This window comes from Phalacrocorax aristotelis, unplaced genomic scaffold (genome assembly GCF_949628215.1).
Source record: "Phalacrocorax aristotelis unplaced genomic scaffold, bGulAri2.1 scaffold_34, whole genome shotgun sequence".
In the NCBI taxonomy this organism is placed as follows: Eukaryota; Metazoa; Chordata; class Aves; order Suliformes; family Phalacrocoracidae; genus Phalacrocorax; species Phalacrocorax aristotelis.
The window spans coordinates 209,092-279,107 of NW_027441361.1; the positions used below are offsets into that span (position 1 = coordinate 209,092).

At 49.3% G+C, this 70,016-nt stretch overlaps 1 protein-coding gene across 1 annotated transcript; it reads left to right on the forward strand.

The window, feature by feature from the left end:
• Positions 1-7,864: 7,864 nt before the first annotated feature.
• Positions 7,865-33,676, forward strand: LOC142051421 (protein ELYS-like). The gene is made up of 25 exons (XM_075080555.1): positions 7,865-8,923; positions 10,132-10,385; positions 13,157-13,337; positions 14,125-14,332; positions 15,605-15,721; positions 16,683-16,767; positions 18,758-18,908; positions 21,349-21,481; positions 21,569-21,750; positions 22,225-22,376; positions 23,126-23,230; positions 24,948-25,038; positions 25,126-25,215; positions 25,378-25,522; positions 26,023-26,027; positions 26,294-26,389; positions 27,158-27,251; positions 28,726-28,849; positions 28,979-29,035; positions 30,249-30,395; positions 31,584-31,771; positions 31,943-32,087; positions 32,182-32,295; positions 33,307-33,454; positions 33,540-33,676. Exons 1-25 carry the CDS (start codon positions 8,803-8,805, stop codon positions 33,674-33,676), a joined length of 3,270 nt encoding a protein of 1,089 aa, XP_074936656.1. The 5' UTR covers positions 7,865-8,802.
• Positions 33,677-70,016: the final 36,340 nt, after the last annotated feature.

Sequence of the window (70,016 nt, forward strand, 5' to 3'; positions counted from 1 at the left end):
GTGGTTTTAGCTTCAGCTGCGGTGGTTGTAGGCACTGAAGCTTAAACCCAAAAGGAAAGAGAAAAAGAACAGCCCTCCAGGCACACGCTGTTCGGAAGTTAAAGCAGAAGAAAGGCCAGCGTGGCACACGCTCAAGGACAGGGCTGCCTATAGCCCTTTGGCAGGGAAGCTTCTCCCCAGCCAAGCGCATTTCTCCTCCTCTCCTACAGTTCTCCTCCCTCTCTGTCCCCGTACCTTCAGCTGCAAGGCCTGACTGCGATTCAGCACTGCCCGGAAAGTGAACTGTCCCAGGAGCCTTCCCTGCTCCTCAGGTTCCTACTTCAGGCCCAAGAGAAACACGGGGGTGGAGAAACCAGAGCGCCTCACACACTGTGGGAAGACTTAACTTCAGTCGGTGAAGCACGGGTTTATTTCAGCTACGCAGTCAAAGCAAGACGAGCACAAGGAGCAGACAAGAAGCTGCACCTAGGTAGCACGCCACGCTTGCCTACTCAGCGAGTCTAGGCTGCCACTCAGAGAAGGAGCAGATGTTCCCAGGGGGAGGGGGGTAACCTGAGGGTCACAAATGCCCACGGGGATTGAAAGCCAGAAGGGCTAGGACAGTGCGCTGTGCCACCTCCTCTTCCCTGTGGCTCCCCGAGTTCCATCATGCCCCAGAACCTTCCTTTCGAACAGTATATTGGACAGAAGCGCAATACAGCTCCAAGGAGCTTGCTGCTTCTGCGAGCCAGGAGGAGGCCAGAGGCCGCTGGACTCTTTGACCCATACTCACCCCCGGCTTAGAAACGCTGTGCAGCACCCAGCCCCCCACTCTGGAGAAACCACTCACGTAGACAGCCATGTCCTTTGGAGCTCTCCTAAGCTATCTGAAAGCACTCTGAACATGAGGGACACAGTTTCACCTCAAACACAGCAAGTGAAATCCACCTGAGGGTGGCACCCCAGCGCCTCTCAAGGGAGGCCAGCCGTGCAGCCGACCTGCTGAAACAACCAGCCAGAGAGCGCAGCGTGACCACAGCAGTGCCCAGCGCCTTACGAGACGCACTGCTGGCGCTGCTGCAGGGACAGGGTTTGTGTCCACTGGAACAGAGGCTGCCGTCAACCCAGCGGCAGCCGCCAAACCCAAAATAACCCTTAGACCTGGTAGCATTGCCCCAGTCCAGGAACAAACCCTAAATCCAGAGGCACTCCACACCTGGCTGCACCCACCAGACCTAGCAGCATGCACCTGACACAGCAACACCCCCAAATCCTCAAGTTTCCCCCAAAATTGGCAGCAACCAGCAGACCCAGGCACACCCCCCAAAACCTGTCAGCCACCTGTCAGCACAATCAATAATTATACAGCTAAATAACAAAAGGATTAGACAATACTTTGTCTTCACTGCCCCCAAATCCATTTTCTTTCCCTTATTTCTTTTTTTTTTTGCATTTTTACTTTCACCTTGTTTTGCTTGTGATTTTTATATAAGACCTGCTTTTGTAGAAGCGTGAAAGGTCTCTGTGGTCCCTCTGCTCATGAATCCATTTGCTAAAATAATGTTTTTGAAATCCTCTTTTTTGAAAACCTCTGTTTTAGGTATCTTACTGACCAGTTCATTCATGTCTAATATTGAAAGCTTTTGAAAAGCAGGAACCGGTTCGGTTCTATACAGGACAGCGTTGCTCAGAAATGGACCCCAGTCCCTGCTGGCCTCAGCGACCCAGTGGCACACACTCCTGTTACTGGCTCATCTGGTGGCTGGCTGTAAAGAAATGTCATCTTTTTTGCCGTGGCTGGGGGTGGTGATGGTGGTGTTGCTGGTGTTCTGTCTCAGCTCTATAATCCATAAAGGAACAGAGACTTTAAGGTGTATCATGTTACTGGTTTGACAGGACTTGCATGCTAGAGAAGAGTTGCTCAAGTGACTTGCTACTTTTACAACCTCTTGCTAGAAGGAGCAAGAGGGAACAGGGAAGGGTGTAGAGGAGGACTGGAGCAGCCCCGTAGCCGGTGTGTGCCGCCAGCATCGCCCTCGTACAGCCGTCTCGCCAGCAAAACGCAGGAGGAACAGAGCAGCTTATGGCCACTGCACAAAGCAGCTGCAGCGCAGGAAGGGGAATTTAACTGCGAGGCTGTGGGGCACAGCACGCGTGGTAGCCGAAGCCTCGCGGGAATCACGCGGAGATGTCAAGCTCTCTAAAGGACCCTGAGATATGAACAGGAAGAACTTAGCAATTGTTGACTTGGTATTTCTTGCAAACGGAAGCAGCTGATGGCTTCCTCTTTATTTGCTTCTAGTCCAGTCCTTGGGCCGATAGGCCAGACCTTGCAGCAGGGCATACCTGCTGGAGAAAAACTGCTAAAACCGCCTCTTTGTTGCTGCTCCTGTAACCAGAGCGATCGAATTAACCAACCATAGACGTTGCTATACTTCTTGTACAGCCTTATCCAACTGGACGTTAAGTCTGGGGACATGGAGTATACCAATCAGTGCATTCTTTGATCTGCGTTTTAGTCCCTCGGCAATCATTAATGTGAACGAAACAATAGACAATGTGCTTCTGTCAGAAAAGGATGACAAAATGTGGTTTCGTGTAGCGGACTGAGAAAACTGGCCAGGACTGCCAAGATTAAGAGCCAAGTAGGTAAAAGGTAATTCCGACAGGGGGAGATCGCGACCACCGACTCACGGACCACCACCGACCCAAGTAATACCACCTACTCAAAAGAGAACAACAAAGAGGATAACTGAGTCTGCGCAGTAATTTACATACGGAACGAGCAAGTTTGTACCAATCGGTAGAAAGGACAATAATGAATATCTATGAATATGTAAATTTTTGATCTATAAATTGTACGGGAAAGGTGCGTAAGGTACGCACGTTAGGAGCAGCGATCCCGCGTGCATCCGGCGCTGTGAATAAAGAATGCCTGCTCTTTAATACTAAATTGCTGTTAAAGAGTTTTTTCTGATTTTACCGCGTTTTTCCGTAACACTCCTACCAGTCTGTCACGATCCACTGTCGGGCTGAACAATTTGGCAGAGGTTAAACCCCCTTGCTTTCCAACCGACCTCAGGGAATTCTGGGAGGTTGGGGGCGGCTGGGCTTAACTTCTGACTGACTCCAACGTGTTGCCGTGGCCACGTTCCTTCTACATTCTCGGGAACAGAACTAAGACTCAAAACGGAATCAAAGTGCCAAGTCCCTTCATTTGGCCAGCGATGGAGACGCGAGAGAAAAGCAGAGAAAGAGAGAAAAAAGGGAGAAAGGGGGGAGAGACAAAACGAGAGCGACACCAGAGTGTTGTAATACCTACCGCCGCGGGTCTGGGGCGGTCCGTCCCTCCGCGCGGTCCGTCCTTCCGTGCGGTCCGTCCTTCCACACGGTCCGTCCTTCCACACGGTCCCTCCCTCCGCGCGGTCCCTCCTTCCACGGGGTCCGTCCCTCCGCGCGGTCCCTCCTTCCACGGGGTCCGTCCCTCCGCGCGGTCCGTCCCTCCGTGCCGACTGTGAGATTTGATTCTGCGCTTTTGAACAACTGAGGAGACGATAAGCAGTGAGTCACGTGTCTCTCTGATAATGTTTTCCTAGCGTAAGCTTACCTGGGGCTGGGGGCATGATATAATTCAATAGGCTGGAAAAGGAGAAAGAGGACAGTTACCCTTTTTCCTTGTGGTAAAGCTGCACTTGAGCCTGAGCTCTCAAGAAACACTGCTGAGTTTATTTCAGTAAAACTGAAATCGAGAGGTTCTAAGGCAGTGTTGCAAAGCCCTTCAGGATTCAAGGGACACCTGGAGTTATAAACATGAAACGCTCTTTTTTCCAGGTCATAGATGTTAAATAAGTCCATCAATCGCTCTCTGAGAGCTTGCTTGCATATTTTTATGTATTTGAATATTGCTGGAAATTTTTTCAGTTTTCAAGTCCTTTAATGACGGTTCACGGTTTTTAGTATTTCGTATAAAACCAAGCTGTTGCTGCTGACCCCACCTATTGAATAGTTGCGTGTTTTAATTGCCCAAGCCTCTGGCTGAGTATTCATGCCATTGAACGTTACTCACTGAAGGTGTGTGCGTGAGGCATGAATCCAACCTTCGTACCCAGGTGGCGAATAGGAGTTTCCCCAGGGACGGATCCAGAGCAGGGAATTAAGCTCTCACTGCACTGCGCTTTGGAGGAGGAGCGGGTTTGTGCCCCTTCTCTGAGTGGATGGTGAGCTGAGGGGTGTTTCGCCCTTAGGGAACCTGAAGCTAAGCCAAAGAATGTCGAGTGAGTTCAAAACCCTGCCCAAGCCTTTGGAACATCCCGGCTCTATTCACTGAGGCAAAGGAGTATTTTAGTTGAGCAACACTTATGCTGGGTAAAATGAGAGGATGAGAGGCTTTTGCTGCTTCAAATACTCATGGAAATGTCATTTTAAACGTGGTTCTTCAGACGAGATAAGTCTGCACCTCTTTTCTTAGCAGGACAAAACTTCTGAGCCTGTTCCCAGAGATCGAAAGAGCACAGGAATTCCGTGGAGTTCCATGGTGGAGGTGAAAGATCCCAACCCAAAGGGTGCCGTGCTGACAAGCAGTGGGAAATATGCGATGCCAGCTCTTCCTGCGTAAGTATGGAATGAATTGGACTGACCGAGCAGTGAACAAGAGAAACCACGCGCACAAGTGTGAGTGGCAATGCAACCGAACTGGCCAGCGCCTGCAGTTACGGGGGAGGAAGCACTGTCACTGCGTCTTAATCTTAAAATCTGTGACACTGTCTAACGTCGCAGTAGGGTGGTCCCCGTGTTCATGCCCCTGGAAGCTGGTTAAACCTGTGCTGTGCTAAGAACGTGTATTTCTGCAAAGCATTTTGGTGGTGTTTGTAGCGGAGTTGTTCTCTTTGAGAGGTCGTTTTGGTTCTGTTTGATGTTGCAAAGGCTCCTTGCAAAACGTAAGAAATTGCCGCTGGACTGAGATGTCCTCCCCCTCTGACTTCTATGAACTCCCGTGTGTGGAAGAGACGGAACTTTTCCTGTTGCTGTAAATTAAGAAAACACTCCTGTGTGCTGAGAGGAGCGGCTGTTTTAAACTGCACTTGGTAGCACTTCTGTTTTGCTGCCATGGATCTCCTTCTGGAGAAGCTGTAACACAGGCTCCTTCCCTTTCTAAAATGTAATCACTCAGAGACTAACTTGATCGGAGACTAACTTGGTGCTGCGCCTGCAATGTACGTTTGCCGTCTGGCAAAGGAGAGGTGGGATTCATTTCACCTGATTTCTCGCTGTCAAAAAGTTATTTTTCTGGTCTGAGCTAATTTCTTGCTTGATCAAAGGAAAGGGAGAGTTCTGCAGCAGGAAAATTGTTCCCCCCTCCCTCTTCTGGTGTTGTGGCTCTAGAAGAGTAGTTTAATCTGAAGGCCTATGTTTTAGAAGGCAAATGTGGACTGAGAAGAATTCCACCTGTTCTCTTCCTTTGATAAAATCCAAAGCTTGGAAGAGTTTTCTTTGACCCATCTTTAAACTTTTCTCTCCCACCAGGCCCTCTCCCCCTCCAGGGAAGCTTCTGTGCGAGGAAAGAAGGAAAAGCCTCCCTTTTTGCCAGAGGAGCCATCGCCCTCTTCTTCCTCCTCATCCTGCTCTGGTGATCCTAGTCCAGATGAGTTGTTGTGTCTCATTTGTGAAGATACAATGTCCGATGCCGCTGTTAGTGCCTGCTGTGGAAGCAGTTCCTGTGACGGATGTAAGTGCAGCTCCCATGGTTGTTACTTCAAAACATCACATCTGATCTTCTGAAAGCAGAAAGAGGAGATCAGGGAATTACTTTGTCACCAGTTCTATTTAAGACTTAAGCAGAGCCTGAATAGGAAAGGACTTGTCTCACTTAAAGGGAAAAAAGGCAGGAAGCTTTTTTCCCTTTTTACGTATGTAGTTAAATCCTCTTGACAGGTGGAAGGAGGAGTTTGAGAAGAGAGCCTAACTGCGCAGGTGATTACAGTATTAGATATCAAACGCGTTTGGTTTGTCCGCAGCCCTTTCCCTCACACAAAATTATAGAGCCATCTCTGGTGCCTTCCTGTGGTCTGCAGCCAACGGGGAGCTGGGCATTTCATCCACACTCTTCTCCACGGGAGAGGTGGTTAAAAACTTCAGAGCTGTGCTGGTTGTAGCTGGGATAGAGTTAATGTCCTTCAGCGACGCTGGCATAGTGCTGAGGGCACACTGATGTTTCAGCTGCTGTTAAGTAGCGGCTCCGTGTCGCTAAGTAGCGCCTCTACTAGTCAGGGGCCTCTCCAGCTTCCCGAGCTCTGCCCGACAGGTATGAGTGGCAGCGCCAGGGACCCCTCTGCCCGCCCAGCTCCATCAGGGGTGATGCCCAGGTGCGAGGGCAGAAGGAGGACCCGAGCCGTGCGTCAGTTGGCCAGAGTGAGTCGGCCAGCATCAGTCGGCCAGCATCACCTGCCCGGACTCAGCTGGCTGGCGTCAGTCAGCGTCAGCGTCTGTTGTCGGGAGTCAGTCAGGACTTAATCCTGTCGGCACCGCTGACCCCCCGTCTGGGGTGTGGGGCTGAGCGCGGTGGTTCAAGTGCCGCCTTAGGCCCGTCAGTCAGGGTGGCTGTGTCAGCCTTGGCTGGCAGCTGTCACCTGCGTTTGGGCACACGGTGCCGTGTCCTGCTCTGCTGAGGGCGGCTCCTCATTCCCTGCCTGCTTCAGCTCGTTTTCCTGCATCCACATGCCTGGGGTTTGCTGGTTTAAGGCAGTGAAACGAACTTAATCAGGCTTCCCTTAACTTTGTGTCTTCTGCCTAGTGAGCCGTCGGACGGAGCTTTGGAGGAAGAATGGTGACAAGCCCCTGCTGGTGTGGTGGTGTTTTACTGGTGTGGAGGAGAGGATACTTCAGTTGGTCGGAGCGAGTCCCCAAACCCCTGGGCCTGTCGCGTGGGCTGCCAACGTTTCCGCAGTTCCCCTCGTCGGGCGGCTGTTTGCAAGGGGTGTGTTTGAGCACTGGGGGTTCAGCAGCCGCCGGGCCCTGGCCCTGGGCAGCCTGCTCTGGGTGACCCTGCCTGCGCAGGGGCTGGACCAGCTGCCCCCAGGGATTCCGGAAGGCCTTTCTCTCCCTTGTGACTCCGTGACTCTGGAACCGGTGCTGCGAGGGGCCAGCGCTGTGGGAGCACTGGGAACGTTGTCTTCGCTGGGCTCTGCCTCTGTCAGGACGGCTGCGTGTGTGCTCTGCCCTGAGACACTCGGCGCCTGCGCCCGTCTGTCCAGGTACGCCAAGCAGTGTGCAACAGAGCACACTTTCAGGAGTGACCTGAGGAGCTTTTGCTAGCTTTGCCGCGTTGGAGAGGGACTGCAGCTCCTGCATGCAGGAATAGTCGTGTTGGAGAATAACCATAGGAGGCAGCTGGGTAAAGTGGCTCTAGTGTCAAACGCTGATGTGTCTTGGGTTTGGGTTTTTTCATGTAAAGGGAAATGAAATCTGTGGTCTGCATCAGATATGGGATCGGGGCTGTTGGGGGCTGTATTTCTGGGGAAAATGTCACTGAACCAGTCATTAATAGTGATTCAGAAAGCTCTATAATTGTGATCTTTCCCTGCTGTTCAACAAAGCGGATGCTGTTTTTTCTCAACAGAGCATAGTTTTTCTTCCATTTCTTCTTCTTTGGCTTCTTCCCACTCTTTGTCCTCTTTCCTTAGACAATGTGACCCGAGCAGTGTCAGGCAATGGTGTCCCTTCTCTGACCACCAAGTAACTAACGCTTCCCTGAGATCACTTTAGCTTCCACATCTGGCTGAGTGAAAGAATGACGCCCGTCAGCCTCAGCCTCCCTCCGTGCGAGAGTGAGCCTCTACGTGCACGAGGGAGTCCAGAGTTGACTGAGAGTGCCTTGGGTGCTGCCCTTTCTAAAAGCAAAGGGGTTTCTTGCAGCTCTCCTTGCAAAGTGAGTGTGTGGTTTCACACGTGCATGAGCTAGCAGGACGGCTTACGGCCACAGAATGGAGATGGGCAAATCCCCTCTCCTTCTCCCCGGTGCAGTGTCCTGCCTCCTTCCTTGTGCCAGCTTTTATGCTTGCTGGCTCTCTCTGCAACCCCGTTTCACTCTCTAAGCTGGTGGGAAACTCTCTGCTCTTGTGGGTGCGTTCCCTGTCTGCTTGGGGAGTTAATGTGGCTCCTAAGGAGCTCTAAAACGTGTGCAGGTCAGGGCAAGGGAAGGCACAGGGATACAGGAGCAGAAGGAAGGAGCAGATGGAGAGAGGGGGGCAGCAGCAAGGCCTCTCTTTTGGTGGCACTGAAGTGAACCTGGTTTGTGACATCACGTCTTCAGCTGCGACTGACCGTATCTTTAGCTTTTCCTTCAGTAAGCCCGTAACATTGTTGGCCTTTGAATCTGACTTTCATGTACTACATGTCAGTCAACGGTGACATCCCAGAACACTGACTTGGCTGGATGTGATTCTGCTCAAACATGTAATTTCTCAACTTGTTCTTTCTTATTTATTTTCTGGAGCTTTTTAATGCAAAACTCGGTCTCTGACTCGTGCCGCGTTGCTTGACTTGACTCCAGTGTCTTGGGCTTTTTCCCCGTGTTGTTTATCCTGTCAATACCCCTGCGTCCCTTTTTGTTGGTGATCTCGTAGGCATCAGAAAAGCAAAGGATTCTCCTTTTGCTCTGCTGTGAGATCCAAACCTGTCCTGAGTGCCCTTTTGTTAAGGAAAAGAGCCGCAGGAGGTGGACGGGAGATTATTCACGGCAAAGGGATGAAAGTTCTGTCAATCTCAAAAATGTCGATGGCTGTCAGGAGCCTCTTTTTGCATTTTTTTCTCTATTCACAGTGAAGAATGCGAGACCTCGCGGCTCAGGTAACGAGCAGCCTGCTGCAGTTTCCCGAGGTGACCATTCAGGCTCTTGGGGAAGATGAGCTCACCCGAGGTTCTGTGCTGCGTGGGCGGTTTTCCAGAGGTGAGCCTTTTCCTTGAAATTGGGTCTTGCTGTGAAGTTGTTACTGCCTGGAGGTGACCTGAGGCACGGGGTCACAGTATCAGCTGTGTCAGGTTGGTGCTGCTCAGGTGCGTCAGGTTTTGAGAGAACAGAAAGGATGAACTATGACAAAATGATGAAAAATGTTAACATTAAAACATTAGTAGAGTTAAACTTTGAAAGGACAACAGCCTGCGCCAGTCTTGAGCTATTAAAATAACACGGGCAAGTCCGTGAGCCCTCCTCAACTTCTAATTGAAGGAAAGGCAGTTTTCAAAAAAGTCCTGGTGTGGTTTTGGGCTGTATTTATTTGTACCATCATAACATCCCATGCAGAACTAGTTCTTCCACAGTGTTAGAGAGGCAACCCCCCCTGCTTTTTCTTTCCTAGCCTGACTAAAAACAGAAGGAAGAGGAAAGCCCTGTTAGGCGCTGCAGCCAGGTTTGCAGAGTATTTAATGGGACGCAGAGGAGTGTCCCGGGAGAGCTGCTGAGAGCGGCTGAGCAGATGAGGTAGCTGACTTTGTCGGTGATCTGAAGGTAGCGCTGGGGGCCTGCCTGGGTGTCCGGGCGCCTGTGAAGACCATGTCGGATCTCTCTGTGTGACTGTAAGTGCAGTAGTTGAGTTAATACTCCCTTTGTGTTGGAAGTAGTTCAGTGAAACTAAATGTGCTAACTTCTCTCTGTGATCAGCGTGTGTAAAAGTTGAAATTGGCTCCCGCAGTGCCCATTTTAAGGTAATTCCTTGTTGAAGTCCAAATCCCTGCCCAAAGTAGGCGTGTGTCGAGCAAAGTTAGTAAACTAGAAAAGAATTGGCTGAGATTTTGCCATATTTGAAGTATATGCTTTAGGAGTTGTATTCTCCTATGTATTTAGATGATTTCTAGCAAAACCAAGCTGAATATGGTATAAAGACTAGAGACCAATCTATTGTAATCTTTATCCCAAACAACCAGAATTCTTCAGTGCAGGAATGACAAGTCCAAATGCAAAATAATAAGGTGGTTCATTTTACGATGCATTGGTTGAGGATTCAGTGGGTGATTTTCAATAATCGACCGGAATTGGGTAAGCCTCTCTTGCTCTGTGAGGTACTTCTGTTGAAGCAAAGGGGCAGTGATTGTGATTTTCCCGTTGTTTTCAACCCTCTCTTGGGAGTTTGCTTTAGCCAGCCTTTTCTCTTCTTCCAGGGAGAGATGGGCTGGCCTGGCTGGCGTGTGGCCCTCAGCTGGAGGTCGTGAGCGCTGTGACGGGAGAGCGGCTCTCTGCACACCGTTTCAGTGGAGCCCGTGAGCAGCCTCCCACCATCCGCGTGGTGAAGGAGGTTTCCTGGCAGACGGGAACGGGGCTGCTGGTTGGCTTGAGAGAAGCAGAGGGAAGTGTTCTCTGCCTGTACGACCTTGGAACATCAAGCGTGGTTACAGCAGTAGTTCTGCCAGGAAGGGTAGGTCCTTTTTAATGGGGGAAATGTTGTCAGGTGCTGCATAACGCTGTTTCAGGAGCAGCTTTGGAGCGTCTCTTTGCTAGGACGTCCATTTTCTCTATTGTGTCATCATACTGTCACTGCAGAGTGTCCAGTCGAGAGCACCTTGATGTGAAATCGTGGGGTTAACGGTACCGTTATCCTTTGAGTTTGCTGAGAGAGTCAAACAAGTTTTCTGGTTTTACAGTAGAGCACGTAGTTACCTAATTCTCCACTTTGACAAAAAGGCCTTGAAAACTACCTTTTTTTTTAGCCAGAGTGACAAAGACCTCGTCCTCACCCTGCCTTTCAAGTGTTGGTAACATACATGTCCTGAATGGTTCATTATGTCAGAAATACTGTCTTTAAAATATCTCAGACTTCCATGGCTGTGCTGTAGCTGACTTCGGCACATTCCCAGGAGTCTGGGACTAGCAAGCAGGTGACTTTAGAGCAAAGCACATTTTTCTGTTGACTTAGGATGGGAAAAAACAGGCTTCACTGCGTTACCTGGCAGGTGGTTACAGACTGACTTTCAGCCTGAAGCCCTTGAACCTCTGCTTATTGCATATGGTGCTTGTGCGGGTGGGATACTCTGGTGTAATGTTGCTAATTTTCCCTGCCTTCTCTAACCCATAAACTCAAATGACGTCCTTTCCCCTCGGCTCCTTATCTGAATGTAGACAAGAGTCACCTTAAGGTAATGGAACATCAAGGTTCACTCTATCTTTACCACCTTAGAATCTGCGACAGATAAATACTTCCGTATTACTCAGCTTTCCAGAGCGTGATTGGGTTTGACTTGCTAGAATCCAGGCGGGGTTTGTTTGTCTGTAGCGCTACAGTGTGATTGCTGGCAGCGAGCGTTTGTGTGGTGGTGATTTCTAACGAGCTGAGCTGGGTTGGTGCTCCGCTGTGTGGGTTTGCCGATCGTCCTGATAAATCTCAGCGTTTGAGATGGAAAGGCAAGCTGTGTGCTGACATAGACGTGCAGCCATTCAGACTTGTAAAAGCAAACCTGAATTGAAAATATTAATGGTATTAAATTGGTTTATAACGGTTGCATGTTTCAGAGCTCTGGAATGGTATTTTCCCCACTCTTCCTGGTTTGTGTGAGGCAGAAGGGCAGCTTTCAGAGTGAGGGAGCTGAGACAGGATTTCTGCGTTCGTTCCCAGAATGAGCTGGCAGCAGTGTAGGAGAGTGTGCAAAGCCAGTGCCTGGTGCCGTGGGAAAATAGGCAGTTCCAGGAGCTTCTACAGGGAAAACTGAAGCGTTAAAACTGGGAACCTGTATGCAAAGGTGGAAAAGGTGGATTTGGGGCCAGTTGTACAACAACAAAACGAGACCTTAAAAGAAAAATAGTTAACAGCAACACGGGAACTTTGGCTGATTCTGCAGCACGATATGTGCAGTGTTTCTGCTTTCCTCCTGAGAGTCATCAAGGCTTGGAGCAGCAAGAATTCGAATAATCAACGCACTTTTGGTGGTGCTTTGAGTAGCTGAGAAGATTGGAGATTTCATCTGATTTCCAGGAAGTGTGAAACAATATAAAGTTGTCTCAATTACTGCGGGCACTTCTAGGAGTAGAATTCTTGTGGCCCAAAGGAAAGGTAAATTCTGTAGCAGATTGCCAGGCAGTGCAGTCACAGCAAGTGCTTGATACGGGAGAGGAGAGAACTTTGGGGCTTGGAGGTTTGGTCAGTTTTTCCCCACCTCTGGGGAGAAAAACCAATATATATAAAAAAAGGAATCCTTGTGGTGCTCACTGCTCTGTTCCGTTGTCGTGTAACAGGTTGGTGTTGATGTAAAGCTCCCTGGTGTCACTGTGTGACATTATGCAAGGAGGCTGAAGGGCAGCCCGTGTTCTTTTGTTGTGGAGCCTTAGTGCAGGAGCCCTCACGTGCTGGTGTCTCTGCTGGAGCAGTCAGGGCTGTCCCGGGAGGGGCTGCAGGTGCTGAAAGGTCTGTCTTCATCAGGGCCTTGTACTAAAGCTGCTGGCAGGCGGCTCCGCGTGTTACAGAGCAGCGTGTGCTTCTCCTCAGCGGGAGCTGGCTTTTGGCGAACCAGCTGCTGGGCTTTTTGCCGCTGTTTCAGCACTGAAAACTTTTCTGCTTTCCCTGGTTGCTCTTTTGATTCTAAATGAGGACTGGTGTAACTTTCCCTAAGCTGGTATCTCCCTTCCACTATCTGTAACAATACTCCATTGCCGTGGCAGCGGTGTGTCTCCCCTGCAACTTGGCCGCTGCCGCGTCTGACTGAGAGCCGAGATTTGCCCTAATACCTGTTTGGCAAAGAAGGCGTGGGCTGTATCCCAGTGCTGACGGGCTGGGGGCCGTGGGAGAGCGAGAGTGAGTTTGGTCTTTCTTACTCCAGTCCCTTAAATACGGTCAAGTTTCTTGCATTTAACGGATTTTCTGTGTTGTCTTCGAGTTAATGGTTTCTAAGTAGAAAATGGAACTTGGTAAGCTGTGATAATAGACTGCACCATTGCAGTTGGAGTGAGCTCAGCGAAATCCCTGCAGGAAACCCAGTAAACGGAAGGCAGTAACGGATTTTTGTACCGGACATTTTTGGGGGTTGGTTTGTTTGTTTGTTTTGTCTGGATATAATTGGGATCAATGCTGTGTTTTTAAGTCTTACAACCCTGTATTTACTTTCTTGCTTCTGATGGGCTGGTTCTGGCTTCACTTTTGAGTGATATCTATCAAAGCTTGTCAAAGAGCTTAAATACTAACTTGTAGTTTTCCTGTAGGTAACTGCTGTAGAGCCCATAACTAACCCCGGAGGAGCCAGCGTGAGGCCTTGGCACCTGCACCAGGCTCTGCAAGGGTTTTGTGGCGTGGCAGCACTGGCGACAGATGTTGGTCATCTGCTTGTGGTGGACCTTGGTTTGGATGATCTCTCTTGCAGTCAGAGGGAGAATGAACCATCGGGTGAGCTTGCGGTTTCTAAACTTGAACGGAAAAGTAAGAAAACTTGTGTCTTTTAAATCACCAACACGCATCCCACTTTGAAGCTACTGCTGTGCAGACGTTTATGGCTGCTGATTACAGGTGGTGGTTTGACATCGTCTAGTCCTGAATGGATTAAAAATGGGAGTGGCTTCATACTCCTCCTAAGGTTACAAATACCCCCTCCCACCAGGGTCCCTCTGTCACGGTGATTCTCACCAGTGAGGGGTAGGAATTTGACCATCCGAGTCGGTGCAGCTGCCTGACAGGAAGGTGTGTCGGACGTGCCCTATTTCCTGGGAATGTTCTTCTGCTTCTGTTCATTGACTTGGGGCAAAGTTTAGGCTTGTTTTTTAAAGTAAATATGCCTTACCAAAATCCCTGCATTTGACCAAACGGAACCTGTACTTGGTGTACTCGGATTGCATACGCTGTTTTTGCTCTTACAAGAGTGGCCTCGGGAGCTGGTGTCACTTCAAGTAGCTTCACCATGAGGCCCAAACTCCTGATGTGCAGAGCCCAGGAAGAATTTGTCTATGGAGGTTTCGCTTTCACCTGGTTTTGAAATAGGAGCGAGGATACCTGTCCAGTCAGAGAGTTCCTATGTGCTCTGAATGCGTACAAAATGGGAAGAGCAGACAAAGTATTGCATCAATGGGTATTTTGCCGGGGACGGTAGAATTAGATCATACATGTTGTCACGTCAGTGTTTCAAATGCAACCTGAATGGCATAACGCATTCCTTTATTGTGTGGTTTTGTGCGTGCAGGTCTAACAGTTGTCACTAGAGCTGCTGCTGGCGTTTCACAAGGAAGAGCAACCGTGACCAGAGCAGGGAGACATCTCTGCCTTCAGTTACAGTGTTCTTCAGGAACAGCAATATCGACCCTGTGCTACATCAGCAGAAGCAACCAGCTCGCCGTGGGTTTTTCCGACGGCTCCCTGTCACTGTGGAATATGAAAACTCTGCAGCGGGAGTAAGTCGGCCTTTGCACTTGGTCACGCCTGGAGGTGCAGGGCTCTCAAGGCTCTGCTTGAGGAGGAAGTCTGTTAATTTAAAGAGCCCTTTTTCAGGGAGGGAAATGTGGAGTGTAATCTTGGAGTGTTTAGGAATCCCCTTCTGAAGTAACCATTGAGCCATACCTGGATTCAGTGGGCCGCCTTCTCCCCAGCGGGCTGGGATTGTTCTCCTTATTGTGCCTGTGGGCTGAGGAACTGCGGAAAGCTCCCTTCTCTGGGTTCTGTCAAGCAGTTAGGGCGTGAGAGAGCTGCTTTCCATAAGGCAGTTTGTTCCACCAGCAGTATTCAGTGACAGCAGGAGTTGTGTGTGCTTCAATGAAAGAGATTGTAGACATTATTTCTCAGAACCAGCTCCTGCAATGAGGGCACCCATTGAAAGGCTGAAGTATGTTAATGATGGGATTGTGGTGATAATATTCTTTAAAGCGTCCCGGTTGAAAGGAGTGAGACATGAAAGCTCAAGAGCTGATCTGTGGCTGAAAAGACATTCTCTCCCACATTTCAGCCTCGACCAAAAGAGGGGACTGACCCATTCCAAGGCAGCGATGCATGGGAATGAAAGTCTGCTTGGAACACTTGGAGGTGGAATAAGGGTCGTGTCAAGGGATAAGCAACAGAGAAATTAGGGAGATGATTTCAGCTCTGCCAAAGAGCAATCCCCCCTGGAATATCTGACCCAATTCAGATCGGGATTCACTTAAGCAAATCTGCAGTGACTCACCGGGAACTATTGGCGGCATGAATAGAGAGTGGAGGGATAGTGAGGTGGCAAGAATAGATTGTGAAGGTGCAAAGAAGGTTCAGAAGTCTGGAGGAGAAACGCTTTAGATAGTCCAAGTAAAGAAACAAGACACTACTGGTGTTTGGCACTGTTTTCAGCTTGTGCAGAAGAGAGGCTGCATTTTCAGTTCAATATTGAAGCAGGCGACAAGAGTAGGAAGAATCTTTTGCCTGGCAGCTGAAGGAATCTTTCATGTTCCTGCGCCGCAGGCAGAGGAGGAGATAAAGCCAGGTTATTGCCCGTGATGGACAGTAATTTCCTCACCTCGTGGCTGTTGCATCAAAAGCAGTCGCTCCCGTGACTCCCTTGTTTGAGACGGGAGTGTGACCTTCTGTGCCTTGAGGAGAAGCACGTCAGGGGCTCTTTGCTCAGAAGATGCTTCTCCCCTTCTACAAACAGGCAGGGCCACCAGGCTCACCTGCTTTCTTTGGTTTTTTTAACCCTGCAGGCACCACTGTCAGCTTGAAGGAGGAAGGATTCCTGTCTGCGCCGTTACTTTTCAAGAGCCTGAGCATGATCCTCGCAACTGTTGCTACTTGTGGGCTGTTCAGTCGACGCAAGAAAGGTGAATAAAAGCTTACTATCGGCCACTGATTTTTCTTTTTTTTTTGAGTATTTGTTCACCTAGAGTTCACCCACATGTATTTGTTTTGTTGAATTAGCCGTGCAGGAGATTCTCTCCGGTATGGAAGGAGCTGACGGTGCGATTTGTACAGGATGTAACAGGGATGAAGAGGGACCTACTAGTTCCTCCCTGCTGAAAGGCAGCAAAGCGACAGTGGCTCTATTTCTGTGCTGGCATTCTTAAATGGCTTCCTTTGTTTCCTGATGACTGCTTCATGGTTTGCTTGATATTCACACCGTGGTGTTAAGATACCATGGAGCGCAGTGGAGGCTGCAGCTCCAGAGCACTAAAGGTGCGGATCCACCAGCCTGCTGCCCCTAAAGGAGGAGGTGACAGCATGGCCGGTTCCCTGGTGCCAGCCTGAGCCTTGGTGAGCCAGCTCAGCTCGGCTGGCAGGGAAGGTGTTCAGCAGCCAAGTCGGTGGTTTCCTGCTGGGCTAATGACTGAAACGAGGGTGTGGAAGGTGCCGTGTGTGCAGGGGAGGGACTGGAGCTTTGGTGGGAAGGGAAGGGGAGAAAGATCTGCCCCCTTCCGCATCAGCAAGCTATTTACTCAGCTCGGCTGCTCATGGAGTGGCAATCTTTATCAGTTTGACTGTAAAGCAGTTTTGATTGCGAGCTCTTCAATGCAAAGAACTGTTCCCAACCATTTTTATTCCATAGAACACCTTGAAGCTTCCAGATTGTATGGGTAGCCTTTGCCCCAGAAGCTGTTAGTGTCCAAATTTCCTCCTTTGTGGTTTGGTGGCTAAATGTGACCAATTCTCAGGTTTTGGGAAGGGCTGTTTTTCTTTTGAGCCAGACAATGCTATTAAGGAAACCTCAGCCTAGATCTAAGGAAAGGGTAACGAGGACTATAAAGCAGCTTTGTAACCAAATGTCATCATTTATACCTTTTCCAGTGAAGGCGATGCCGTGAGTTTACATCTGTTGCAGTTAGCGTTCGCAGACAGGAGGCGCTTGGCTTCAGGACAAGTCATGTACGAGGTAAGACGTGCACGTCCGTGAAAGGCTGGAAAGAGTCCTTTTCCCTAAGGGAGCATCAGTGAAGTTGGCAGGGAGAATATGGACCATGACAATTCAGAGATGACTTAAAAAGAAAGAATCTTTTGCTGAGTCTTCCTGGGCACGGCCTTTGTCCATACTTTTTGAAAAGAAGTCGTACAATTTCATACCGCCGTGTCGTGTGTTCCAGCCAGGGCCGTCTGCAAAGAGCCCGTATAAATTCAGTTCCTGAAGAGGCAGCAGCTTTTACAAATAAAATGATTCTTCATTTAAACACCAACTGAATGGCATGTAGGAAGAGAAGACAGGGCTTTGAGTAGCTCTGTTTAACCAAACTGCAGAGTTGAATAAGGTTCTGTCTGTCTCCCTTCCTTAAAACACGGGCGTACAGCTTTATTCTGTTCCGGTCTTCAGGTTTAAATTCTTGCTTTCCCTTTGAGCTCTGTCAGCAGGACTTCACATGACGCTCACCTGCAGGGACTCTTCGGTGCTGGTCCTGAAACTTAGTAGCTCTAAAGAGAACTCTTTCTACTTTTTGGCTGCGTTACCTATGAACTCTGCTCTTGAAGCCAGCAAAATACGCAAATACAGTAAAGAGTAGTCTGATTTGGTCAAAAAAGTATATGTAAATTTTTAGAAGTGGCTCCAAAGAGGTTGTGTTTAAAATAGAGATGAAGTAGCCTTACCTCTCTGTTATCTAACAGATAGAAGACGCGTTTTTAGAATGTATAATTTTATTCAGTGTTATGCCTGAAACCCTTGCAAAATCTTTTTGATGGGAAAGTAATCTTAATTCAGAGCATGTCTTTCCTGTTGAGGTGCAGTAGGAGAGGATCTGTGCTCTACAGCCTTGATATTTATTAGCAGTATTTCCTAGAATGGTTAAGAGAAAGCTTGCCTGTTCTCAGAGTAGGTGAGTTAAATGTAACATATCAGGTCATACGAGAATGGATTGTCTCGTGCCAGCTCATGCCAGTTCCTTCTAGAGCTCTGAAACTTTAGGAAACTTGGGTAGAATGAGGTACAATCAATTTTTTTATTTTCTGGTAGGTTTTTGGAGATTTTTAGCTGCTTAGCTTTTGGTTTTGTTTGGTTGGTTTTTAATTGTAGAGCTGCTCTTTGTCCACAATCCACACGCCCATGTGTTGTAGGGTAGATCATTTGACCAAGTGCTGTATTTGGAAAGACAGTATTTCAGTCAATGCTTGCTTAGCGAATGGTGGTCTCAGAGGTTCCACACAATCCTGCTGGAGTTTCTGTAGGTCTCAAAGTAGTTTGCTGACTCTGTAGGGATTTGTGATCCTAAACGCCTTGCCCACGTGCATGCCATGTCCGCCGGGTTGTTTTGCTGTTGGCTGCACTTGGTGAAGGAAGGGAGGCATATTTCACCCATCAGTCCCTGAGGAGGTGAGAGGAGGAGCTGGCAGGAGCTGACGTGGTTTGAGAGAAGAGTGTGACTCAGTAAGAAGTTCTCATGGCTACTCCCGAGGGATGGGCTTTCACTCTAGCGGTGTGTGCCTATAGATAATGCCTCGCAAGAGAGCTTTGGCTGCTGGAAGGCCGTGACTCCTCTAACTTCATCAGTTCTGTGATCAAGTCATGGAACAAAGCGCTTTGCATGCCTATGTATGGCATTGTTTCAGATCTCCCTTTCTAGCTAAGTACGTAGGTTTGTGAAGAAACCGGGATGGTGCAGGGAATTCTGCAAAACACATTTAGAACCAATATTGTGAGGGAAATGCTCAGTTTTGAAAATGTGCAAAGCTTTTACAGCCAAACTTACCCGTTACGGTTTGACATTTAGTTCTCTTGCTTGTCAGCTGTAGTTTCTCTTTGCCGTCAGATTAAGTGCCTGGGAGAGATACAGTACAATATGCAGGTTCTAGTAGACATAGACATTCTTTCCTACTGAGGTGTAATGTCTGCTTTTCTCTCAGAATGACCTTTCTCTCTCCTGTGATTTTTTCCGCAGCGTTTGGCATCCTGTGTTGAAAAGTACAGGTTGGATCTGGCGGGCGGAGCCTTTCCCTTGAGAGGGCAGGGCAGCAAGACCAAACTACTCAGCTGTCGGGCTGTAGAAATCTTTCCCAACTGCATTGACAGAGAAGACAGCGTTGATGAAGGTTTGTTCCTGATGCCCGTGTTTGGTGATTCTAAACGAAATGGTTTTGGCATCCAAGCAATGAATGCTGTTCCGTACCCACAGCCTGAAAGTCTTCAATATCTGTATAGACTAACTTCTTGGGCTTATTTCAAAGGAAAAACTGGGTGCTGAAATTCTGTGGGACTTGTTAAAATAAACCCTATTTTTCCCTTCAATGCTTGCTGACATGCTGTAGCGATGTATGGTGGGGTCACCTGTATAACGCTTGTCAGTCATTTTATTGCTCCTGCTCTCGTCTTTGAACAGTAAGATCATCCCCTCCATTGCTTAGGAATGTTCCCTCAACTTTCTTTTTTCCCCTCTTCCAACCTATGCCTGCACCTGCATCCAGCTGGCGGCCGGTCAGGAGTGCTGTTCCCCAGGGCTCGGTGTTGGGGCCAGATCTGTTTGATGCCTTCCCCAACCACCTGGATGAGCCGGCAGTGTGCCCACGTGGCCAGGAAGGCCACCAGCATCCTGGCTTGTATGAGAGATAGTGTGGCCAGCAGGAGTAGGGCAGTGATCGTCCCCCTCTACTCGGCAGTGGTGAGGCTGCACCTCGAATCCTGTGTTCAGTTTTGGGCCCCTCACTACGAGAAAGACACTGAGGTGCTGAGTGTGTCCAAAGAAGGGCAGCGAAGCTGGTGAAGGGTCTAGAGCACAAGGTTTAGTTGGGATCTTAGGAAAAATTTCTTCACAGAAAGGGTTGCGAAGCAGTGGAACAGGCTGCCCAGGGAAGTGGTGGCGTCACCATCCCTGGAGGGAGTTAAAAGACGTGCAGATGTGGCGCTTTGGGACAGGGTTTAGTGGTGGACTTGGCAGTATGAGGTTTACAGTTGGGCTCGATGATCTTAAGGGCCTTTTCCTACCTAAATGATTCTACGAGTCTATGATCTGCCTGTGCACTTTGCCCTCTCTGTGTCTAATAGGTTCCTAAACCTACAAGCTCTTAAAGCAATAGCTTCTGGCTTCCCTCGTCCGGACCGACAGTTAAAACTCCTCTGGTGTCTTTCATTACCTTGCAATAATGAGATGTGCATCTCTGGGTTTGCACATCCAGTGATGCTCTGAGCACATCTCTGAGCCGGCTGCAGTGATAACTTTCACAGCCTTTTGTTTGGGTGTGTGAATGCCCTTCCCTCTCTTCTTACTGGCCTTAACTTATGTCTGCTTGTTACAAAGACGACACTGGCATGACTTTCTAGGCTATTTGTGTTTATTAGCTTTGACTTAGTCCTGAAGAGGCAGCTTCCACCTCTTTTGGGGTGCCACCCTCTAACAACAGCGTGTCAAAATCTAATGAAAACCCCTTTGGATTTTCTCCACTTGTGTCACGATTCTGAGGAGAGGGCCTTCTAAAACTTTGTCAAAAACAACCAACAGGCTCACCTGCCAAAAAACCCAAACCAAAACCAACAAAAAAGGCCCTTTCGGTCCCCTTTTCATGAAGTCTGAGGCATGGAAAAATGCTTGTCATTTTTCTGATGGCTCCTCATTAGCTTTTATCCAGAAACTATTCAAGTTGTAGGCCCACATGAGCTTCTGTTGGATGTGGGTTGAGGTTAGAAATGCAGCTGGCTTCTGATTTATGAAACTAATTGACATCTTCAAAGGCAGTTTCAGTGGCTCACACAAGTGAAAGGGCACAGAAGTTCACGATGACACACAGTAAAGCGTGGGAGGCTCCCTGAGCAGCCCTGATGAACTCAGCAGAGAACAGAGACCCATTTTGCCAAATGACCTGTCTCCTGGTTCCCTGCTCTGTCAGGGTAAAGGATGCACCCCCCACTTTGCTCACATCTGGAGAATGCCTTCTCCCCAGAGGCGACAGACCATGCCACTTCTTGAGAGAACCCGAGTGTAACATGGTCAATGTTTGATGTTAAACTCTTTGTTCCAATCTCCTGTTTGTTGGGGTTGGATTTTGGTGTTTGTTTTGTGTGATAATTGTGTTCTTTCATTCTGACTGTGCTGGAAAGGAGCTATTCGTAACACTCGTAATCGAGTCGAATCTGGAAATTAATAATGCCAGCTGAGTGATCAAGTGTATATGACAAGAATTTGTATGCTTTCTAAAAGCAGCAATGTATGTTTTCCTAGGGTGGTGGGTTGGTTTTTGGTTTTTGTTTTTTTCTAACCATCTTGATGCACTCTTACTGTATGGGAAACTTGATTACCTGACAATTGTGTATTGGATTTGTCTTAGGACGGATACAGGTTGAACTCGCAAAGGGGGGCAGCATGACTGAAACCTATCACAGAGGTGATGCTATGGTGTACATTGTTAAAATTCTTCTTAGTCAAGTGTTGCGTTTCATGAGTGACGTAACAGAATGAATCCAAAATAGAAAGTGATGTTTTGAAAATGTCAGATAGATTGTATTTTCTCCCACTAAGAAACAATGTCTTGCCTTTTCCAGTCATATCTCCTGGCACCAGTGTCTCAGTCTTCAGCTGGCAAGTGAATACACGCGGCCAGGGAAAACCATCTACTTATTTGGGTGTATTTGACTTTGACTGCTGGTATCAGGCTCAAATGCCAGGCTCGCTAAGGTAGGTTTTTATGAAGCTGGTTTCAGTATCCCTCCCCATAATTCATTGGAAAGTTGGCGTTTAGCTTCTGCGCTTGTTTTCTTTCAGGCCAGAAGAATCCCTTCAGGACTGCCCCTATTTTGCACTGTGGTCACTGGACGCTGTAACAAGCACGACTGCTCCAAACCTCCTTCTGGATGTTGTGGTGCAGGAGCGCAGCCTAAGCTGGAGAGTTCCTCCTTCTTATCCACAACCTGAGCTGTGTTTTCACCCAAGCACCTATAATTTTGGTAGGTATTACACGGCTTTGAGTAGTGATAAGCTTAAACCGAGCTCAAATGCCATTTATTGGTTCTCCTGTTCACTGTTTGTCACGCAAAAACCCACCCAAACCGAAACACCCCAACCCCCCACCCACCCAACTCTGGTGACGTTGTACTGACCAAGTGTGTGCTGTTGTGACACCTGCCTGACAGGCGGCTGGGTCTGGGGGTTGGGTGCTTCTGTAACGCAGCCCGTGAGGTGGTGCTGGTGACCAAATGAAATGACTCTGGGCTGAAGCTCAAAGCGCAGCACCTCGATAGCCCCACAGGTACAATCTCTACACTCAGCCATTATTTTTCTAAAAAAGGCTGTAAGTGATGTCATGAGGAGAACGGGTACTCAGTTGTACCTTTCCAGAGGTTGCTGTGACAAAAATGTAAACTGGTGCCACCATCATGGTGAGAGTATGGAATGTTGTCCAACGTTCGTTGTCTCTGCAGATGGCACGTGCTTGCTGAGCTCTGGAGTTGTTCATGTGACGTGCAGCGGCTTCCAGAAGGAGGTGATCTTTTACTGTGTCTTTATTGAGAATGTCAAGAGATGGACCTTCCCTAAGCTTTCCATGGCGCTGCTTTCGGTGTCAGGGACCATTTAATGCTCCTCCTGCCCATCCACACGCGTAACTGCAATTGTACCCTACCAGTTTTATCAAATGTAATGTCTGAGTTCCCCTCTTGGGAGTGTAAACCCACCGTTGTCTCCTGTTGAAGCACAATCAGGGCCTGAATGTCTAGAAAGGAAGAGAGTGCTGCTCTAGGAGCAGGAAGAGAAAGTTGGGGAAAGCTGTTCCTTCTCTCTCATCAATGAGTGCAACTGCCTGCGTGGTCCTGAGTTCGGGTTTTGATCCCTGATTACCTTGGAAAAGAGGACAGAACGGAGAAAAGGAAGCATCGTTCCCTCAGAACAACCTTCTCCCCCGTCAGTCTCTCAAAGCATTAGGTTCCGTGCAGGACCTGACGATGGGGGTGTCTCACTCGGATGCGAGTGTCTGCGAACATCCGCTTGCGGGACTATACCTGATCATTTGCTTCCAAGGCAGTGAGCTGCAGCAAACAATTGCTGTTGGCAGCTCTACCCGATGACTTCCCTGTATTTTCCCTTCATCGGTCGGCTTTGCTGCAGCCTCTCAAAGCAGATCTTCACCTCTGTAGCCTTTGCCTTGTGCTACAGGTGCCCAACTGACTCCTCTGGGACTGCCCTCTTGTTGCTGCAACACCTCAGTCACCTTTAGCTCGTGACACCCACCACCTTCTCTCTGCTTTATCCCACCGCAGTGACTTCACCCCCCTCCTTCAGAGGTTTCCCATTTGCAGGGCACCAACCTTTCTCTCTCCTCTGAAGGATTTCCCTGAGAGATGCAGCCTTTGTGATGAAGAACCCATCTTCACCCAGGCAGGCTCCAAGCGAAATGCTGAGCGAGCGAGTCATCAGGCAGAGGAGCACTTAGTAGGAAGGGGAGAGCAGGCTTTCCCTGCCCTCATCTTCCTCTCTACTGGATTCCTCACCAGATCTGTGGGGGTGCGCTGGGGCAAAGAGCACTTGTGCACAGTGTGGTAGCTAACATGAACGTCTTGGCAGGTTGGCCTGGCCCATAGGCTGTCTCTTTTGCAAGCCTGATGTAGGCTCTTCCATTCAGATTGGGTGATCTGATGTCAGCTCCACGTTGGAAATAATTGGGAAATGCAGAAATTTGTCATACCCTTTGCTGAATTGAGACTAGATCATTCAGAGGCTTGTTAGGCATTTGAGCAGGAATTGCTTGTGAATGTGAGTAAGACAAATCTCAGAATTAGGGGCAAGAAGCTTGGTTTGGGGTTTTGTTTGCCACCGTAAGTTGTACTCGGTGTGTTTCCTTGTCTGAGACTGGTTTTCAGAAAAAGATGGAAATCTGATGTGTGTATTCGAATGTGTAGAAATGGCTTTGAATGTGATGATTTTATTTAGAAGGGAAAGATACTTCTGAATGTGCTTAAAAAGCCAAAGAAACAAGCAAACAAAAAGCAAAAGCCCTAAAAAGGAAAATTTGCTGAGGGCTCAGTCTTGGGCCCCTCGGGACAAGAAGGACATAGAGTTGCCGGTGCGTGTCCAAAGAAGGGCACCAAAGCTGGGGAAGGGTCTGGAGAACAGGTCTCATGAGGAGAGGTTGAGGGACCTGGGGTTGTTTGGCCTGGAGGAGAGGAGGCTGAGGGGAGACCTTATCGCTCCCTGCAACTGCCTGACAGGAGGCTGTTGTGAGGTGGGGCTTGGTCTCTTCTCCCAGGTCACTAGCGATAGAACGAGAGGAAACGGCTTCAAGCTGCATCAGGGGAGGTTTAGGTTGGATATTAGGGAAAATGCCTTCACTGCAAGGGTGGTCAGGCATTGGAAGAGGCTGCCCAGAGAGGTGGGGGACTCACCATCCCTGGAGGTATTGAAAAGACATGTAGACGTGGCACTTGAGGGCACGATTTAGGAGACATGGTAGAGTTGGGTTGACAGTTGCACTCAATGATCCTAGAGGGCTTTTCCAACCTTAAGGATTCTATGATTCTATGTTTCTGTGATCATTTCACCTGGAAGAAGTATCAGAACACCAGCTGCACTCAGCTACTCCTTAACAGTGCACGTCTGTGCCTGCCTGTGCTTTGCCCTTCTGAAGGATTGCCACGGCATTAGAACACAGTGTTTGAAGCACCTAAAACTGAAACCTATTAGAACATCAATGTTTCACTTCTTTTCTGTCGTTTTGGGAAATGACAACTTAATGTTTGGGGTGTCGTAACTCCTTCATGTCTTCATAGCCTGGAAAGCTGCTTGATCTTGGCTTCACTGCTTCCATGCAAACGTTGCAGAGTTCTGTTTGTTCTGTCCCCTTCGCGCATTCCTGATGGCAAACTTCTCTGCACCCCATGTGCCATGGGTATAAGCAGAGCACGTTGCTGGGAATAGTTAATTGGAACGCAGTAAATTGAGAGGATAATGCAGAGGCATGCAAATAAAGATTAGAATTAGCCTTTGGGAAGTTGTCATGTCATGGGGAAAATTCCATGTGCTCCTCAAAGCAACAAGCAGCCCAGCCTGTGATGCCTGAGTGAGTGTAGAGTTAGAAACAAGCACTTACTGTAGGTGGTTTGGATGTTGAAAGCAGGTAGGATTCTCCTTTGATTTTGCCTGTTACTTTTAGGAGGAGCAGTTAGAGGCGGTCTTGTCAGCTGCTGCCCAGACAGGTTCTGTAGGGCTTCTGACTGGCTGCATTAAGCTTTGGACATCTAAAGGTAAGACTTGTTATGTGGTTTTTATGTTGCATGGTTTCTTCGTTTGGAATTCTTGATTCATTTCTTTTTTGTTCTCTCTTTTTAAAGAGCAGCCAAGTTCTGCTGCTAATTTAGAGTTGGCCCTTGACTGGACGTGGAGCAGAGTGATCTATACAAAAGGCGCATTTGAGCAAATCTGTGAGTACTAGTGCAGCCATGCTGCAAACCTAGAATCAGTCTTTCCAGTTGAGCTTATTCAGTGATCTGCTGGTAGATGGTCTTGCCCGCAGATCTGGAAGTGCACTTTGAAACTCTGAAATGGCTCTGTAGGCTAACGATTTCATACTTGTTCTTGAAAAGGTGTTGCGCTGTTTGACGGCTCCTGCAGCTCCACTGACCCGCAGAGGTTACAGGCTCTGCAGCACCGCCAGTTGCTTTTGAGCAACCTTAGCACAGTCTTAAACTGTTTTCTAACAGAGGCACAAGAGCTCGCTGGAAAAGGTTTGTCACAGTATTTCTAACTCTCTGGTGTGTCTTATGAAGATTTGGAACGATGCTGGGGCTGTAATTGTGGAAAGAGGAGCTGTTGTTGGTTTTGCTGATTGGCAGAAAGTCAAATGTAGCGGGGAGAAGGGGCTTAAATGGGAGGGGTTGGGGCTGCCACTTAACGCGCGTTGAGTTCAGGGCACGAGTTTGTTGGGGAGCTCGTGCGAGTGGGTGGGGAGGCTGCGTTCAGCAAGGAGCTGTGCAAGCACCCAGCTTGAAATTATAGCAACGGGATGTGGCACTGTGACAAATACTCCCTTTGATTGTCAGCTAGCAGTGCGTAATTGCATGCAAATATTGGGCTGGAAATTACTAAAATCAGAGAGGAAGCCTAAATGAGTAACATGTGAAGTGAGTTGCATGAGTTTCTGTAGCTGTTTCTATTAGAACTTGTTCCTGGCATATTGAGGAGAAAAGAGAAAATCCCTTTGCTAGAGTAAACCTCTCTGCTACGTGAAGAACAGGTGCCTTATCCATGAGTGGATTTAGTAGTTCCGACTTCACTTTTTTTTATTAAACCTTTAGTGAATCTTCTTCTTTGTAGGGGTTGCTTGTGATTGTGGGCTTTTTCTTCAGTTAAGGAAGTGATACGGAGTGAAAAATGCACAGGCAAAGATTCCTACCGTGTTATTTTTCTACTTTCTCTTTAGTGCAATGAGGGGAGTTTTATAAAAAAACAAAAGAAATTGCACACCAACAGTCCTCTTAAGCTTCTTTTCATGTTTTGCAGACCTGACAAACAAGCTGGCGGTGACCAGCCTCGCAGCTTTGTATGCACGAGTGGTCCTCTGGTTCTGTGGGTCCCGTCTCCTGCCAGAGGGCTCAGGTAAGCCTAAACTGTCACGCATCTGTAGCAGTCGGTGCTTCCTATGAACACGTGCTTCCCCATGGTTTTGTCAAGGCTTCATCAATACCAAGTCATGCCGGTTCAGTGACAGCAGATGCTGAAGTTCTGCTGCTGAAATTGAGATTTCACTGTTTTTTCAACTCCGTCGTGTAGAATGATGGAAGCAGTTTCTTTCCGGGGTGTTTCTCAGAAACAGCACTAAGCCTCTGAGTGAAGGAGTTGCTCGTGCCCACAGCTTGAAATCCTTGGGATTGTAAACAAGTAACTCCTAAAGCACCAACACGGGAATGCTTGATTTTACAGTAAAAGCCTGACGTGCGTGTTTTGAACTTTTTACGGATTGTTTGAGGAAAAAAATACACCTTGGAAATAGTTCATCATTTGGATGGGTTATAAACCCTATTGTCAGCCTTAACTGTCTTACGCATGTTCACATGACATGTTTAAAAACCCATTCCCTTTGAGAACTGGGGTTTTTTTTTTAGAGTGAACTTCAGCTGACACTACATGTTCTGGATGCTACATCACCTGTAAGCTTGAAATGGCACTTAGGACAAGGAGGAATTGACTCCTGTGTCGTAGGTCTCTTTTAGCAAAGGCAGAAGGAGGATGGGCTTCTTTCAAAGTCGGAGGCTGGCCTGTGCTTTTGATGCTCAGCTTGTGTGTTCTTCTGTCTTTTTAGTCAAAAACTGTAGGTTGAAAATGTGATATGACTTCTTTAACTTACTTCTTATTTATTGCCTGTAGGTGATGAGATGCGTTTCTCTAGACCTTTCTACAATTATCCTCTGATTCGGAGCTACTACGCTGGTCATCGACAGAAACTGGAGTGTTTATCAAGGTAGGACGTGCAGGAAAGCTCTAGAGCAGTTCCGCTGCAAATTCAGAAGCGGCAGCAAGTGGCTTTTCCATCAGCAGCTGTATTTGCTATGCTTCATGCGTTTGCTGGCAACACTCTTGACTGGAGTGATGCGTGTGTCCTGCTGAACAGAGAGGTTCCTTTCCTGTGTTGAAATGTTGATATATACCTCTGCTTAGTGCCCTTTGTTGGTGTCATCATTGTTTTGACGTGCATGTAATTCATTGGCAATTCTGTGTCATTTGTTACCACTGGAAAAGGTCGTGTGGTGAGGACAGGATCAGTCACGGCCAGGTCAGCAAGGCACGGCCTTTGCAGAGCAATTGTTCTGGACACAGAAGAAAGCATGTTTTAGAAAAAAAAAACAAAAAACCAAAGGAAAAATAATCTCTCTCAATGACCAGTGATAGATGGCGATAAGGGGATTGGCCCAAATCTCCTACTCCCAAGCACTGCGGTGTCATTGAAGGAGATGGGCAGAGTCACATGCAGCTGGCACAGCCAGCGCGCTCCTGGCTACTGGATAAAAGTGCCTTCCTCACGGGAACTGCCTTTCCTGGGCTGGCTCACGAGCATAATGGTGATGTGCCTTGGGTTAGGTGAGAACAGATTTTTCTTTGGCAACTGTTCTGTAACCTAAAGAAAGTCCTCAAGTAGCCGTGGCCGTGGCACCGTGAGCAAGGTGCAGCAGGAGGAGTCCAGGTGGAAGCTGCTCTATGTCAGGCGTTGGCTTTCAAGCTCCTCTTCCTGCGCGTCCTTCTCAGGTAACTCTCGTACAGGCTCACGGGCTCCTTAGAAGCACCACCTCCAGCGTGCTGCTTCTGCTCGTCCTCCTCGGGAAATGAAAGGCTGGCGTCGCAGCCCGCAGGAGCCTGCGATGGGCTTCTGAGCAATGCCGTGTTTAACAGGCCAGCCCTCCGTCACTGTGATGGCATGTGCAGAGGCACAAACGTGCTGCTTCAGGTGATACCAGAATTCAGCTGTGGGCTCAGCTTTCTGACCGTGACTGTTTTTCAGTAACAAAAGCGAGGTGCTGAGACCAAAGCCTGACATTTCCGTGCTGTGGTCTCACCGCTGTGTGTGGGAACGCTCCCACTGGAGGCGTGGGGTTTGGGTTAGCTTTGCTCACACTGCCCTTGTATTACAAGTAATGCGGCACAAAAGAAAACCTGAAAACTAAAAGGTCGCTGCAACTTTCCCCTTAATAAGGGAGCTTTTTGGATTCCTATTTGGAGCTCCTTTAATAATTCACTAGGATCTAATGAGCACCTTTCACCTGACTCCGAAATTTCTTTCCAGTCTATTTCAAGTCACGATCATGCCTTTGTCTGTTTGTTCCTTTCTTGGAGTCGTGGGAGCTTTAGCTGGGTTTGTTTTGGCTGGAGGAAATCTGTGACACCGAGAAGCTGGAATTAGTGTTTTCCTCTGTGCAAATCCTCGCTAGGTTTTGTTCCAGAAGAAAATGGGACTCTGACTGCCTGATGGTCGATGGCATGGTTTCCCAGTTAGGAGACCGAGTTGAGAAGTTGTGGCAGAGAGATGAAGGAGGAACGGGGAAATACCCACCTCCTAGTTTACGGGTGAGTGTTGTGTTCGCTGAAGGCAACAACAACAGCCACAACAAACCCCAGCCCCAGCCCAGCCCTCCCCCAAAGCCAATGATTTCTCAAAGAGAGGAGTTTTAAAAAGCTTCTACCTTTTCATTCCAGGCACTGCTGGAGCTCTATTTGCTAGAAGGTGTTGAAGAAAGCCACAAACATGCAATCGTATCCCTTGGAGTTATTTCTGTTACACCTCCAGTATACGCGCATCAGGGGTCTGAAATGTCTGTCACCTACGTGTTCGATGCATTTTCTAATTTGTGCTTCAAACACACTGCGGATGAACACGTGTAGTTAAGAATTAAGTCGCAGACAGAAGCATTGTTTGATTTCTTTGTACTGTGGATTTTTTAGGAATTTTTAAAATGGTTTGTTGCAAAGTCTTTTCTGATGTGAGAAAACAGGTCTACTAAGCAATGTTAAAGGTAGAAAGCTCCCCTAGATTTTCTCAAAATGTAAACTGTTTTTCATTTTTGAAGCACCCATAGCTGTAGCAAACAGCTGCTTCCTCAAGCGATGCACTAGAATGTGCTGCTTCAGAGCAAAAGGATTTCTGACAGCGGTTTACCAGGACCTGATTTTGCTGAAATCATCCATTTTCCAGCACAGCTAAGAGGGCTTGCTTTTGTGCTGTTACAAGTGCAGGCACACAGAATAATAGAGAGAGAGAAGGGAAAAGCCATTGGGCAGAAACTGAATTTTTAAGCTGCCGAAATACACTGTGTTGCTTTGGTTGTTTGTTGCCTGAGCCGAGAGGGGAGCCTAGAGAGCAGGGGCTTTAAAGCTGTTGCGCCCCGGAGCTCTCTGATGAGAATAGACCCCCCAAACCAGCTGTCAGAAAGAGAAAGTGACACTGCCGATGAGTGATCCACATACTGGTTTAAATCCAGTTTTAATCATTCAGAGCTAAGCTGTGCTGTAAGGACCCCCTAATTTCACTTGTTTTATATACGCTGGAAAGGAGGGAAGAAACCAACTGTAGAATTTGTTTGCTTTAATAATCAAGCATTGGCCGTTCTCGTGTTTTGAATGTCCAGCTGGTGGCTCCAGTGACTAAAGAGGGAGCCTGAGTTTCCAACAGAACTGTTTAAATATCGAAAGGCAACCTTTCTGAATGCCTTAGAGAAATCAAAGAGTCTGTCTTTCTGGTTATTTATTCAGAATGCAATTTTGTTGTTAGGGCCTGACTATCTTCAGGTTGCAACAGCATAAAACGGCAAGACTAATACAAGAGTATTTTCTGCGTCCTACCACTATGATATTCTTATTTCCTTTTATTATTTATTCCTATTATATTAATCATAGGAATAATATTATTTCATGTGATAAATTGTTGGTCTTGCAAATTTATTAGCCTTAATTAGATACTTGATATCAGACAATTTACTTGCTGCTGGACATCATACATTCCTTTCCGAACAAAACAGAAACTTCCGTCGACTCCTTCGCAGCTGCCTTTGCCATCCCTTCGGGCCTTGTTAAGCTTATCCAAGGATTTTGGCTTCTAGACCACAAGGACTATGAAGTAAGCATGTGACAGTTTAGTTAGGCATACGTTGTAGTGCAAGGCTATGATCTAGCAAATGACTTTAAAAACCTGGTGCTTAGCTAATAACAGGTGATAAAACATGGGAAGCTTCTTTTGTAATCCTGCTTCAGCAGCACCTTCAGCAATACGTGATGATCTGCAGTTTGGTTTTAATTACGATGAGAGGAAATGGATTAAGACAATGAAGAAGTCAGCGTTAATAATGCTTGAGATGTGAATTGCCAAAGCCGTCTGTTCAGGTTGTTCTCAGCAGAGCAGTCGAGCGCTTTCTCAAAAGCAGTGGTTTGGGTACTTTAAATAGTCAAATGACCATCCTGGCAGCAAGATTTGAGACAGAAGACCGCAAAAGTGACTCTTCAATCTAATTCATGTTCCTTCTGATGCTGAGGGTTGCTCTTTGCCTGTCACAATTTTAATACAACCTGTCTGGGAGAATAACTTGTATTTATAAGAAGTGATGTTTGCCTATGGGGATTAGGTTACCCTAGCCGAGTGTGAATCACTCCTTTTAAAAGACTGTTTTTTTTCTGTATGGCTAACTGATTTTTTTTTCCTGCAAATAGTAAAGAATGTATATTTACCTGTCCGGTATCAGGGACATTCACCCTTACTGAAGAAACTTTTGAACAGTTTTGTTGTGTGCTTGTGTGTCCAGTCTGATCCCCTCTATACAAACAGGCTGTGGCCAGGCTGGAAGGGGCCCAGAGAGGGGCCACCAGGATGATCAGAGGACTGGGAAGCTGCCATACGAGGATGGGCTGGGAGAGCTGGGTTTGTTCAGCCTTGAGAAAAGGAGGCTCAGAGGGGATCTCATCCCCATGTACCAGGACTTAGGGGGTAGCTACAAAGAAGGTGGAGACTCCCTTTTTACACGGAGTCCCATAGAGAGGACAAGGGGGATGGACACAGGTTGCTCTTGGGGAGATTCCGACTGGCCACCAGAGGGAAATTTTTCACACTGAGGACAGTCACCGTTGGAATAATCTCCCCAGGGACGTGGTTGACTTGGCCACGTTGGACACCGTCAAGAGTTGTCTGGACAGGGTGCTGGGCCATCTTGTCTAGACTGGGCTCTTCCCAGAAAGGTTGGGCTAGATGATTGCTGAGGTCCCTTCCAACCTGGGATTCTGTGATCTTAGTAAACCTGATCTCCACCTTCTGCAGAATTCCCTGGCCCTGCTCTTTCACCCAGCTACAACCAAACCTGTGTCGTGGCAACACGTGAGAATTCTTCGGTCCCTCATGTGCCAAGGAGAGCATGGGCGAGCCCTCAGATACATGCAGGTGATGAAGCCACCATTCGCAAGCAGTTGTGAAGAGCGACTTTTCCTCACTGTGCTGTTGTCCAATAGGTAAAGAAATATCTGCCACCATTTTGGCATTGAAATACTGTGAAAGGTGGAGAACAAACACTAGAAATCACAATCCCCTAAATTTCCTTTAAACTTTGAGCACAATAACTGTGGGGCATCTTTTTAGTTATACTATTAATACACCTTTACATCTCAAAAAATTAACTACAGGTGCATGGCGGAGGCTTGGGCTCTGCTGCAGGAAGACGCCGCTCAGTTAAAGGAGGAAGAGCTATTAAAAGACATGTATGACATCTGTCGGGAGATGGGACTAGTGGGAGACTTCCTGAGGCTGCCTTTCACAGACTCTGAACAAGTAAGTGTGGGCAAGAGGAAAATCTGAATCCCTTCTTTGCCAAGAGAAGAGGCAGGGTCATCATATATGTTTTAAAATGTGTTATTTCTCATAGAAGTGTTTGGAGAAATTTTTACGGATTCATGAAATTCTTTTAGCCTGGCATCTGCAGCGTGCCAACTGTATGGCAGCAGCACGGCTGAACCAGGCGATGAACGTTCATCTCATGGTAAGCGTAAAAGTCCTGCCAAGTGTGCCAGTTTCTCTCAGGGGTTACTGACCGGTTTAACAGCGCTCAGTAAGAATCCTGCTTTCTTTATCACACCCTTCTTTGAAATACTTGCAATAAGCCTCTGCACCTTACGTTACAGCTGAACCTAAAAGTTGAACAGAATGTGTCACTACTCCAGAGCTACCCCGTGCAGTTGGAAATTCTGTGTTCCAGGCTGTTGTTGACTCCACTTCGAACAGTTTGTTTGTGTCTAAGGATTAAATAAGTATCTCCTGTCAGCCACTCTTACCATTCAGTTATTCAGGGACGTACGTTATGTAGGGTTCGGATTATTGGAAGTTGTTTGGGTCACTGTGGAATGAAGAGTGTGGTTTATGTCATCTCCTGTATCTCACACGCAGCTCTGGGTGCCAACCCACAGGCAACATTTGCATCATGGGTTGATGTTTTTATTATTTCCTCAAGTTATAGCGTGAGGTCTGCAATTCCACAGCTTTCATTTTACCACTTTTTGGACAGAAATTCTTACCTACCTTCTGTATCTCAAAGTAGCCATATCAAATTCTGTGTTATGTGAACTTCTGTTGCGGTTCTGTGATCCATGTGCTGCTTTCCGGAACCATAGTTCTCCAGGGAAGCAAACTTATGGGGTGGTTCTGGAAGGTTGAGGTCCTGCATTTGAAAGCTTCCATCCAGGGGGAAGGGGTGTGTAGGCAGCTTTCTCTTCCTCATTTTAATCCTCACTTCCTCTTGTCCAACGTAACCCGCCGCTGCCCTGGAGATTCAGTCACCTGGGGCAGTGGCGTTTCAGGAAAAACAAGGGAAAGGCTGCTGTTTTGTCAGCCACGTGAAACTTGTGGGTGCTGACAAGTGTGTCAGAATGAGGTTCTGCAGGGTGCCGGCATGGTTTTACCTTAAAGTTGTAGGTTCTGCTATTATTCTAGTCTTCCTTCCACTTGGCTAAAGATACAGGGTGAAACTTCTTGCTTTACGCTTTTTGTTCACCAGAATGATCGTGCTCCTCGCTGGAGACAGAGAGCAGTTGCCAGAAATTCTCCCTCAGCCCAGCACGGCAAGACCCTTCCTAGAGGTCAGAGGCAGCTGGCTGTAGAGAGAGCCAAGCCTTACCATCTGCCTTCGTCCGGACCAAGAGAAGGTAATTTTTAGGGGGGGAATATAACGCACAACTAACCCTCGCTTTGATTGCACAAGGCTGATCGTTTTTCCCTCGTGCTTTACAGCTGCAAGACCGAAGCCATTCTCGACAGTAACAAAACCAGCTAATACAGGAAATGTGCATCCAAGGGCACCTTTCAGCAGTCGTGTGTTGGCCAAAGTTAGAGAGTTATGGGTAGGAAATGAGCAGAAACCCAGTTGAGAGAGAGTTTTTCTGTTATGATGATGTTTGCTATGCAAAATACATATATTTATATTATGGTAAATATGTTTAGAGAATTTAAGAGAGCTGAAACTAAAACAATGATTACCATCAAGCTATTGGTGTACACATCTTGCTAGACTTGATTGTGTGATCAAATAGTGATCTCTTCCCACTTGCTGACACCTTTCTGCTTTGTTTCTGCCTCTTTTACTTAAAAATAGGCAGAACGGTAAAGAGCAGGAAAGAGGCCAGTAGCTGTCAGATGATTTTCCTACAGGTGGTGTGGCCAAATCAACCTCAGTTCTGGTATATTTGGACTTGAGGGCAATGAAGGTCAGTTACTGCCCTTCTCTACTGTCCTTTTGCCATGAGAAAAGACCAAGACCTTGGGCAGATCGTACTATAAGGACATGCCCGGCGTGCAAATAAGGCCGCAGATAACTAAAAGTAGTTTAATCCCCCATCAGAACCTCTTCTCATGGAAGATGACTCTCAGGGTTGTCAGCGCACTCCATTTATTTGCTGCAATTCATCCCTTCCCATGTAACCAACCATAAATAGCTTCTGGTGAGGAAGAAGCAAGCTCCAGGCAGGAGCCAACCCATAGTCTCTTGTGAGTTGTTAGGCAATGCTTGTAACCTCTTAGCCTAGGCCAGTCGGAAAATGCAATGAAAGAATAGAATTTCTCGTAGTAAGATAGCATTTGTTTCTTATGTTGTTGGTACTTTTGTCTTCTGTGCAAAACTTGCAGGTTTCCATCGCAGGAATGCTGTTCTCACCAAAGCAGTCACGATAATGAGTGCCTTTGAGATGCTCGGAGAGAAATGTTCTGTGGTTCCTTCTGAATTACAGCTGTTCCTCAAATAAAAAGCGTTTTCCAATGCACTGAGCTGTGTGGGTGACCCATACGTGAGGCAGAGGGAAAAATGCAGGTGATGGTTCCTGACGTGCCTGTTGGTTCAGGTCACTCACTCCTGGGCTGTGCATCACCCGGCGTGGTTCAAGAGCAGGCTTATCCCACAGCAGCCATCGGTGTGGTGTGCCTTGCTGTTGAACTTGGTTTAAACCCAGACTAGACCATGACTTATTAGTGAAAGCCTGATTGCTGGTAGTTTGATACTACAATTGTAATGTTAATAGGCAGGGAGAGAAGGATGCGGGAAGCAGGTGTGTGACTTCTGTGAACAGCGGCAGCACAGGCGTGTGTGACCCTAGGAATCCAGGGCACAGCAAAGCCTTTGCTTCTGATCCAGCCTATTGGTCTCACAGTAGCTTCCTAAAGGACGAGAACGGCATGCTCATCTCTGCAGGATCCAGCAGTTCCGTGGTCCAGGTAAGCCTTGAGTCAAAGAACCAGCTGGAAGCAGCTGTCACTAATACGCAGCTGGAGGCCGGTCAGTTCCTTTATCTCCCGTTATTAACATCCATGTCAGCGTAACGCAAAAGACCGGCATTTATCACTTTCCTGGTGTGAAGCAGTGGCTAGATTTTATCTACGTGTCTTGTCACCCTGGAACTGAGTGTTGCTGTCAAGTGTGCTTGCCAGTCTTGATTGCTAATTTAAACTGCTAGTGAGGGCTCTCCTGGCAGAGAGCAGTGCTTGTGTGTGCATTTGGTGGCTCGCTTATGAAGAGGAGGCACTTGATGGTTTGTTAGAGAGAGGTCTCTGGTGATCATGATCAGGGAGTGCTGGAGAGCGCCTGGCAAGGTTATAATGCCACTCTGCCGGCGTACGGTCAGAGGGGCTCAGGGAAGAGCCCATGAGCGACGATCGGGTATGGTGCGAACAGAGGCTGGGTGCCCGTTGTGCGCCAAGAGCTCTTCAAAGCCCCCCGCACTCGGGAGAACCACAAGCAGTGCCAGGTGGGATTAGCACAAAGTGATGCTACATGGAGTAAATGGGTCGCACTGATCACCCAGCGGGCTCGAGTAGGGAACCCCAGTGGCCCAGGAGTCTTGGAAGTGACCATGGGCTGGCCAGAAGGCAAAGACTTGGGAATATCCCCAGAGGAGGGGGTGCCACGTGCTGAAGAGGCCCCACTGTATAACAAACTCTCAGAAAATGAAAAGCAACACGCCCTGTTCATTGTAAGCGCCATGTGCTTACAATGGTGGATGCAGCGACCGGCTGGCTGGAAACATATCCCATCCCCCCCACCCCTGCCCAGACACCATCCTGGGTCTGGAAAAACAAGTCCTGAGGTGACGTGGCACCCCAGAGAGTGGTCAGACAGCGGACTCATTTCCGAAACAACCTCATAGACACCTGGGCCAAAGAGCGCGGCACTGAGTGGGTGTATCACACCCCCTGTCACGCACCAGCCTCTGGGAAAATGGAGCGGTACAATGGACTGTTAAAAACTACGCTGAGAGCAAGGGGGGGTGGGACATTCAGGCCCTGGGATGCACATTTGGCAAAAGCCACGTGGTTAGTCAACACGAGGGGATCTGCCAGGCGAGCTGGCCCTGCCCAGTCAGAAATCCTACATGCTGTGGGAGGGGATGGAGTCCCTGTAGCGCACGCAAAAAGTACGCTGGGCAACACAGTCTGGGTCCTCCCTGCCTCAGGCAAAGGCAAAGCCATTCGTGGGATTGCTTTTGCTCAAGGACCTGGGTGCACTTGGTGGGTGATGCGGGAGGACGGAGAAGTCCGATGTGTGCCTCAAGGGGGTTTGATTTTGGGCGAAAACAGGCAATGAACTGAATGGCGCAATGCGAACTGCTATATAATACTGTGTGTCACCTCTGTGTTGTATCCATGATATCAGAGTACGAGCCTCCCAAGCCATGGACGATAAACTGCGACACAAGCAGAGTGCAGCAGTGACGGAACGGTGCCTGACTCGGCGTGCAGCAGCCCAGGTATGGGACCTGGGCATGGCGTGAGCGGTGTGGAATAGGGGGAGGAGGCTGTGCTGGTTTTGGCTGAGAAGGGGTTAATTCTCCTCACCGTGGGGGGCGGCTGCCTTTCCGGCTTCCCGCGCTCTGCTGCGGGGGGGGGGGGGGGGGGCTGGGAGGGGCGGGGCCGCGGTGGGGGCGGCTGACCCCGACTGGCCAGTGGCAGGTTCACTCCATACCACGTGACACCACGACCAGGATATTAAGGGGGGTGGGGGGGGCAGTTGCGGCTCGGGAGCGGCGCGGCGGCGGGTCGGCGGTGGGGGAGCGGCTGCGGCGCGTGGGGTTTGTTCCGGCGGTTCGTTCCCCCTCTCCCGCCCCCCCCCCCTTCCCACCCCTTTCCCCCCACCCCGCGGGGCTTTGCGCCTCTCGTTGTTCTCCTTTCCATTGCATTTCTGTTGTTGTTTCTTTTAATTTCATTTATGAAACTGTTTTTATCCCAACCCCTTCTGATTCCCTCCCCCATCTACCGGTGGGAGGGGGCGAGCGACTGTGTGCGGCTGAGCTGCCGGCCAAACCACCACAGGCCCTAGAAGTGAAGTTTTGGAATTTAACGCGGAGGCTTTTAGCTTTAAAAGTGGGGTTTGGACCCTGAAAGTGAGGGTTGGTGCCTATAGATGAGGCTTTTAGCCTTATACAAGGGGTTTGGATTCTAAAAGGCACGGTTTTCAAAGAAAAAATGCTGGTTAGAGCATGAAAGGACCGGAGTCGATGCTAAAAGTGAGGGTTTGGGAGCTAAAGAGGAGGCACTGAGCGTTACAGGTGGGGTTTGGATGCTGGAAGTGCGGCTTCGGGTGTTAAAACTGAGGCTTTGACTTTTAAAAGAGGAATTTGAACCCTGAAAGGGGGGGTTTGGCTGTTACAAATGAGGCTTTGAGCGTTAAAAGAGGGGTTTGGACCCTAAAAGTGAGGTTTGCAGTCCTAACTATAAGGCTTTGATGTTAAAAGAGGAGTTTGGGTGCTTTAAAGTGAGTCTTTGGGACCTGGAAATGAGGCTTTGAGCGTTAAAATAAAGGTTTGGACAACGAAAGGGAGGGTTTGGAATTTTAAAATGAGGGTTAGTCCATGAAAAGGATGGGTTTGGGACCTCTGAATGAGGCTTTGTGCCTGAAAAGTGGGGTTTGGACGCTTGAAGTGAAGGCTTGGAACTAAAAATGGAGGCTTTGAGAGTTAAAAGAAGGCTTTGAACCCTGAAAGTGAGGGTTTGGCTGTTAAAAATGAGCCTTTGAGCTTTAAAAGAGGGGTCTGGACAATAAAATGGAGGCTTTTGAACTTAAAAATGAGGGGTTGTCCCTAAAAAGGAAGGGTTTGGGTCCTAAAAGTGAGGGTTTGGGACCAAAAAATGATGCTTTGAGCCCTAAACGATGATTTAGACCCTAAACGTGAGGCTTTGCAAGATATAAATGAGGTTTTGTCAGTAAAAAAGACAGGTCTGGACCCTAACAGTGAGGGTTTGGGACATCTAAATGAGTCTTTTAGATTTAAAAGAGGGGTTTGAACTCTAAAACTCATGGTTTGCAACAAAAAATCTGTAGTTTGAGCAATAATATAGTTGATTTGATGCTAAAAGTGAGGGTTGGTTTGGCACCTAAAAATGAAGCACTGAGCGCTAAAAGAGGGGTTTTGATGCTGAAATGGAGGCTTTAGCTGTGTTAAGAGGGCTTTGGGTCCTAAAGTGAGGGTTTGGGACTCCTAAATGAGGCTTTGTGCCTTAAAAGTGGGGTTTGGACCCACAAGACAGGGTTTGGCTGTTAAAAAAGGAGGCTTTGTGCCTTAAATGAGGGGTTTCGACCTTGAAAGTGAGGGTTTGGGACTGAAAAAATGAGGCTTTGAGTGTTGAAAGACGGGCTTGGGACATAAAACCCTCCCTTCTAGCATCAAATCCTGTCTATTAATGCTCAAATCATGATTTTTTCCTTCCAAACGGTACGTTTTAGAGTCAAACCCCCTTGTTTAAGGCTCAAAGCCTCATTTTTATGTGCCAGACCCTCACATTCAGGTTTCAAACCCCGCTTTTAACATTCAAAGCCTCATTTCTAGGTGCCAAAGTTTCACTTTTAGCACCCAAACCTGAGCTCACTTTTAGGAGCCAAGACCTCATTTTTTATGTCCAAAGCCCTATTTCCACCGGCAAAGCCTCATTTTTAGATCCCAAACCCTCATGTTCAGGGTCCAGACCCCTCTTTTTATGCTCAAAGCCTCATTTTTACCACCCAAAGCCTCACTTTCAGTGTCTAAACCCGTTTTAAACCTTGCAGCCTCTGCTTATGGGGTCCCACAGCCTCTGCTTCTGGGGTCCTGCCGCCCCTCATTTTTTGAGTTCCAAACCCCTCTTTTAAGGCTCAAAGCCTCCTCTTAAGGTCCCAGACCCTCACTCTCAGGGTGCAAACATGTCATTTTTGCTCTCAAAGCCTCTTTTATATCTTGCAAAGCCTCACGTTTAGCTGCCAAACCCATCTTTTAAGGCTCAAAGCCTCAGTTTTCTTTTCTAAACCGCCACTTTCAGGGTCCAAACTGCTCTATTAAGCATTAAAACCTCACTTTTAGGTATCAAAACCTCATTTGTAAAGTCCAAAGCCCTATTTTCAACTGCAAACCCTCATTTGTAGATCCCAAACCCTCACTTTCAGGATCGAAACACCTGTTTTAAGGCCCAAAGCCTTATTTTAGGTCCCAAAGCCTCATTTTTTTGGTTCCAAACCCCTGTTTTAAGGCTCAAAGCTTCATTTTTAACTCCCAAACCCTCACATTGACGGTCCAAACCTGTCTTTTGGGTTCAAAGCCTCATTTTTATCACTCGAAGCCTCACTTTCATGGTCCAAACCCCTCTTTTAATGCCCAATGCCTACTTTTAAAGTCCCAAAGCCTCACTTGTAGCATCCAAAGCCTCACTTCTAGGTGCCAAAACCTCATTTTTTAGATCCAAAGCTCTATTTTCACCCTCAAAGCCTCATTTTTGTATCCCAAAGCCTCACTATCACGGTCCAAACCTGTCTTTTAGGTTCAAAGCCTCAGTTTTAGGTCCCAAACCCTCACTTTCAGGGTCCAAACCTGTCTTTTAAGGCTCAAAGCCTTTTTTTAGGTGCCAAACCCTCACTTTTGGTGATCCAAATCCCTGTTTTAAGTCTAAAAGCCTCCTTTTCATATCCCAAACCCTCACTTTCAGGGTCCAAACCCCTCTAGTAAGGAATAAAGCCTCATTTTTAGGTGCCAAACCCTCACTTTTCAGGTCCAAACCTGTCTTTTTTAGGGTCAAACCCTCATTCTTAGGTCCCAAGCCCTCACTTTTAGGGTCCAAACCCCAGTTTTAAAGCTCACAGCCTCATTTTTACCACCCAAAGCCACACTCCAAGCATCCAAACCCCTGTTTTAAAGCTCAGTGCCTCCTTTAAAGGCCCAAAGCCTCACTTGTAGCATCCAAAAGCTCACTTTGAAGTGCCAAAACCTCATTTTTACTGTCCAAAGCCCTGTTTTCACCTGCAAAGCCTCAGTTTTAGGTCCCAAAGCCTCACTTGCAGGGTCCAAACCCCTCTTAATACTCAGTGGCCTCCTTTTTAGGTCCCAAAGCCTCCCATTTAGCATCAAATCTGCTCTATTAATGCTCAAACCGTGCGTTTCAGTCCAAACCCCTTGATTAATCCTCAAAGTCTCATTTTTAACAGCCAAGAGGGGCCCAAACCCCTTTTTTAATGCTCAGTGCCTCCTTTAAAGCTCCAAGCCCTCACATTTAGGTACTAAAACCTCATTTTTATTATCCAAGCCTCCTTTTTATATCCCAAACCTTTACTGTTGGCATCGAATGCGGTCTTTTAATGCTCAAACCGTCATTTTCTCTTTCCACACTGAGTTTTAGAGCCCAAAGCCATCTTTTAACGCACAAAGCCTCATTTAGTGGTCCCAAACCCTCACTGTTAGGGTCCAAACCTGACGTGAGGCTCTTCGCTCTTGCTGCAAAAGCTATTTCAAATCACAGCTTTGAATAAGAAACACTATACTAGGTTTGTTCCAAGTACATTCATCATCCACTTGTTTCTTTCAATATCTGATCATTTCTATTCAAGGCAAGTAAGAACAGGGTCTCTCCCAATGTCAGGCAACACTGGACCTGTCCAGCAAGCGTCAGTCATACTAGAGAGACAGTAAAAAGCTGAGTATTGTAAAACTCCTGCTTCGGCCCTATTGGTGAGAGAACTTTTGAAGGGAAATATTTCTGACCTTCAAGTCAGTCAAAAGCCAAAGTCAGTCAGCTATTGCATTTCCTCTGGCTGTGGTTCCACGAAGGGATCACACTCAGGTGGAATAAATCTGCTTGAGATGCTTGCAAGCACAAATGCTTACAAACCAAATCATTTCTCTTAGTCTGGCACTGCTTAGCTCATGCAAGGACGTAAGTTTACTTGGTTTAGGTGTAAGGACGTCAGCGGCAAGTCCTCTGGAACCGGGGCTGGAAGTTGTATTTTAGCTTTACGTATCTGGAAATCACAACTCCTCCTCCTTTTTCTTGTTCACTAAGTAGCATCAACGTGAAGGGCATGAACAAACGTAGGCGAGTGCACAGAAACGTTCACCGTCCTTTAACTCTGCCGCATTTCCGATTTTTAACATTATTGTATTTGTGTGTATATACCATATATTAAGTTTATTGGTTAATTTCATATTTGATAAAAATAGTCCATTTGCTTTCCCCTGCCGTTTAATTTTAATGGTGTTTACTGACTGTGACAGAAATGTACTTTGTTCACTCAACACCCTTTCCCCTGCGCTTTAATATCCTACTTTTTACTAAAGCATATTTTCACATTTTCTTGCCGTGTCAATATTCCAAACATCCATTTTGCACAAAGTATTTCACCAAGTAATTACGTTTGGCTGCTCCTTGGCTACTGGCTCTAAAAAAAAATTAAATTTTTGAGGTTAATGGGTTTTCTTTATTACAGCTCAAAATACTTCATTGTCACACTTTACTAAATTGCTAGCCTTCCATGTCTCTGTTGGGGGGAAATACACACACACACACCCCCAGCAGTGGGTTGTTGATTGATTTTTGTTCACATCTGCGCAAACACATTTCTTATCAGGCAAAGTAGTTCTCTTTATTCCAGAGGACAACGCCCGTGCTATTATTCCTCAAAAGGAAACAAAACCATCTGCTTCTCATAATTTGCACTTGTATTTCCAGATTTCCTGATTATTTAAAAACCTAAATACTTTGGTATGTGCCACAAGACTTGGATCAACATGCTGTCTTCAGGTTATGCCATGCACGTGTGGTGAGTCTTTTATACAAGCACCAGATCAAATTCACCCCCTGCTGATCAAGTATTTGACAAAATGTTTTTTTGTCAGCGATAACGAACAGCTGACCTGATACATCCATCAGTTAACTCACAAAGTGTAAGGTCAGCTCAATAAGCGTGACATTTGGAGCTAGCTTAAAAAGAAGTCTGGCAGTCACCTAAGGGCTCAGAAATCTTTCAGTAATTTTATTGACTTGTTCTTTGCCGCTAAATACTGTAGCTTCATTCTGAAAAGCTACTCTCAACGTTGCCTAAAGGCTGATGCTTTCCTACAGCACTCTCAGGCTAGCTTAACCCCTGAGCTTAAGGAGCAAAGGGACAGGAAACCAAGTCACGCCATCAAGTATCGCTAATAGTCATGCTGTAACCAAAGTGATGAACTTAATCAACCAGGGATGTTGTTATATTTTGGGGACATGGAGTGTACGAATCAGCGTATCTGTCGACCTGTGTTTTAGTCCCTCGGCAATCATTAATGTGACCGAAACAACAGAAAACGTGCTGCTGTCAGAAAATGATGACAAAATGTGGTTTCGTGTAGCGGGCTGAGAAAACCGGCCAGGACCGCCAAGATAAAGGGCCAAGTAGGTAAGAGGTAATTCCGGCAGGGGGAGATCTGGACCCGGGAAGATTTAAGGTTGCTGGGAGGTGTGAAGGTCTGCATGTGGGATCAAGTCAGCTCAGCCCTTTAAGGTTTTGAACTGCTTTTCATTTGGAGGAAAACTAAAAGCTTATAACACTGGGAAGCCCTTTACTGGGAAGCCCTGGGATCTGTGCTCCCCAGCCCCATGGGAGTGTGCCGCACCAGAGGTTAATGATGGGGAAACCTCAAAACATCCTGCCCGAGGGAAAGCTGCAAACCTTGAAGTCCTTCAGGCAGGGATACTCTCACTGCCAATGTGTTTGTTCTCCTTTTCCCCTTTATAACCGTTCCCTTCCCGGAGCTTTCTATTTGCTGATGCCCTTAATATCCAGAGCTGTCAGGGATGAAAACCAAAGCCCTGCCGGCAGCTCAGGGAGGGTGAGCGGCTGCCCTTTTCCAAGCAAGCGGCTGAAATACAGCACGGTCAGCGGCACTCTCAGTGTCCAGGCCTGTCACTGTCACGCTCCCACAGCACCTCCATCTGCCCAGACCCTGCCAGGGGCTCAGCCACCGAGAGCAGCTGTCCTGGGGAGAGACTGGGGGGGCCTCGCAGGCCCTGGGGGTGTTGGCATGGCCCAGGCCCCTCTCTCCCTTCGTCCCCTCTCCAAAGCCCTGCCTGGGAGGGAGGCTGCTCATCTCTCTCGGGAAGTGCAACCTGTTGATAGTCTTAAAAGAGGTTAAATGCAGCCTCTGTGGGGTCTGGTACCCCCATGCAGCCCCCTCAGGGCAGCCTCACAGAACTTGCTTCCTCAGCAGGCACAAAGCGATACCTGAATCAATACTGAGCTGCAGCAAAGTGATGAAGCAGGAAAAAATTCCGTGCAAGTTTTCATACTCTGGGCAAGTTTGATGCGAGATGTGGTCACGCGAGGCTCTCAATAGGATCAGGTTAGGAGCGCACAATAAATACCGCCAGCTGTCCCCTGCAGCACTGGGGCTTGTTAGCTGACTTGTGAGCCAGGCTGAGCGTTGCAGTAAGGAGCCGTTCCTCCGGCCCCAGGGACCGTTACGCGCTCACCTGAGGCTGAAGTGAAGCATGGGTTCAGAGCTCAGTGTCAGCGTGCCTGGGCAGAAGCCCAAGCTGCCACCCCTTTGCATCCAAGGGGTAAGTGCCATCAGTGGGTGCAGACGCTGGGGTGCATTTCCCACAGCTCATGGCACTCTCTGTTTATACCAACACGGTGCATTAGAATGGCTAAGCCGCGCTTTATTAGCTCGCCAGCCCAAAGGGCTGTGATTCAGGCCGATAGTGGTGTTGCTCAGCTGGTTGCGAGCTGGTTACAGCACAGCCTCACCCTGTGGGGTCTGTTTCCCACCAAACAGCGGGAACAGATGAGGAACAGAGGGCTCTGCAAGGGGCGAGTTGTTCGATCTGAAGTGAAACACGAAGGCACGAGCGAGCTGGAGCGACGCACTGAGTCCCTCCTGCAAGAGCTGAGTACGGGGAGGTGCTGGCGGAGGGGAGATAATTTGGCAGCCTGGAGAGCAAAGCAGGCACTTGGAGGAAGCAGAGAGAGAAAGAAACAAGAACGACTGGCAAGAGCCTGTGGAGGGTGTGAGAAGCAAAGATTTAAAATCAGACCTTGAAATAATGCTGACTCAGCACAGCTGCTGCACGCTATTGCTAATGGTGAAGAGCCACAGGGATTTTTAGAAGCAAAACCAACAAGCAAACCAACAAAAAACCAGCTGGGTGATTTTTTTCCCCCTCAGCTCGGTTACTTTTCCCCAGCCCTGGCCACTCTGCAAGGCGATGCTCGTCACCCATATCAGGGTGCAGGATTGGGCCCAGGGCAGGGCTTTTGCAGGCAGCACATTTCTTGTTCCCAGTAACGCAGTCGCTGGGCATTGATCAACAACTGGGGCAGTTGCCCAGAATTACCATTCTTGCTCTCTCCCCAGTTCCCTTCACTTTTGCTCTTCCTTTTTCTTTCTTTCTCTGTCTGACTCCCTGCCTGTATTTTCTAACTCCTCCCTGTCTGTCCTACTGCCTGTTGCTATGTTTTCCTTTCCCTACACCTCTCTCCCGCTCCCTGGCCTTCTCCTTCCTCTGTCGCCGTGTCCTGGCCACCTGGTTCCCCTCTGTGCTGCAGCCTGTCCCCTCTCTCCCGCCTGTATCCCCCGCTCAGCTGGCCCTGCTGCTCTCGGGGCCTCCGTCCTGCTCCCCGGCCCCTTCTGCTCCTCCTGCGTGAACCCTGAAACTCACGGTTTGGGACCTAAAAAGGAGGCAATGAGTGTTAAAATAGGGGTTTGGACGCTGAAAGTGAGTCGTTGGGTGTTACAAATGAGGATTTGGCTGTTAAACAAGGGCTTTGGTTCCTAGAAGTGAGGGTTTGGCTGTTAAAAATGAGGCTTTGAGCCTTAATAAAGGGGTTTGGACCCTGAAAGGGAGGGTTTGGGACGTAAAAATGATGCTTTGAGCCTTAAACGATGGATTTAGACCCTAAACGTGAGGCTTTGTGACATACAAATGAGGCTTTGACAGTAAAAAAGACAGGTTTGGACCCTGACAGTGAGGGTTTGGGAGCTCTAAATGCGGCCTTGAGCCTTAAAAGTGGGGTTTGGACCTTGAGAGTGAAGGTTTGGAACTGAAAACTGAGGCTTTGAGAGTTAGAAGAGGGATTTGAACCCTGGAAGTGAGGATTTGGGTGTTAAGAAGGAGGCTTTGAGCCTTAAAACAGGGGTTTGGACTCTGAAATTCACGGTTTGGAATGAAAATATGACTGTTTGAGCATTAGAAGACCAGATTCGATGCTAGAAGTGAGGGTTTGGGACCTAAAAATGAGGGTTTGTCCCTTAAAAGTAGGTGTTTGGACCCTAAAACTGAAGATTTGGAATGAAAAACTGAGGCTTTTAGCCTTAAAAGAGGGGTTTGGACCCTGAAAGTGAGGGTCTGGGACCAAAAGATGAGACTTTTAGCCTTAAACGAGGGGTTTGGAGTCTAAAACGTGAGGCTTTGGAAAGAAAAACTGATGGTTTGAGCATAAAAGGACTGGGGCCGCTACTAAAAGTGAGGGTTTGGGACCTAAAGAGGAGGCACTGAGCGTTAAAAGAGGGGTTTGGACATTGGAAGTGTGGCTTTGGGTGTTAAAAATGAGGCTTTGAGTGTTAAAAGGGGGCTTTGGACCCTAAAAGTGAGGTTTGCGGTCCTAACTATAGGGCTTGAGGTTGAAATAGGGGTCTGGACAATAAAAGGGAGGCTTTGGAACTTAAAAATGAGGGTTTGTCCCTAAAAAGGAGGGGTTTGGATCCTAAAAGTGAGGGTTTGGGATCCAAATTAATGCTTTGAGCCCTAAAGGATGGTTTTAGACCCTAAACGTGAGGCTTTTCAAAATATAAATGAGGCTTTGACATTAAAAAAGACAGGTCTGGACCCTAACAGTGAGGGTTTGGGACATCTAAATGAGGCTTTGAGAGTTAAAAGAGGGGTTTGGACCCTGAAAGTGAGGGTTTGGCTGTTAAAGCCTCATTTTTAAGCTTTGAAACAGGGGTTTCAACCCTAAAAGTGAAGGTTTACGGTTCTAAGAATAAGGGTTTGAGTGGTAAAAGAAGGGTTTGGACAATGAAAGGGACGGTTTGCAACTTAAAACTGAGGCTCTGAGAGTTAAAAGAGGGGTTTTGACCCTAAAAGTGAAGCTTTTGGACATAAAAGAAGGCTTTGAGTGTTAAAAGTCAGATTTAGACCCTAAACATGAGGTTTTGTGACATACAAATGAGTTTTGATAGTGAAAAGGACAGGTTTGGACCCTACCAGTGAGGGTTTGGGACCTCTAAATGAGGCTTTGCACGAGAAAACAGGGCTTTGGAAATGAAAAAATGAGGTTTTGGTACCTAAAAGTGAGGGTCTGGTACTTTAAAAATAGGCATTGAGCATTAAAAGAGGGGTTTGGACCCTGAAAGTGAGGCTTTGGGTGGTAAAACTGAGGCTCTGAGCTTTAAAACTGGGGTTTGGGCCCTAAAAGTGAGGGCTTGGACCCTAAAAAAGACAGGTTTGGACCTGAAAAGTGAGGGCTTGGCACCTAAAAATGAGGCTTTATTCCTTATTAGAGGGGTTTGGACCCTGAAAGTGAGGGTTTGGGATATGAAAAGGAGGCTTTTGCCCTTAAAACAGGGATTAGGAAAACAGAAAAATGAGGGTTTTGGACTTAAAAGAGGGGTTTGGACCCTGAAAGTGAGGGTTTGGGACCTAAAACTGAGGCTTTGAACCTAAAAAAATGGAATGAAAAAAATGACGGTTTGAGCATTAATAGGCTGGATTCAATGCTAAAAGGGAGGGTTTTATGTCCCAAGCCCATCTTTCAACACTCAAAGCCTCATTTTTTAGTCCCAAACCCTCACTTTCACGGTCCAAACCCCTCCTTTTTAGGGACAAACCCTCATTTTTAGGTCCCAAAGAATCACTTTAAAGCACCCAAAACCTCACTTTTAACATCACAGCCTTAATAGGTAGGACAGTAAACCTCACTTTTAGGGTCCAAATCCCTGTTTTAAAAATCAAAGCCTCATTTTTAACAGCCAAAACCTCACTTTCAGGGTCCTAACCCCTCTTTCAACGCTCGGTGCCTCATTTAGATGCCCCAAACCCTCACTGTTAGGGTCCAGACCTGTCTGTTTTTACTGTCAAAGACTCATTTATTTGTTGCAAAGCCTCACGCTGAGGATCTAAATCCATCCTTTAGGGCTCAAGGCATTGTATTTAGGTCCCCAACCCTCCCTTTTGGTCTCCAAACTTGCCTTTTCTAGCGTTAAAGCCTCATTTTTAGGTCCCAAACCCTCACTTTCAGGGTCCAAACCCCTCTACTAACCTCTCAAAGCCTCAGTTTTAAGTTCCAAACCTTTAATTTCAGGGCCCAAACCCCACTTTTAAGGCACAAAGCCTCATTTAGAGGTCCCAAACCCTCACTTTGAGGCTCCAAACCTATCTTTTCTGTGCAAAGCCTTATTTTTATATCCCAAGCCTTCACTTTTAGGGTCCAAATTCCTCCTTTTTAGGGACAAACCCTCATTTTTCACCTCCAAAGCCTCTCTTTTATTGTCCAAACCCAGCTTTTAACACTCAAAGCCTTATAGTTAAGATGGCAAACCTCACTTTTAGGGTCCAATGCCCTGTTTTAAAGCTCAAAGTCTCCTTCTTAACACCCAAATCCCCACTTTCAGGGTTCAAATCCCTCTTCTAACTCTCAAAGCCTCAGTTTTCAGTTCCAAACCTTCACTCTCAAGGTCCAAACCCCACTTTTAAGGCTCAAGGCCGCATTTAGAGCTCCCAAACCCTCACTGTCAGGGTCCAAACCTGTCTTTTTTACTGTCAAAGCCTCATTTGTATGTCACAAAGCCTCACGGTTAGGGTCTAAATCCGTTGTTTAAGGCTCAAAGCATCATTTTTAGGTCCCAAACCCTCCCTTCCATGGTCCAAACCCCTTTATTAAGGCTCAAAGCCTCATTTGTAACACCCAACGACTCACTTTCAGCGTCCAAACCCCTATTTTAACACTCATTGCCTCCTTTTTAGGTCCCAAACGCTCACATTTTTTGCTCCAAACCGTGAGGTTTTCGAGGTTCAAACCCCTCTTTTAAGGCTAAAAGCCTCAGTTTTAAGTTCTGAACCTTCATTTTCAGGGTACAACCCCCTCCTTTAAGGCACAAAGAGTCATTTTTAAATTCCATACCTTCACTTTTAGGGTCCAAACCCCTACTTTTAAGGGACAAACCCTCATTTTTAGGTCCTGAACCCTCACTTTAAAGCACCCAAAACCTCACTTTTAACAGCAAAGCCTTATAGTTAGGACCGTAAATGAAACTTTTAGGGTCCAAACCCCTCCTTTGTAGCGATGTCGTGGTTTAGCCGGCAGCTCAGCCCCACACAGTCGCTCGCTCACTCCCCCACCGGTAGATGGGGGAGAGAATCAGAAGGGTAACGCTCGTAGGTTGGGATAAGAACAGTTTAATAATTAAAATTAAAAGAAACAACAACAGAAATGCAATGTAAAGGAGAACAACGAGAGGCGCAAAGCCCCGGGGAGGGGGGAAGGGAGGGGAGAGGGGGAACGAACCGCCGAAACAAAACCGCGCTCGCCGCCCGCCGACCCGACGCCGCGCCGCCCCCGCGCTGCCACTGCCCCCCCCCAATATACTGGTCATGGTGTCACGTGGTATGGAATGAACCTGCCATTGGCCAGTCGGGGTCAGCCGCCCCCACCATGGCCCTGCCCCTCCCAGCCCCGCCCCCGCCACGCGGCAGAGCGCGGGAAGCTGGAAAGGCAGCCGCCCCCCACAGTGAGGAGAATTAACCCCTTCTCAGCCAAAACCAGCACATTCTCCACCCCTTATTCCATACCATTTACACCATGCCCAGGTCCCATACGATGCAATACAACCGTACCAACCACCACCCCTCCCCTTCCCATCCTTTAACATAATACACAGACATCATTCCCTTAGTTCATGGACCTTCCCTGTTGTCGTGGTTCAGCCTCAGCTGGCAACTGAACACCACGCAGCCGCTCGCTCACACCCCCCCCACCCCTGTGGGATGGGGAAGAGAATCGGACGAGCAAAAGAACTTGTGGGTTGAGATAAGCACAGTTTAATGATTACAATAAAATGATGATGATAAATGATTATGATAATAATGACAATAATGTTAATATAATAAAAGGGAAAAGGAAGGAAAGGGAAAACAGGGAAAAAAAACCATGGAAACACAAACGATACAGCCGCTCACCACCCGCCGACCGACGCTGCCCGTCCCCGAGCCGCGATTGCTCCCTCCCTCCCCCAGCCAGCCCCTCCCAGGTAGCATACTGGGCATGACGTTACATGATATGGAATATCCCTTTGGTCAGTTTGAATCCGCTCTCTTAGCTGTGCCCCCTCCCCTCCCAGCTTCTTGTGCACCCAGCAGAGCATGGGAGGCTGGACATGTCCTTGACTAGTGTAAGCGCTACCCAGCAACAGCCCAAACATCTGTGTGTTATCTCAACAGGGTTTTTTTTCCATGCTAATTTCAAAGCACAGCACTATACCAGCTAGAGTGAAGAAAATTAACTCTATCCCAGCTGAAACCATGACAGTATCTACCCCTTATTCCATATCATTGACATCATGCTCAGGTCCCATACTATTCAGTACAAATTCAATAATCCCTATCCATCTTCTCATCCTTTAACAATATATATCTCTCTCTCTATACAGATTTTCATTTATCATTCCACTAGTCTATGGAACACCCCTGCAGAATGCCTGTGAAATGTCCATTGAGTTCATTTAGTCCATGACTTTGGATTTCATCTCTTGTAAGGGTCCTTCAGAGAGGCGGTGTGCGTGGGGTCAGGTTGTTGCATGTCAGTCCTTGTTCCATCACCGCTGCACTGGTAGTTCTTGTTCTCTCACTGCTGCACTTTGCCTGGTTCCATTGAAGGTTCATTCGCTATTATTATTAATTGGGAGATTCCCACCATGATAACATTCCATTGATGCAACCATAGTAGTGATGACATACAACATCATATAGCAATTAACAGCATATTATTCAGTTCATTGGCTGTTTTCACCCAAAATTAAATCCCCCTGAGGTGTGGGAAACTATAAGCTTGAATCCACATGTGGGTCCCATGATAAGTTGTTTGAGATAGAAAGCGGGCTGGAGGATTATAGGTACGCGATGGAATTAGCTTGACTACAGACCCAGTGTCAGACCCGCTGATGGGAAATCACAGAGAATCTGCAAGTCACCAGGAGGAGGAAGAAAGGCGAGAGATATCTCGGCCTTGAGAGCAAAGAAGAAAGGCAGGGATATCTCTCGGCCTTGAGAGCAAACGATAAACAAGAACAAGGAGTTTAGGCACGAAGTACAGAAATAGACTGTTCGTTAAGGAGGTGTCGCAACCCGTATTAAGTAATTGTTGAAGCTTGTTTACAAGAGCATATAAAAGCGCTGTGACTTAAAAATAAAGCTGAAGCTTGCTCTATCACTCACGTTGAGTTGGCTGCTTGCTTTCCTCGCTCGCCGCAACTGGCGCCCGAACAGGGACCTGAAAAGGACTATTTCTGATACGGCAGCGAGAGACGGAGACGCACTGGCAGACGGCGGCCAGAGGGCAAAAGAGGAGTCGATTTATGCATCATTTCTGATACGTTCCGACCCTCCGGCCTGGACCCAACCTCGGAATTCAAGAGGGGATCCGCTTTCCGCAGTTGAAGCTAACCCGGGAGCGAGAGCCGTACAAACGACGCTGATTTATCCTCACATCGGGCGATGGAGGTCGAGGTAGCTTTTGAATTATTAAAGTGCTTTTTAGAAAAGCGGGGAGTAAGTCAGTTAAAAGACTTGTCAAGGCTAGTTACAGTGGGCAAAGTGAAAGAGTTCTTTAAAGAACCGGAGTCGATTTTTGAAGTAGAGGAGTGGAGAGCTTATGGTGATTGTTCGTGGGACTTGGTGATAGATGACGATAAGACAGCGAAAAAGCTAATGAAACCTTGGCGGGAAGTGATTAACTGTATGAAAAAATATAAAACTGAAAAAAGATTAGCAACAGCCGCCTCTGATCGGCTAGACAATTGTGACCCCAATGCTGGAAAGACTGGAATTGGCTTAGGCAATCCTTCGCCTCCCTTCTCGGGGATCCCAGTTACCGTACCTCGAAGGCCCCTTATTCTTCCTCCTCCCCCTCCTCCCCCTCCTGGTAGATCTACATCTGTAGAAACTAGCAGAGAAGGAATAAGCTTGGGTAAGGGAGGTGAAGATATTGAAAATGTATGTGATGTAGTTTCTCCGGTGGAGGAAAATAAGCCGAGCACCCCGTCTAGTCACCGTTCTGTGCCTAGTGTGCGCAGCCGAGTTGACTGGCGGAAAATCGGGTTAGAGGCATTACAAAATGGGGACCTAGAGACCGCCGACTTGTTGGCTCAGGCTTTCCCTGTCATCTATCAACCGGACCCTGCTAACAATCAAAATTTATTCGCACACCATACTCCTCTTGATTGGAAAATCTTGAACCAGCTGAGAAGTACGGTCAGCGAATCGGGTGTACACAGTGAGCCGACCAGACAGATGCTAAATTACATTTGGGGAAGCGGGCTGCTTTGTCCCGAGGATATTAAAAACATTATGAAGTTCATACTGACACAGTCGCAGCAGCTTTTATGGCAGGCTCACTGGCACGCCCTATGCGATAGATCGGCAAACACCCAGCGCCAGCAAAACGATCCGCTAGCAGGAGTAATAGTAGAGCAACTTATGGGAATAGGACCCTTCTCGTCTCTAGACATGCAAATGCAGACAGGCCCTGATGTATTAAGAGAATCAATGAGGCTAGCAAGGGACGCCTTACGGCGCGTCAAAACAGCACCAATCACCCCTTCTTACATGTCGATTAAGCAAGGGAGGGAAGAGCTTTTTGCCACATTTGTAGATCGAGTTACAGAAGCGTTAGATCGTACCGACTTACCTGAGTTTATGAAGGGCCCATTGCTGCGTCAATGTGTTATGGAAAACTCCAACCAAGCTACTAAAAGTATTTTAATTACACTTCCCCTAGACGCAGGCATTGAGGTGATGCTTGAACGCATGAGTCGAGTACCTACCGGTCCTCAAGCTATGTTAGTTGAGGCACTGAGGGAAGTTGGGCAGGGAATGGTACAGGTTCAACAACAAGTTTGTGCCGCTCTCGCCCCATTGGGTCCAGCTAAAAACCCTAACAGAGGGCCAGCTACTTTTAGATGCTTCCGCTGCGGAAAAGCAGAACACATGAAGAGACAGTGCAGCGAAGCTAACTTATGGTGCAAACACTGCCAGGCTCAAGGCCACAATACAGCTGCCTGCCGGCGTTCGGGAAACGGGAAGCTGAGCGCCCGGGGTCGCAGCGCGCAGGCACCAATTGCGGCTCCAGTGACTTCTCAGCACTCCGTCACCACGCCACCAGTCGTGCCGAGCAGCTCCGGCCAGCTTCCAATTTGCAACCCGCCACCAGAGGAAGCCTCGGCTTGGACTTGGCAACAGCAGTAGATGTCACTTTGATGGACACTCGTCCACAGAAGATCGGCATGGCTCACAGAAGAGCCAGTATGGGTCGGGCAGTGGCCGCTCAAACGGGAAAGTCTACAGCAAGCCCATATATTAATAAAAGAACAATTAGATCAAGGACATCTCCGACCGTCGACAAGCCCCTGGAACACCCCTATTTTTGTTATCAAGAAAAAGTCAGGGAAATACAGGCTGTTACATGATTTACGAGCAGTAAATCAGCAAATGCAAGCGATGGGGGCTTTACAGCCTGGCCTTCCAAGTCCAGCCATGTTACCAGCTGGTTGGCATTTGCTAATTATCGACTTAAAGGACTGCTTCTTTACTATAAAGCTGCATCCTCAGGATACCCAGCGATTTGCATTTACATTACCAGCAATCAACAGAGAGGGTCCTGACTTACGTTTCGAATGGACAGTGTTGCCACAAGGCATGAAGAATAGCCCTACTCTGTGTCAACTTTTCGTAGATGCTGCATTAAAAGACGTGCGGCAGCAATGGCCGGACACTATAATTTACCATTACATGGATGACATCTTGTTTGCGCAACAACAACCCTTCTCGGCACAGCAAGAATTATATTTACAGCAACAGCTCCAGCTACACGACCTAGTAATCGCAGCAGAGAAGGTTCAACGTTCGCCAGTATGGAAATGCCTCGGATGGCGCATCAGTGACTCTCAAGTAAGTCCACAGAAACTTACGTTACACACAGCAATTAAAACCCTCAATGATGCTCAACGGCTGTTAGGAGACCTACAATGGCTACGGCCAGTAGCCGGAATCACTAATGATGACTTGGAGGTTCTTCGCCCTATGTTAAAGGGCACTGACCCTGCCGCGCCGGTCCGACCGACTGCCGAACAAACCTCGATGATACAACGCCTCAGCTCCGAGATCGTTCAGAGAGCAGTAGACCGGCTGGACCCCGATCTCCCCATCGATCTCACCATACTCCATGGTTCCACTCACATTTTGGGTGCACTTACTCAGCGCAAAAAGAAAAAGGGGGAGAAGATAAGGGTGTTGGAATGGATATTTACAAGCCTACAGCCAAAGACAAGCCTGCCCTACCTGCAGCCATCACGGAGCAGGCATAGGGCTAGGAGTTAATCCCAGAGGCCTTCAGGCCAGGGAAATATGGCAAATGGATGTTACGCATGTGTCAGAATTTGGGAAACTAAAATATGTTCACGTTACTATCGATACTTATAGCAAGTTTTTATGGCCAACAGCACAGTCAGGGGAAAAGGCTGTCCATGTTATACGTCATTTAACAGTCTGTTTTGCTGTAATGGGAACTCCAACACAGATTAAGACAGACAATGGGCCAGCATACTGTAGTCAGAAGGTTAGGAAATTTTTACAGGCATGGGGGGTACGCCATCTCACGGGCATTCCACATTCACCCACAGGGCAAGCAATAATTGAGAGGGCGCACCAGACTCTAAAACAATATCTAAACAAATTTTGAGACGTAAAAGATGTACAAGAACGGCTCGCAAAAGTTTTGTTTGTATTAAATCACTTGTGCATATTTGCAGAACACGATAACCCTCCTGCGTGGGTGCATGGGAATGACGGTAGGAAGGAGTCAAGACAGGCAGTAATGGTAAAGTATCGAGACCCTTCCACTGGTCTATGGCAAGGGCCCGTAGAAGTCAAATACTTTGGTCGAGGTTACATGTGTGTGCTTACCCCCACAGGTCCAAGGTGGATACCCAGTAGATGGGTAAAGGCTATGCCTAACGAACAGAAGAACGAAATCTGCGAAGTGACAGGAGACAGTGAAGACGTATGACTGCACCGGTAGAGGTAGCCAGGATACAGATAGAATGTCCCCAATGTAATAAGTGCCGACCCTGGGTACTAAGAGAGTGTCATAGCTGTCAACAGCGCGGGTGGGTAAGAACCCATCGAGCTAGGGGGTGGTGTGACAGTTGCTACTATCACCCATTACAGACACATAAGGTTTTAATTATCGCAGGCCACGAAATGACGATATGAATTGCACACCCTTGACTGGATTAGACAAATCAATAGTACTCCCGTTAGTCATCGTAAGTTTCGTGATAAGAATCACCGAGGGCATGTACATACCGCCCCAGCCAAAACAGAATGTATGGGTTACCCTGGCAAATCTAACAGGCCAAGATTCCGTCTGCCTATCATTGTCATCGCCAGGAAATCCCTTCTCCACCTGTTTGGTTGGAGTGCCGGTTGATAATTGGACGCTAGTGATACCACAAAATACACCACACTTAGGGAGCCTTTGTGATACTCCCCAGAATTGTGTGAATAATTGGGACGGTTGGGCAGTCCATCGCCCTCAAACTAATCTCGAGCCACAAGAGCTTGAGCTATTGGGTTCTTTGTCAATGGATGCTTGTTTATACTTTAATTATACGGGACGAAACCAGTCTCTTTCTTGGCCTGTGAATGCCACCCTAAGTGTATATAAAAATGCCACTGCTTGGTGTAACTACACCTCTGCAAATATCTCACGCTCTAGCAATATGCCTATTGCGCTACCTGCAGGTTTGTTTTTAATTTGTGGAGACTGGGCTTGGCCTGGCATCCCGTCACATATAAAGGGAGGGCCTTGCTCTATAGGTCGCCTAACACTTCTTACTCCTAACACTTCAATGATTTATCAACATTATAGAAAGATGAGAAGCAAAAGGAGCACTCATAAGTTTGAGGACAGCTGTGACTCTACAGCTGAGTTTTGGAATCCGGCAAAGATCATAGCTGCTTCCTTCTTGGCTCCTGGAGTTGGTGTTGCTCAAAGCCTCACGACATTAAACAAGCTAGGGTGTTGGCTAGCTAAGCAAACAAATGCCACATCAAAGGCATTATCTGACTTATTACTAGATGTAGGCTCTGTAAGACACGCTACGCTGCAAAACCGCGCAGCCATAGATTTTTTGCTTTTAGCCCAAGGACATGGGTGTGCTGAATTTGAAGGGATGTGTTGCATGAATCTATCAGATCATTCGGAATCAATACATGCAAGTATTGAGAGCTTAAGAAGGAGGGTCTCAGAACTTAGGGAGGATGATCCATGGCATTGGTTTAACAGCTTGTTTAATGGATGGGGCATTGGCAATTGGATTAAGAGTATTTTGCAGATGGGACTAATGATATTTATACTGTTTATCATTGTATTAATGTGTGTTCCTTGTATATCGCAATGTATGCGACGAATGATGGAAAGAAGTATGAGTGCCGTGTTCCTTTCTCAAGGAACAAAAGAAAAAGGGGGAAATGTGGGAAACTATAGGCTTGAGTCCACATGTGGGTCCCATGATAAGTTGTTTGAGATAGAAAGCGGGCTGGAGGATTATAGGTACGCGATGGAATTAGCTTGACTACAGACCCAGTGTCAGACCCGCTGATGGAAAATTACAGAGATCAGACCCGATGATGGGAAATTACAGAGAATCTGCAAGTCACCAGGAGGAGGAAGAAAGGCGAGAGATATCTCGGCCTTGAGAGCAAAGAAGAAAGGCAGGGATGTCTCTCGGCCTTGAGAGCATCCGACAAACAACAAGGAGTTTAGGCACGAAGTACAGAAATAGACTGTTCGTTAAGGAGGTGTCGCAATCCGTATGAAGTAATTGTTGAAGCTTGTTTACAAGAGCATATAAAAGCGCTGTGACTTAAAAATAAAACTGAAGCTTGCTCTATCACTCACGTTGAGTTGGCTGCTTGCTTTCCTCGCTCGCCGCATGAAGGTTGCTCTTTGCCTGTCACAATTTTAATACAACCTGTCTGGGAGAATAACTTGTATTTATAAGAAGTGATGTTTGCCTATGGGGATTAGGTTACCCTAGCCGAGTGTGAATCACTCCTTTTAAAAGACTCTGGTTTTTTTCTGTATGGCTAACTGATTTTTTTTTCGTGCAAATAGTAAAGAATTTATATTTACCTGTCCGGTATCAGGGACATTCACCCTTACTGAAGAAACTTTTGAACAGTTTTGTTGTGTGCTTGTGTGTCCAGTCTGATCCCCTCTATACAAACAGGCTGTGGCCAGGCTGGAAGGGGCCCAGAGAGGGGCCACCAGGATGATCAGAGGACTGGGAAGCTGCCATACGAGGATGGGCTGGGAGAGCTGGGTTTGTTCAGCCTTGAGAAAAGGAGGCTCAGAGGGGATCTCATCCCCATGTACAAGCACTTAAGGGGCAGCTACAAAGAAGGTGGAGACTCCCTTTTTACACGGAGTCCCATAGAGAGGACAAGGGGGATGGACACAGGTTGCTCTTGGGGAGATTCCGACTGGCCACCAGAGGGAAATTTTTCACACTGAGGACAGTCACCGTTGGAATAATCTCCCCAGGGACGTGGTTGACTCGGCCACGTTGGACACCGTCAAGAGTTGTCTGGACAGGGTGCTGGGCCATCTTGTCTAGACTGGCCTCTTCCCAGAAAGGTTGGGCTAGATGATTGCTGAGGTCCCTTCCAACCTGGGATTCTGTGATCTTAGTAAACCTGATCTCCACCTTCTGCAGAATTCCCTGGCCCTGCTCTTTCACCCAGCTACAACCAAACCTGTGTCGTGGCAACACGTGAGAATTCTTCGGTCCCTCATGTGCCAAGGAGAGCATGGGCGAGCCCTCAGATACATGCAGGTGATGAAGCCACCATTCGCAAGCAGTTGTGAAGAGCGACTTTTCCTCACTGTGCTGTTGTCCAATAGGTAAAGAAATATCTGCCACCATTTTGGCATTGAAATACTGTGAAAGGTGGAGAACAAACACTAGAAATCACAATCCCCTAAATTTCCTTTAAACTTTGAGCACAATAACTGTGGGGCATCTTTTTAGTTATACTATTAATACGCCTTTACATCTCAAAAAATTAACTACAGGTGCATGGCGGAGGCTTGGGCTCTGCTGCAGGAAGACACCGCTCAGTTAAAGGAGGAAGAGCTATTAAAAGACATGTATGACATCTGTCGGGAGATGGGACTAGTGGGAGACTTCCTGAGGCTGCCTTTCACAGACTCTGAACAAGTAAGTGTGGGCAAGAGGAAAATCTGAATCCCTTCTTTGCCAAGAGAAGAGGCAGGGTCATCATATATGTTTTAAAACGTGTTATTTCTCGTAGAAGTGTTTGGAGAAATTTTTACAGAGTCATGAAATTCTTTTAGCCCGGCATCTGCAGCGTGCCAACTGTATGGCAGCAGCACGGCTGAACCAGGCGACGAACGTTCATCTCATGGTAAGCGTAAAAGTCCTGCCGAGTGTGCCAGTTTCTCTCAGGGGTTACTGACCGGTTTAACAGCGCTCAGTAAGAATCCTGCTTTCTTTATCACACCCTTCTTCGAAATACTTGCAATAAGCCTCTGCACCTTACGTTACAGCTGAACCTAAAAGTTGAACAGAATGTGTCACTACTCCAGAGCTACCCCGTGCAGTTGGAAATTCTGTGTTCCAGGCTGTTGTTGACTCCACTTTGAACAGTTTGTTTGTGTCTGAGGATTAAATAAGTATCTCCTGTCAGCCACTCTTACCATTCAGATATTCAGGGACGTACGTTATGTAGGGTTCGGATGATTGGAAGTTGTTTGGGTCACTGTGGAATGAAGAGTGTGGTTTATGTCATCTCCTGTATCTCACACGCAGCTCTGGGTGCCAACCCACAGGCAACATTTGCATCATGGGTTGTTCTTTTTATTATTTCCTCAAGTTATAGCGTGAGGTCTGCAATTCCACAGCTTTCATTTTACCACTTTTTGGACAGAAATTCTTACCTAACTTCTGTATCTCAAAGTAGCCATATCAAATTCTGTGTTATGTGAACTTCTGTTGTGGTTCTGTGATCCATGTGCTGCTTTCCGGAACCATAGTTCTCCAGGGAAGCAAACTTATGGGGTGGTTCTGGAAGGTTGAGGTCCTGCATTTGAAAGCTTCCATCCAGGGAGAAGGGGTGTGTAGGTAGCTTTCTCTTCCTCATTTTAATCCTCACTTCCTCTTGTCCAACGTAACCCGCCGCTGCCCTGGAGATTCAGTCACCTGGGGCAGTGGCGTTTCAGGAAAAACAAGGGAAAGGCTGCTGTTTTGTCAGCCACGTGAAACTTGTGGGTGCTGACAAGTGTGTCAGAATGAGGTTCTGCAGGGTGCCGGCATGGTTTTAACTTAAAGTTGTAGGTTCTGCTATTATTCTAGTCTTCCTTCCACTTGGCTAAATATACAGGGTGAAACTTCTTGCTTTACGCTTTTTGTTCACCAGAATGATCGTGCTCCTCGCTGGAGACAGAGAGCAGTTGCCAGAAATTCTCTCTCAGCCCAGCACGGCAAGACCCTTCCTAGAGGTCAGAGGCAGCTGGCTGTAGAGAGAGCCAAGCCTTACCATCTGCCTTCGTCCGGACCAAGAGAAGGTAATTTTTAGGGGGGGAATATAACGCACAACTAACCATCGCTCTGATTGCACAAGGCTGATCTTTTTTCCCTCGTGCTTTACAGCTGCAAGACCGAAGCCATCCTCGACAGTAACAAAACCAGCTAATGCAGGAAATGTGCATCCAAGGGCACCTTTCAGCAGTCGTGTGTTGGCCAAAGTTAGAGAGTTATGGGTAGGAAATGAGCAGAAACCCAGTTGAGAGAGAGTTTTTCTGTTATGATGATGTTTGTTATGCAAAATACATATATTTATATTATGGTAAATATGTTTAGAGAATTTAAGAGAGCTGAAACTAAAACAATGATTACCATCAAGCTATTGGTGTACACATCTTGCTAGACTTGATTGTGTGATCAAATAGTGATCTCTTCCCACTTGCTGACACCTTTCTGCTTTGTTTCTGCCTCTTTTACTTAAAAATAGGCAGAACGATAAAGAGCAGGAAAGAGGCCAGTAGCTGTCAGATGATTTTCCTACAGGTGGTGTGGCCAAATCAACCTCAGTTCTGGTATATTTGGACTTGAGGGCAATGAAGGTCAGTTACTGTCCTTCTCTACTGTCCTTTTGCCATGAGAAAAGACCAAGACCTTGGGCAGATCGTACTATAAGGACATGCCCGGCGTGCAAATAAGGCCGCAGATAACTAAAAGTAGTTTAATCCCCCATCAGAACCTCTTCTCATGGAAGATGACTCTCAGGGTTGTCAGCGCACTCCATTTATTTGCTGCAATTCGTCCCTTCCCACGTAACCAACCATAAATAGCTTCTGGTGAGGAAGAAGCAAGCTCCAGGCAGGAGCCAACCCATAGTCTCTTGTGAGTTGTTAGGCAATGCTTGTAACCTCTTAGCCTAGGCCAGTCGGAAAATGCAATGAAAGAATAGAATTTCTCATAGTAAGATAGCATTTGTTTCTTATGTTGTTGGTACTTTTGTCTTCTGTGCAAAACTTGCAGGTTTCCATCGCAGGAATGCTGTTCTCACCAAAGCAGTCACGATAATGAGTGCCTTTGAGATGCTCGGAGAGAAATGTTCTGCGGTTCCTTCTGAATTACATCTGTTCCTGAAATAAAAAGCGTTTTCCAATGCACTGAGCTGTGTGGGTGACCCATACGTGAGGCAGAGGGAAAAATGCAGGTGACGGTTCCTGACGTGCCTGTTGGTTCAGGTCACTCACTCCTGGGCCGTGCATCACCCGGCGTGGTTCAAGAGCAGGCTTATCCCACAGCAGCCATCGGTGTGGTGTGCCTTGCTCTTGAACTTGGTTTAAACCCAGACTAGACCATGACTTATTAGTGAAAGCCTGATTGCTGGTAGTTTGATACTACAATTGTAATGTTAATAGGCAGGGAGAGAAGGATGCGGGAAGCAGGTGTGTGACTTCTGTGAACAGCGGCAGCACAGGCGTGTGTGACCCTAGGAATCCAGGGCACAGCAAAGCCTTTGCTTCTGATCCAGCCTATTGGTCTCAGAGGAGCTTCCTAAAGGACGAGAACGGCGTGCTCATCTCTGCAGGATCCAGCAGTTCCGTGGGCCAGGTAAGCCTTGAGTCAAAGAACCAGCTGGAAGCAGCTGTCACTAATACGCAGCTGGAGGCCGGTCAGTTCCTTTATCTCCCGTTATTAACATTCATGTCAGCGTAACGCAAAAGACCGGCATTTATCACTTTCCTGGTGTGAAGCAGTGGCTAGATTTTATAGACGTGTCTTGTCACCCTGGAACTGAGTGTTGCTGTCAAGTGTGCTTGCCAGTCTTGATTGCTAATTTAAACTGCTAGTGAGGGCTCTCCTGGCAGAGAGCAGTGCTTGTGTGTGCATTTGGTGGCTCGCTTATGAAGAGGAGGCACTTGATGGTTTGTTAGAGAGAGGTCTCTGGTGATCATGGTCAGGGAGTGCTGGAGAGTGTCTGGCAAGGTTATAACGCCACGCTGCCGGCGTACGGTCAGAGGGGCTCAGGGAAGAGCCCATGAGCGACGATCGGATACGGTGCAGCAGTTCCTGGGCAGTGATCAGGAAATGGGGCAGTTGCCCAGAACTGCTACTTTTACTCTCTTCCCATCTCCCATCACTGGTTTTTTCTTTCTTTCTTTCTCTGTCTGACTCCCTGCCTGTATTTTCTAACTCCTCCCTGTCTGTCCTACTGCCTGTTGCTATGTTTTCCTTTCCCTACACCTCTCTCCCGCTCCCTGGCCTTCTCCTTCCTCTGTCGCCGTGTCCTGGCCACCTGGTTCCCCTCTGTGCTGCAGCCTGTCCCCTCTCTCCCGCCTGTATCCCCCGCTCAGCTGGCCCTGCTGCTCTCGGGGCCTCCGTCCTGCTCCCCGGCCCCTTCTGCTCCTCCTGCGTCTCCACCCTGGAGGCCGTGGCTGTTGTGCCCTTCTGTGCCTCCTTGTCCCGACCCACAGCCCCCTCTGTCTCAGTCTCTCGGGGTCGTTTCCCGCCCTTCTCTCGCCCTGTGTCCCGCTCTGCGCCCCGGCCTCTCCCTTTCTCTCTCCCCGCTGCCTTTTCCCTCTGCCCCTCTCCCCTCTGTCCCCCTGCCCCGCCCCCTCTGCCACGTCTCTGTCCCTGCGCGCTCCCGGTGCCTTCTCGGTCTCTGTGGCGGCCTGTCCCGCAGCCCCGGGGAGGCAGCCGTGGGGCCTGCGGGGGGGCGGCTGGCTCGGGCTGGGGGTGCGGTGCCGCGCAGGGTCGGGCACCCCGGGGCATGCTGGGCGCTGGAGCCCTGGGGCAGGGGCTGCCGGGCGGCCATGTTGCCCTGGCCCCAGCCCCTGCCCCGAGGCCTGTCCCGCAGCCCCAGGCCGCCCCTGGGCCTGTCCTGGCAGCAGCCAGCTGGGCCTGGGCCCCGCTCCGGCCTCCCTGAGCTGTGCCTCGGGGCGGCCTCGTGGGGTGCGAGCTGTGAGGCACCCGTGGGTTCCCTGAGGTGGAAGGCAGTCGAATGAGCGGGGCTGCAGCACAGGGAGGGAGGGACAGACAGACAGACAGACAGACAGAGACAGAAGTGCCTGAGCTGTGCCATGTGCCTGGCAGTGCAGAGAGCAGGAACTGCGGTGAGTCCTGGGCCCCTGGGGTCATGTCACCCCTCTCCTGCATCCCAGTCCCTCCTGACACCCCCTTCCCTTTCCCTCTGAGGATTTGTGGTGGGATACGTAGGTACATATCTATGTATGTGTGTATATGTTTATGATATTATACCTAGACATATACATAATACAAATATTATAATTTCAAAATATTTATTTGTAAAAAAATAAATCTATTCTGTATAAAAATAGAATCATATTATCTTAAATGTAAAAATACCTGTTTGTGGACATAAGCAATCCCCAGCCCAGCTCAGCCACCCGCGGGGTGGGCAAGGGATGCGTTAACCCCCCACCCTCCCTCCCACTGAGCAAATGCCCGCAGGCAGAGAGAGGTGCTGCGAAGCCAACACCCAGCTCTTTTAATTTAAATTAGTATTTTCTCCCCCGGAGTGCCCCAGGTCCTCTGTGCAAGCTTCTAACAGGGTCGCTTGGTTCTGCATGCTGTGTCTTCCCAGTCATCGTGAAAACTGTCAGCATGGCATGGAAGCAGAGTGGAAAAGGTGCCTGCAGAGGTCTCGGGCGTGAGCTCACGGGGGCTCTTAGTGAGCACAAGCGGGTGCTGAGAGCCTGCCCTGCTGGAGGGCCTCACGCTGCGTTTGCAAGCTGTCCTGGCACTGCCCCTGAGCTGCCTGCACAAGTTGAAGAGTTGGCTGGTGCCAGTGGGAGGAGGTGGGACTGGATGGCGGGAGCAATGGCTTCTCCTTACAGGAAAGGCTTGTCCAGGTGGGACCCTAGTTGCCACCTGCTCTGGGCCGGTGCCTTTCAGCCGCACCATCCCTTGCTTGTTCTTGGCGAGTTGCTGCACACCGAGAGAGGCCAGAGAGCTTCTTCAAGCAGCGCACCCAGCTCGCTGCCATGCAAGTGCTTCTCCACTGACGTGCTCTTGTGACCCGTGAATTCTCACGGCTGCTTCTCTGTTTGGTACCCGCAGGTTCCGACCGAAGGCACCGTCTGCGGTTCAGAGCCGAGCTGCTTGGCCAAATCAGTTCTTAACCCTGTGATGGTCATAGCAGGAATGAGAGCCAGGGCACCCTTCTCCATGTGAACGTAGTTTCTTCTTCTCCTTCCAGCCTGAAAACCATGCGGGAAAGTGCTGGCCCTTGCTGGGAAGTCGGGGACAAGCCTTCATCAAGCTGTCTGTGCCAATCCTTCCCAGAGCAGTCACCATGGACCACGTTTCAGGACAACGTTCCCTGGAGACAGTATCGGCAGAGCTCCAAAGGACATGGCTGTCTACGTGAGTGGTTTCTCCAGAGTGGGGGGCTGGGTGCTGCACAGCGTTTCTAAGCCGGGGGTGAGTATGGGTCAAAGAGTCCAGCGGCCTCTGGCCTCCTCCTGGCTCGCAGAAGCAGCAAGCTCCTTGGAGCTGTATTGCGCTTCTGTCCAATATACTGTTCGAAAGGAAGGTTCTGGGGCATGATGGAACTCGGGGAGCCACAGGGAAGAGGAGGTGGCACAGCGCACTGTCCTAGCCCTTCTGGCTTTCAATCCCCGTGGGCATTTGTGACCCTCAGGTTACCCCCCTCCCCCTGGGAACATCTGCTCCTTCTCTGAGTGGCAGCCTAGACTCGCTGAGTAGGCAAGCGTGGCGTGCTACCTAGGTGCAGCTTCTTGTCTGCTCCTTGCGCTCGTCTTGCTTTGACTGCGTAGCTGAAATAAACCCGTGCTTCACCGACTGAAGTTAAGTCTTCCCACAGTGTGTGAGGCGCTCTGGTTTCTCCACCCCCGTGTTTCTCTTGGGCCTGAAGTAGGAACCTGAGGAGCAGGGAAGGCTCCTGGGACAGTTCACTTTCCAGGCAGTGCTGAATCACAGTCAGACCTTGCAGCTGAAGGTACGGGGACAGAGAAGGAGGAGAACTGTAGGAGAGGAGGAGAAATGCGCTTGGCTGGGGAGAAGCTTCCCTGCCAAAGGGCTATAGGCAGCCCTGTCCTTGAGCGTGTGCCACGCTGGCCTTTCTTCTGCTTTAACTTCTGAACAGCGTGTGCCTGGAGAGCTGTTCTTTTTCTCTTTCCTTTTGGGTTTAAGCTTCAGTGCCTACAACCACCGCAGCTGAAGCTAAAACCACCTTGAGTGTCTGGACTGCAAGTGGCTACAAGTGGCCACATCCCGTAGAACGCACTACTCCTGGCCTGCTGGTGAAAGACTCGAAATCCTGGCCTTTCTGAGGCCTCTGTTGCTGCTGGTAGCGAGTAGTGACAGGGAGGCCATTCTGCTTCAGTGCCTTTCTAGAGAAGGCAACGAGACATTATACTAACAGCACTGGGTCTTGTGACTGTGGAAGCAGGCTAGAAGACCTTGCCAAACTGTTTGCTGAAGCTTCTGGGAGCTGCTTCTTCCTTTACTCTTCTTGCAGCCAAATGAGGTAGAACAGGATTACACTGTCTTGACCACGAGAGGTGCAAGGACCTCGCAGGGCAGCCGGAAGGAAGGTGTTGACCGAGGCCATCACCGCGGCACTGCTCTGTCGGTAGTCAAATGCTAGAGAGGAAAAGGCAGCTCCAAAGAGGGGGGGACGGTTCTGGGCCGGTGGGTTATGGGTAGCCGTAGTCGTTGGCTATGTCCATGCTGGCCTCCCTCTGCACACAAACGTGCAGCTGCCCGGTGACACCTGCAGGGCCGCCCGCTCCCGCTCCTCCTGGGCCAGCGCCTTCACACGCTCCCGCTGGGGCCGCTGCTCGGGTGTGATGGGCACCGACTGCTCCTGCTCCTCCAGCGGGGTGGGTGCAGCCGTGAGCCCCCCCCAGGGCCCGAAGGACAGCGGGGAGTTGTTGGGAGGTTGCGGCGGCATGTGCAGCTGCTGCGGCAGCCCCTCCCGTGGGGTTTGGCCTCTGTGGGCGACAAGCGCAGCCCGCTTGGCTGCTGGGGTTTGGCGGCAGACCTGGTGCGTGCCTTGCTGCTCGATGGTGCCGCCGGTGCCGTGTCCTTCTTGCCGTCAGCGGGGGCTTGAGGCATCCAGTGCTGCGCTGGGTCTCGGGGCTGCCATCAAGGAATTGGGTTCCGGGTTGGGTGGTTGGGGCATCAGCCCCACCACCTTCACTGTGTGCCCCAGGAGGTGGAAACTGTGGCTGGAGTTGAGCAAGGGCACCCTCAGGATGATGCGGAGCGTCCTCAGCGCCGGGTGGGGATGCTGCTCCTGGGGACTCTGGTTCCAGGCTGCGGTGGGGATGCCGGCAGCGGCGTAGGGTCAAGGCGGTGGGATCAGAGGTGGCACCCAGTGGGCCTAGGACTGGCACCATCAGGGCGGGCAGAGGGGACTCCCATGTCTCACTGGAGCGGTGAGCGTGTCTGCCCCGCCTTGCCCCTGCACCCACTGCTCTGCGGCTTCCTCCTGGGCCGGGGCCTCCTGGGGCCTCCCTGGGGTGCTGCAGGGGCGTGCGGCCCAGTGCTGCCGGGAGCTGCGGGGCCCGGCTGGGCCCTGACACCAGCTGTGCTGGCACCTGGCAATGCTGTGTGTTCCCTGGAACGTACTGCAGCCCCCGGGCAGCGGGGGGCCGTAGCTTCCAGCATGGGTCTGTGGGACTGGAGCAGTTGAGGGTCACAAGGCTGGGGTGGGGCGTGGGGTGGGAGTCCCAGAGCAGCAGTTCAAGGCCTCCATGCTGTGGTGTTTGAGTGGGACGGCTGCTTTAAATCTGTCCCCTCTGCTGCATGAAGGGCCTTTGCCCCTTGGTGTTGCCCTGGTTTCTAGGTCGCTTGGCGGGCACGCTGCTGATGTTGGACGCTCTGCGCTTGCTGCTTCCCGCCTGCAGCCCGCTGCTGCCTGCCCCGTGCCATCCCCGTGCAGCTCTGCCTTTGTGGTTTGCCTGCTTGCTGCCCACCTCTCCCCACCTGGGCCCCACCCGGCAGGAGGTGACACCTGGCGGCAGCGGCAAGTGGGTCAAAACCACCCGGGGCTGCCTCCGCAGCGCCTCCTCCAGCAGCTGGGCCATGTGGGGCTGGTGACGCTGGGGGTGCACCTGGGCTCTGGCCAAGGGCGTCAGTAGTGGGGACTGCAGGACGCTGAGCAGGGGACTGTCCAGAGGAGCCTGCAGGGGATCGTTCTGGGGACTGTCCACAGGACTGTCCTCAGAAGTCTCCTCTGCCGTCTCCGGAGGAGCCTGCAGGGGATCGTTCTGGGGACTGTCCACAGCACTGTCCTCAGAAGTCTCCTCTGCAGTCTCCGGAGAGCTCTCCTCGGAGATATCCAAGGGCAGCCAGGTGGGGAGGACTGCCGACACCCCGCCCTGGTTCCCCTTGGTGTCTTGCAAGGGGGAGGCCGGCACACCCCTAAAGGGGTCGGCATCCCCCAGCATCCCCGATTGCAGGCGGCGTTTGCACCAGCCGCCCTCCGCCTCGTACTCCAGGAGGTCAGGGTCTTCGCTGCAGGAGGCAGTGGTGTCCAGGCTGTCGGGGAGATCGGCGAGGATATTTTCACCATCCACCAGCATCACTGCTGCCAACTTCTCCACCTCGCAGCCGCCCTCTGCCCTGTACTCCAAGAGGTGGGGGAGCTTGTTAAGTGAAGTTGTTAAGTCGAGGACATTGGGGATGGTGTCCCCGCCATCCACCAGCCCCGCCGCCACCAGTGGCTCCTTGGGGCAGCCGCCGTCCGCCACGTACCCACAGAGGTCAGGGTGCTCATCAAGGGCCTCGGCAGTCACGTTGGGGACACTGGTGGTCAGGGTGGTGTCCTCACTGTCCCCTAGCCCTGCCACCATCGCATGGTCCTGGGGGCAGGCGCTATCTGCCGTGTACATGGAGAAGTCGTGGAGGTCATCGAGGAAATCGGCGCTGATGAGGCTGTTGGGGAAATGAAGGCCATTAGGGATGGTGTCCTCGCTGTCCCCCAGCCCTGCTGCCACCACTTGCTGATGGGGGCAGCCGCCTTCTGCCACGTACTCGGAGAAGTCAGGGACCCGGCTGAGGAAGCTGGTGAAGTCGTCGACGTCGTCGACAGAGACCTCGCCGACCCCCAGCCCCGCTGCTGCTGCTGGCTCCTTGGGGCAGCCGCCCTCCGCCACGTACTCGGAGAGGTCGGGGAGCTCGTGGAGGAAGGTGGCGAGGCTGGGGCTGTCAGGCCCATCGGGGAGGCTGTCCTCGCTCTCCAAGGTGTTGAGCCAGGAGAGCACCAAGCTGGCGATGGTGTCCTCTGCCAGCTCAGGACAGGCCTCAGCGAAGGCCTGTGGCCCCTGCTCGGGCAGGTCGACGGGCTTCTCTGGGGCTGCCGGGGTGGTCTCCACTGCTGAAAAAGCAAAGAGATCCAACCCAAGCGCGGGGTGATGCAAGCTTTCCTTGGCACAGGGCAGCTGCCCGCGGGCTCTGCCACCCCCCAGAGCTCACCTTTAGGCTCCATCCTGGTTCTGCAGGTCGGCAGAGCCAGGGCGGTCTGGTGGGGGCTGGCAGCAGGGACACTGTCCTCGATGGCCACCACTTCCTTCTTGAAGCCCTCTGATAGCTTCTGGGCGCTGCCGGGCAGGGTGTGGAGCACAGGGTGCTCCTGGACCCAAGGCTGAGCCGTGGGGCGGCACGGTGGTGGGTCGCCGGTGTGGGCAGGGACACGCAGCAGGCAGGAGCCCGTGGGGTCCATGGGCTCTTGCTGGTCCAGGGTCCGTGGCCCCATCCCCCTCGGCTGGTGGGGCACCAGCGCCTGTGGCACCACCTGCTGTCCCCAGCCGTAGGCAGGGGGACAGGGAGCAGCCATGGTGGGGAGCGACACCCCATGGTTTAGCTGCACCCCGTGGGGGAGCTGCTCCCCATGGGGAAGCTGCACCCTACTGGGGAGCTGCACCCCGTGGGGGAGCTGCAACCCAGCATGGAGCTGCATCCCATGGGGGAGAGGCACCCCAGCTGGAGCTGCACCCCAGCAGGGAGCTGTACCCCCATGGGCATCTGCACCCCAGTGAGGAGCTGCACCCCAGCGGGGAGCTGCATGCCTTTTGGGTGCTGTACCCCCGTGAGGGAGCTGCACCCCAGTGGGGAGCTGCACCCCGTGAGGGAGCTGTGCCACTGGGGGAGGTGGCACCCTGCTGGGGAGCTGCACCACCTGCCCCGGGGCCCCCAGGGGCCCTGGCACCGCCTGCCAGACGGTGGGCTGGGGCAGCTGGTGGGTGACGGTGTGGAGCTGGGCAGGCTCACCAGACACTGCCAGCCCCGGGACAGAGGGCAGCACGTGGGCACTGACCGGTGCTGGCATGGCTGGGGTGGTGAAGCTCATGCTGGGCACCTGCGATGCCGTGGGCAGCCGGAGAGGGAACCTCTCTGTTGGGGGAAGCAAAGAGGGGTGGTGGGGTGAGGTATTGGTGGGCAGAGCCCCTTGGGGGGTTACCTGGAGGGCAGGAGCACCACGAGGAGCAGGAGCCTGATGCTGTACCTGCCTGGCGGTGGGTCAGTGTGGGGTTTGTTTGGGGCAAACACTGTTCTGGGGTTCTGTCCCCAGGGCGATCATTCCGCCAGCACCTGCCTGAGCCAGCCTTGCCAGGGCTGGATTTGTCATGCCTCAGCAACTGACCATCACCATGATTTCCCATCCTGCTGATGATTTTCTGTCCTCTGTGCTGATTTCTCATCCCGATGAGGGTTTCCCATCCCCGCCATGAATTCCCATCCCAACGACGATTTCTCATCCCAGTGATGGCTTCCCATGCCAACAATGATTTCTCAGCCCTGGGATGGTTTCCTAGCCCAATGGTTTCCCATGCCCACAATTTCCCTCCCAAGCATGATTTTTGTGGGGAGGTGAATTTCCTTCCGAAGGGGAAGGGATGCAGCCGGTACAGGCGGCCCTGCAGTGCTGCCATGGGTGAGCTGCCCCATCCCCACCACTGGGGCGGGATGGGGCCCTTTTTGGGGTTGTTTTTGTGCTCCCCCTCTCTGCCCCAGGGTGGGGACAATGCTGCTCCCAACCGTGGGGATACCTGGCGCTGGTGGTACCGGTACCTTGTGGCCATGCTGGGGAGCTGTCGGGCAAATCTGGCAACTGGCCTGTGCCAACCGAGGAGAGAGGCTGGGACGCAAAGTATAGCGGTACAGAGGCACCCTCACATTCGTGCCCTCGAGCTGTCCCGTTCAAACTGAGGCACCCCAGATGCAGTCTTACACGTGTTTTTAGACCGTTCAAGCGTTCATCTCCAACGCTAGTTGACCGGTTGATACTTAACACACACGCGTGCGCTGGTGTTTTGCAGAGCAACTCTGTGGTTCTGTGGTATTGTCATCCGTCTGCTTGCTTTTTCTGAGAGCCGAGTTGCAGATCCTGCTTCCTGTACCTGGAGAGATTCCCTATTCGATGTGTTTGCTTTTCTTGCTTTTAGACTAAAGGCAGATACGCACTGTAGTGTAAACTTCTAATTTGTTCCCATCCCAGAAGAGTCTGATTGTCAGTGTTTGACTATTTCTTGCATTTGGGGAGAGGGGGCAGGAGATGGCAGGTATTCTTCTGCCCCAAATCTGGGCTTTTTGCATACTAGCCATAGAGGAAAGAGCAAGGGTGCCAGCTGGCGAGCCATGCAAAAAAGCAGTTTCCTTCATAAGTGATTGCGACTAGTTTCCTAAAGACAATGTCCGTTTCAGGCAAGAGCAAAAGAACAATATCCCAAACAGTATTGTGTTTGTGCAGGTATTATGAAGGAAGCGTTAATCCTTTCCAAACTTGAAACGCAGTAATCAGTTTCGCATGTTAGCAAATGTTAGTAGTTCTCTTTCTAAGATCTCTTTTCTGCCCTAAGCTGGTCTCTGTGCTCCAGGTTGTCATTCTGTATTCTGTGTTCCTCAGATTTACGGAGGAGAGAGAATCAGGTGCAGTGATTGAAATTACCGCTATTGAAATGCAATCCTGGCTACAGGATTGTTGCTGTCATTCATGTATTCATACAGCCCAGTAGTATGTCAGCTCCGCCGGCCTTATTTGAACGGTCGTGTTTTCCAGCCTTCTTAAAGATTTGCCTCTCCACCACATAACAATGAGTAGCCATTGTTAGCTTGTGGTTTTGCCATGTCTTTCTGGTGTTGGCTCTGAATAAAT

Coding starts and splice junctions, on each gene's coding strand:
- LOC142051421 (XM_075080555.1), top strand. CDS start 8,803: ATGCGAGACCTCGCGGCTCAGGTAACGAGCAGCCTGCTGCAGTTTCCC. Junction 26,390..27,157: donor TCTCCTGCCAGAGGGCTCAG/GTAAGCCTAAAC, acceptor TATTGCCTGTAG/GTGATGAGATGCGTTTCTCT. Junction 32,088..32,181: donor CTTTCACAGACTCTGAACAA/GTAAGTGTGGGC, acceptor TATTTCTCATAG/AAGTGTTTGGAGAAATTTTT.